The following is a 59900-nucleotide window of genomic DNA, read 5'->3' on the forward strand; positions in this document are numbered from 1 at the left end:
TTCACCTAAAATTTCAAGGGCAGAAAATAATCAGACAAAGTGAGGACACGTTAAGTTTAAATAAAAGATTCAGAAATGACAAAACCATGCTGTTAACAACACATCGTCAGTCTATAACTGCAGCCGATCAGGAACTGTTTCGGAAGCGCATGAGAATAAATATTAAAAAAAAAAAAGACATGACATTACAACGCTATGATGTTGGCGTTTCACTATGCAAAAATGTAACGCAACTTTGAACGTCATCGAGTGACGTTTGATGACGTATGCGGAAGTAAAGTCCGTTCGGGTCCTTTCACTTACAGAGTGGCGCTTTTGGTTTCAATTCAAGAGAGCCCTTCAACAGGGGTCAGATTTATGTAGTTTGGCTGTAGCTAGACCTTCCGTGCCGTCATTGCCAAGTTAACACAACTAATATAAAAAAAATAATAGAGAAAAGCTGAGAAGATGACGGAGAAAACGGCTCCTTCGACACTAGCCAGAACAGTGTTGCAACAGTGTCTGCATGCAAGACTGCAAGTCAGACCTCCGGATGGGGAATCGGAGGGAGAATGGGTCGAGGTGAGACGAGAAACGTACACCCGCACACCTCACCCCACTTCCTGCGTCTGATTTGCTTACGGTTTAGCACCCAAATGGGTTTTATTGCCTCGACGGTCAAGTCCAGTTGCAACATTGGTCCTTATTAATCCCCGAGGGGAAGTAGAGTTGTCACCGTAGCCATGATGAGAGTCAGCGGTTTCAGAATAGGAAAAGAAGGAAAGTAGGAAAGAACAAAGTATTCTTCAGACACTCGTAATGTACAAGTGAGCAGAAGGTAACGAGACAGTAACTGACAAAATGTATAATATGTAATGGCAATGTGCAAAAACTGCAAGATATGATAAAAATGTGTGGATAATATGGACAAAATGAGCAGAATGTTCAATACGTGATAGTACAGTGACAGAGGTGCAATATACAGCAAGTAATATGCAGAGGTGGGAAAAACCCGGTCCAGAAAGTAAAAACCCTAACCGTGTCTTTACTCCATCCATGTATTAAACCGGCTGATTTGGGAAACTAGTCGGTGCAGTCTGACGGTTTAGAACATGAGTGGAGTAAAGACACGGTTAGGGTTTTTACTTTCTGGACCGGGTTTTTCCACCTCTGGATATGCCAGTGTACTGAGTCCTTCACAAAGATACCCGAGTGTGAAATGTTTGGGCCTTAGCTCCTCAATTCGGAGCTCATGAAAGTTAAATGTTGTAGTTTCACTCTGAGATACGCATGTTAACACGCGAAGGGCATCGTTCAAGAAGACATTGTCCACCATTTTAAAAATGTGGGAAATTCATTCACTCTCCTGCTTTCAAGTGTTTGCTTTTGTGTCTGTAAAATTAACTACCAAATTCACAGAAGGATTCTCTGAAGGCCGTAGCTCAAGACCTTCTGATAAAATTAGTTTATATGATATAAGAAAAAAAAAGCCTTCAGATTTTTTAATTCATTGTTTTTGTTTCTGTGCTCAGATTGACAGAGGGATGGTGATTTACATCTGCTTCTTCAAAGGAGCTACAGAGGAGATCTTGCCCAGGATGGGTCAGTGATCGGCCTTACTTTCAGTGTCGGTCCTAAGAGTGGACAGTCCACTCACAACTTTGGAGGCTGAACCAAGGGGGCTGTATAGTTGAGATGCAACGTTGTAGAACTGTAAACAATTGGTTTGTGAATTGAAGAGTTTCAGTTGTTGCTGAAGATACATATAAGTTAATTGAACAAGTCACATGACAGGCACAGTGTACAAATGTTTGTCATCTGTTATCAAGTCACTCTTTGTTATATGAGATTAATGACAGACTGTTTTTCTGTAGGTCTGTAAACAAATTGCTAAAAAATTTGACTATCCTAGTTAAGTCAAGTCAATTTTTTTATAGCCCTAAGTCATAGTTAAGTCTCAAGAGGGCTTTACGTTCTCATTACGTTCTCCATCACATGTGAACAGAATAGATGATAATGTGCAACGCCCCTCATCCTTAGACCCTTGATTTGGGTGAGGAGTAAACACCACAGAAAAGCCTTTCCTTTTCAGGGAAAAAAATAAAGAGAAACTTCAGGAAGAGCATCAGAGGAGGGATCTCTTTTCCAGCATGCAATAGGTGCAGAGTTTTATGAAGTTGAAGTTGACATGCAGTAACAGATTTCGATTTACAATAAACAGTCAATGCGTCAACTTAATAATTACACATAGTTATAGTGCAACAGTGCAGTAGTTATCTGTATGGAGGTCACAGCAGCAAGCTCTTGTTTCGCTTCCTTTGTTTTGTAAAGACCCCACTGAGATGGAGTTTTCTTCTCTTAACCCTTCTGACCTTACTCATTTCATAGTCGCTCTGATGAGATGTCTTTTCCTTTACATTCTCCCATTCTTCTTCTCTAGTATCCACCCTGTTGAACCTGAAGCTGTGCGAGAACGACTCGGGGAAGTACGTATCGGTGTTTGAGCTCCCCGGCAATGTGCTGATAGTTCCCCAGGCCACACTGGGAGGCAAGGCCAAGGGAAAGGGTATGCAGTACCACAGTAACGTTGGCAAGGAGGATGGGCTCCGGCTCTACAGCGGCTTTGTGGCGCTGTGCGAGAAGGAACTGCAGACCGGAAGAGGAGTGACGATTAAACATGGGACGTATGGGAACAGACAGGTGCTGCAGCTTGACACCAATGGACCGTACACCCATCTGGTAGATTTCTGAGCCCCAGGTGGGAAAATGTAGGATATGTGTCTTCTTGGTGCTCTGTGGGGTTGTGTGATTACAGCACAAAACAGTGTCCCTGGAAAGGGCATTCAACCCACACTAACACCAGGGAAGCTGCTCGGTGGTGATGGCAGAAGACTGTGACTGTACATTGAATCTTTTCATACCAGTGCTGATAAAGAATATACAATGCTGAGTTAGAGTTTCTGCTGGAAAATATAGGTTTTAAAAAGTTTTTTTTTTTTTACATTGAGTGAGGAGCTTTCCTGTGTATCCCACCTTTCTCCCTGTTTCCTGTCTAGCCTCACAGTTCTGCTCAATAAATGTAAAACATGCCAAAAAGTCTATAAAGAAAATAATAATATCAAGCTTAATTCTCGAAGACAACTGCCAGACAAGGTAGAGGTCACTTATTGGAAAACTGCCTGCTTTACAGTTGACAAGTATTATTTTTTTTGTCTTTCTGTTCAGCGCTGGTTTTCAGCTCTGAAATGAACTGTTGCTGGTAGTGATTTCATGTTCCTCTTCTCAAGTTGTCACTTCCCTTCCAGTTGATTTAAAATTCACTCTCTCTGAAAATGAAAACAATCATGCAAACATAATCTTGCATTTTTACTTTCACTCTGCTGATATTTGATTTCAGTTTTATTTTATTTATCCTTTATTAAGCCAGAAAGATCCCACTGAGATACATTATCTCTATTTACTGGGGATTCCTGGTCAAGATAACAAAAAAAAGTTTCCATATCAGTGAGAAAAATGTAAAGTCTATGAGAAAGACATAAGCACTAAATAATAAGACTTGAACCAATAAAGAAGAAAGAAAGCCGTGTTTGTGAATGTTCTCATTCATCCAGGTCATGGTTATCCAAAGGAATTGAATCAAGTGCAACTGGACTTGGTATATATCCGTGAAGACGTTTTGCCTCTCATCCAAGAGGCTTCATCAAAGAAAGCCCATTTATTTTGTTATTGTATTGTTATATAGAATTGTATTTTTTTTACAATGAATTTATCTCATGCATTTAACCCATCCTATTGTATAGGAGCAGTGGACAGCTGCAGTACCCAGACACCAACTCCAGTTCTTCTTTCCATTGCTTTGATCAGGGGCACAGACAGGAGTATTAACCCTAACATGCATGACTTTTTGGTGGCGGGAGGAAACTGGAGCACCCAGAGGAAACCCACGCAGGCACAGGGAGATCATGCAAACCACACAGAAAGGACCAGGGATGGCCTGGAGTCAAACCCAGGACATTCTTGCTGTGAGGCAACAGTGCTAACCACTGGGCCACCATGCTGCAACAAGTAGCCCTCAAAGTAGCTTTTTAGTTGGTAAAACCACCATTTATTGGTAAAACCATTTATTGGAGGTAATGATTCCAGTTTTTATTATATGCTGTAGCTCGTTCCATTCGCATTTAGCGTAGAATGGGAAAACAGTATCACCACTCTTTTTATACACACTGGATACATTTAAATGTGTCCACCTGGCTACTACAGACTTAAGATAAAAAAAGATTTAAAAAATTAATGGAATTTTCTCGACAAAGGTCCTATAAAAATATATAAACATAGGAAGCTTCCTCATCTGATACAAGAGGGACTACCCCAGAGATTCATACATGGTGGGTACATGGAATACTGTAATTCAAGTTCATGGGAGACACAATCTCCTAGGACCTCAAGTTAGGAGGTAGACATGGGCACAATAAATAAAAAGACCAACAGAGAATGCACTGTAGTTCCTGCAACAGCTGAAGGAATTGAACCTTCCACAGAAAGTGATGACAGGCATTGCTGAATTCATCCCTGCCTCTTTCATAACTGTCATGTTTGGACCAGCCACTTCACAGGACACTAGACTTCCAAGATATACACTGGGCAAAAGGCTCTTTGACTGGAGGTTAAAGAGGCATGCAGAGAAGAGCATTGTTGACCATTCTTACATGGGCCACCACACATTCCTATTCTTTTCAGGAAGAGATAATGGAATAAAACTTAACCAACCTGGCTTAAGAACAGCATTTCCTTCTAAACTGTGGCCCTCATTCATACCTAAAAATTTCAACCCTCCCCAGTATTAATGGATATTATGGCTTCTTAATCACCACAGGCAATTATACAGTACTCAAATTTTACCGCCTGTATAGTCACTATTGACATAGTTATAGGCTTTATAGCTTATATCTAGTAATGTAATTTGTATACTATATATATATATATATATATATATATATATATATATGCATTGCTGTGCCTGTTATGAAACTGATTTTCCCAAAACATCTATGCTTCAATAGCCTACCCAACATGGATACTGTAATAAAATACACTTTATTACATTACTATTACTTTATTTGTTATTGGAATGAACGGATTCCTATACATATTTTCAATTATTTGAGAAAAAAAAGAAGAGAAAAAAGTATAGACAAGGCATGGTGGGACTGGAGTCTGTGTCAAATAGTAGTATGCCAAGCCAGTAGGCGGCAGTGTATCGTCTTCCGAGAAGCGGATGTGAACAAAATTCGGTACGTAGCTGCGTATTTACAATTTGTGTCATGACCGCAACAGAGTTCCTTCAACCATTCTGTTTAGAACAAAAAGTAGTTAACAGCAACTATTTCCAAGAAATAGCACGTAAATTATTTCAAATTTGAAATTTGCGATTGATTAGGTAACTGTTTTTGTAAACACCTTGACCGGAGAGTACTGCTTAGTCACACAGGTATAGACGTTGGAAACGATGGTGTAACGCGATTTTTATGTACCCATCATAAGTGGTTCTCAGATCCCTAACGGTGGGTGCTAACTGAAAACACTTCGCCTTTCAAGCGTTTAACGCTAAACGTGTTATTCAGGTTACGCGGTGACTGAAAGAAAGTTGAAATCATGTGAATGTTTTTTTTCATATTATTTTATATTGAAACATTTAGGATTATTGTATGTCTTAATTGCGTTTTGAGTCATTTCAGCCCCCCCCCTCCAAAAGATGAGATAAAATAAAAAAGTTAATGTTAAAAACGCAGTCTCTTTTTGCGCGCCATTTGTTTCAGTTTTCCCTCTCCTTTTTCTTCCTCTCCTCGTTTTTCCAGAAAGATGCCCGGCCTGCGGTGGTTTGCTTTTATTGATAAAGTGGAGCATTACGTCCGGACGAGGAGCTACCCACCTCAGACAGCAAAGGTGGCAAAGCATGTGATCAGAACTGCCAGCAAACACTATGTCTATAAAGGTAGGCTATGAAACAACTCCTCTCCCTTTCTCACCATGGATGTTTTTGTAAATATCCATGATTTAGGGGGCACGGGGGTGTCAACCTACTGCAGCTCTCACACTTGATTTATTTATTTACCTGCTGTTGTTTACTTGTAATGTTGGTGATGTGAGGAAATGAGGGCTTTTTTCTGCTGTTATGCAAGTCACTCCTGATGAGGGTCATTTGCAAAGAACCTAAAACAATGAGTGACTTTGAAGGAAATGTTCTATTTGATGCTCCTGAAATGGACAGGACACATATATAATATAAACCGTCAATGGTGTTGATAATATCTTATCAATACCATTGACGGTTTAAAAAAAAGCTCTGGCTCTGGCTCTCTCTGTCTCTGTCTCTCTCTCTCTCTGTCTCTCTGTCTCTGTCTCTGTCTCTGTCTCTCTGTCTCTGTCTCTGTCTCTCTCTCTCTCTCTCTCTCTCTCTCTCTCTCTCTCTCTCTCTCTCTCTCTCTGTCTCTCTCTCTGTCTCTCTCTCTCTCTCTCTCTCTCTATATATAAGACAGTTTCCCCCCCCCTATAACTGTCAATGGTGTTGCTAGAAGTGCTCAACTAATGAGGAGCGGAATATCAATACAGATGCAGGAAAAAAAGTTTTAATACCGAAACAGGCTCGTAGTGCTATGTATTAAAACTTTTTTTCGCGCATCTGTATGGGCATCATGTTGGCGTAGTTGTTAGCGCGGTCGCCTCACAGCAAAAAGGTCCTGGGTTTGAGCCCCGGGGTTGTCCAACCTTGGGGGTCGTCCTCTGTGTGGAGTTTGCATGTTCTCCCCGTGTCTGCGTGGGTTTTCTCCAGGTGCTCCGGTTTCCTCCCACAGTCCAAAGGCATGTAGGTCAGGTGAATTGGCCATGCTAAATTGTCCCTAGGTGTGAATGTGTGTTATGTGTGTGTAAGCCCTATGATGGACTGGCGGCCTGCACAGGGTGTCTCCCCACCTGCCGCCTAGTGACTGCTGGGTTAGGCTCCAGTATCCCACGACCCCAGTTGGGATAGGAGGATGGATGGAGATATATATATATATATATATATATATATATATATATATATATATATATATATCAGTTAGTTGAGCACTCACAACACTATTGACGGTTTCGGAAAAAACGCTATATATATATATATATATATATATATATATATATATATATATATATATATATCTCTGCCTGCCAGCTTGCCTGTCTGTTATTGCCCCCCTGTGTGTTAATCAATTTGTCTCCTCATCAATGGTGTAGGGATGTGTTTGGTTAACTGTTTGTTTGATTGTATAAATAGTCATGAACTGATCTGACCGCCTTACCTGCCTACCTGTCTGTATGCATACCTGTCCTTTGATTTGTCTGTTGCTCCGCAGATAAATGTCTGTGGCGTTCATTCAAAGGCCGGCTCCTCCAGGTCATCAGGAGCAATGACGAAATTCGGGAGATCCTGATCCGATACCATGACAACAACGACCACGCAGGCCAGGCGAAGATGATGAAACTCATACTGGTGAGGTTTGAAGGCCACAGCAGAGCCCTCATCATGCATCCAGATCAGGGGGTGGGAACCAAAATGTTAAAAGATGATGTTTTTTTTAATGAACGTTGATCCTACCATGATCCATCTTCTGTCTTTTTCTCAACCCCTGAATCAGAGCCACGTGCCTACAGTATTTTTCCTTGGATTGTAACTTCCATCAACCCCTCTTTGTTTCACAGTCACTCTACTACTGGAGCCCTGTGACAGAGTCTGTCAAGAACTGGGTTAAGAATTGTCCTGTGTGCCGAAACAAGACACCAGAGCCCCGAATTAAGCAGTGCCTGGCATATGGTTGTGACAGCAGCAATTTGGTTCACCAGAGCGTCACATTTTACAGGTTGTTAACCTCCGCTGGGGATGTTGTGTTTTTACCCTTGTTTATCTGTCAGTGAGATATCTCAAAGATATGCAGATAGATTCTCACCAGCTGTTGTGTGCGACCGGGCCTTGGGCAGAGAGACAGTTGATTAGATTTTAATGGCAAAATTCTGCATAGCGCTTGAGATGTTTTTTCAAGTATTTGGCTAAAAATGATCCCAATAGAAACGAGTAATGGGAAATTTGGAGCATCGTGAGGACTGTTGATGTCGCAACACAGTTGAATTCATAATACATATTCAAACCACTGTAACCAGCCTTGCCAACACTTTCAGCTAGCCACCATATTTTCTCCAGGAAATATACATTGAATTTATTACCTATGCCAGGGAAGTATTAACTATTAAGTTGAATGCGGGATGTTATTAGGCCAGTTGTTCGGCTTGAACAGTGGTTTGCGCTCTCCGAGTGCTCCATTTTTCAAATCAAGATGATCAATTTATTTATTTTTCCTGCTCTCTTTTCCTTATTCCATGTCAGCCTCTGCCATGCCTTTTCAACTTCACCATGAAGTCTTTGTGCAATTGTCTCCTGGTTCACTGATTATCAGTAAAGCTTGGATTTTTTTTTTAATCTGGATTTTATTCTGGCCAAGATTGTTTTTTGGAACATTTGTAACTGTTGAGTCCAACTTTGTATTGGGTTTCTTCTTCTCCTCTTCCAGGTTCCCCAAAGACCCAGAGAGGAGGAAAATGTGGCTGAACTTGGCTCACCGAGATGAGGGCTCCCTCAGACCCAACTCCCTGCTGTGTTCCAGACACTTTGAGCAGGCCTGCTATGAGGTGGACCAGGAGGGTCAGATGAATCTCAGAACAGATGCTGTCCCCACCATTATTGTTTCTACCTTACAGCAGGAGGAGGTGACTAACACATACATGGAGACCCACATATGTGCACCCATGCATATATATACATGAACATGTACAAACACTGGCTTGCATTGAGACAAACAGCCATGTTCAAGTAAGTAAATACGCACACTTTCCATAAAGATAGATCGATAGATTATTTATTGTCCTTTTCCGAGTGAATTTGTTGCCACAGTCTGTACAGTGTCTCACATAAACACACAGGTCGATAAATCAGAATCAGAATCATGTTTATTGGCCATGTAGGTTTGCACATACATGGAATTTGACTCCGGTTTCATGGTTCTCTTAACATAGAATAACACGACAATCTTCTGATATATACACAAAAAAATTGACTTATACAGGCGAAATAAGAGGTGATAAAGTGCAATGGTGCCGAGAATATATCAGAAATGCTGAAATAGATGTTAGCAGGTTACTTACATACATGCCTGAGGTAGATGGACATGACAGAGTGTACCAGTATATGTACAATGTACAGTACAGTATATACAAAATGGTTGGATTTATTTGCGAGTGATGGAGCATTCATTTGAATGACAGCCCGAGGAAAGAAACTGTTTTTATATCTGGTTGTTTTGAGGTACAGTGCTTTGTAGCGCCTACCAGAGGGGAGGAGTTGGAATAGGTTGTGACCAGCGTGTGATGGGTCTGCAGTGATGTTTGCCTGCCTGTTTTCTGAGTCTGGAGGTGTGTAAGTCCTGAATGGAGGACAGGTTGGCACCAGTGATTTTCTCTGCAGACCTACATCCTAAATACAGTAAACACCACTACATGAAGGACCCCATTTATGCACACAAACCTATATACATAGCCCCTATACACATGACAGTTACAGAGCTGTTTTTAAAAAAAAAAATGATGCTATGGCAGAGGGGACAAAACTCCTGCCATAGCATACCCGTTTCCAGGCCAGGGATCTATATCTGTGACCAGATGGTAGTAGTGTGAAGAATGGATTGGGGGGGTGCCTGGGGTCATGTGCAATAGTGCGTGCTCTGCGTGTAATGGCTTTGGTGTTGGGGTCTGAGAGGTTGGGAGTGGCGAGGCCAATAATTTTGGAGGCACTGTGTGTGATGCATACGAGTCTTGGAGGCAGTTAACATGTTGAAGAAAGGGGGAACAGTAGAGGAGAATGGGTTGGAGTGTACTTTTTTACAGCGGCAACAGAAGGTGGGGGGTGACAGAAAGTGCATTGAGTTTGCAGATGGCAGAGAGTCTTTGCTGGCAGCATTTGTGGATGTCACTGGTGTGTTGTTCAAAGCTCAGTTTATTGTTCAGGGTGAGTCTGAGATATATGAAGCACTCCACCATCTCAACAGTTTGGTTATTGATGCAGATGGGGTTGTGGGTGGAGTTGTGGGCTGTACTGTGTGTGCTGGAAGTTTTAATTAACGGTTCTTTTGTTTTTATTACATTCAGCTGCAGGAGATTGTTTGGGCTGCATATCTACGTAAACCTGTCACCTGAAAGCATATGTAGACGTGTGTGAAGTGGAGGTGCATGTTTGTGACAATAAACTTACATAACTGTAGCTTTTGTTTAGTAGAAGGAACTAATACTCATATGCACATGCAGATGACATCATATCTGTGAAATGCCTACTAAGCTAATACAACCACCATTTTAGCAAAATTCTGACTTGATTTAAAATATCCCCTTTATATGTTTAATCCTCTGTATTTTTATTTACATAACTCTCCCATGATTTTAGAACTTTTTAGTATTGCAGTAGGAAACGTGAACCACTCTCACTCTGGTTTCTTAAGCATCAACAAATACCGAAACATCATTATTATAGTAGATGGCCCATAGATGGCCAACTTATATTAAATAACCAACTATTAGTGTGCGTTTCCATCTGTTTCACAGGTGCTCATGCCTACAGAAGAGGACTCCCTTCAGACCATTCCTCTGGAAGATGTCATCGCTGCCTCCGCTGCCACAGAGACGACAGAACCCTCAGGCCCGCGTGTAGAACCTTTGGAATCCCCCATGCAACTCTTAGAACACCAGTACAGCCTGTTCTCCACAGACACCAACAGTAGAACGCTCCCGAAAGTGAAGAAGAGCGTGATCAGTATGCACGGCTCTGAGCCGTGTTTTGTGATATACGACCAAATAACCAGGTATCTGAATAGTCAGACCAATTAACAAATAGTAATAGTAATAGTTATTATTAGCTGTTGTAACACAGTTCGGGCACAAGGACATGTGGTGAGGTGAGAGGCTCATTCTGGGGACATTTTGCGTAGTTCAATTACAAAACAATAATCCATCAATAAAATCGGTAATGATAATAATAATAATAATACTTTATTAATAATTTCATTTAATTAGCACTTTTCTAAAACAATGTTACAAAGTGCTTTACAAAGAAATAAAACCAGACAAGGCGAAAATAAGAATAAGACCAAATAAGTAAGAGTAAAAATAAAAACTGTATGAGTAAATAAATACAAATATCAAACATTTGTGAAAGCTCAAAGAAGGTTGAACCAGTTCATCTGGATACGTTTATTGACAGATATGTTTTGCTGACATCTTCAGTGTAAACTGACTGCAGGTATCCCCACCCCTTATAAACAATACAGTTGCCTAACAACCAAAACCAACGACCAGTTTTTAATATGCAAATATGGGTGTGACCTTTAACTAGCATTTCAAAGGCCATGTGTACCATTCGAGTTTCGGTCACACCCATATTTAGTTCGGTCACATCCATATTTGCATATGAAACTGGTCGTTGGTTTTGGTCGTTAGGCAACTGTATTGTACTGTATTTATATGGGGTGGGGATACCTGCCGTCAGTTTAGACTGAAGATGTGACTTAGTTGAGTGATGAAACATATCTGCCAATAAACATATCCAGATGAACTGATTCAACCTTCTTTGATTTTCTTCCTGAATTGTTGAGCATGCATCAAGACATTTGTGAAAGCTTTTACAAAAAGAAATGTTTAAGATTAGATTTAAAAGAGCTAGAGACGTGGTTTGTCTTCGTTCAATAGGAAAAGAGTTCCATAGTGTTGGGGCTCTAACAGCAAAAGCCTCATCACCCTTTGTGACAAACCGAGATGTAGTAATAACCAGTAGGGCTCCATCTGTGGATCTTAATGGCCGAGAGGGTGTATACCAGGTCAATAAATTACAAATGTATGTAGGAGCAAGACAGTTTAAGGCCTTAACAGTGAGCTATAAAATGTTAAAATCAATACGAAATATAACAGGGAGCCTACTGGAGGCAAGCACAGGAGTGATATGGTCATGCTCATGGTCCTGGCAATGAGCCGAGCAGCGGCATTTTGTGCCAACTGTAGATGGTGGAGGGAGGCCTTGCTGATACCCAAGTAAAGTGCGTTGCAATAGTCAAGCCGAGAATAGACAAAAGCATGCACAACTTTCTGCAGATCAGCAATTGATAAAAGATTTTACCTTTAGATTACCTTGAGCTGGAGAAAGCATGACTGAACAACATGTTTGATTTGATTATCAAAACCGAGGTTAGCATCGAATATTATCCCAAGATTCCCAGCAGCCTGCTTAAGACTACCAAGATTGGTACCAAAAGGGCTGATGGAATTTGGGGGACCGAGCAGAATGTCCTCAGACTTATTATCATTAGATTTAAGAAAAGGTTTCGGACAGCCAAGATTTAATGTCAGAGAGGCAAATTGCGAGGTTTGTTTTGGCATTAGAATCTGTGGGTTTTAGTGGCATGTGTAACTGAGTGTCATCAGCATAAAAATGGCAAAACATGTCGTGATTTTGAATGACCTGGCCAAGGGGCAGCATGCATACAGAAAAGAGAAGGTGGCCAAGACCTGAGCCTTGAGGGACACCACAACTCAACTGAGCCATCAAGGAAGTAGTTACCCAGAACAACCTAAAAAGTTCTGTTGGTGAGGCAAGACCGTAATAAACTAAGAGCCGAGCCCTTGATGCTAACCCAAGTCTCTAATCGATGTAAGAGGCTGTTGTGATCAACTGTGTCGAAGGCAGCAGTTAAGTCTAAAAGAACTAAAATTGAGCAGTCATCTCTGTCAGCAGTAGGTCATTACTGACCTTAACTAGCTGTCTCGGTACTATGAAGTGCCCTAAAACCAAACTGGAAACTGTTAAAACACTAATAGTGTTCATAAATTTCCTAATTTCTCCTCGGGGATGAATAAAGTATTCAGATTCTGATAAAGGAAATCAATTGATATGAAATTACTGTCTCCAGAACCTTAGATAAAAAAGACAATTTGGAGATTAGTGTGTAGTTACTTAAGGACAGGGGATCTAAACTAGGTTTCTTCAGCAGTACGTGAACAATGGTATGCTTAAAACTTTCTGGAAAAGTACCATCGATTGATATGAATTCATCAATAGTTTTATGAATAAAGCGCCTCTCTTTTTATCTTATCAAACACAGTAGTAAAGACGGAGAGATCAGCTGGTCAAAGGCATGGCTAGTTCACCAACAGGGCTATCATGACACCCTCTGCCTTCCAACAACCAATCCCTGCTTGCTAACAGCTACTTATTCAATACATATTCATATGTGTATGCATATGTTACGCCTAAATTCTTCATCAGGTATTGTGATCATAATTATTAATTAGGATTAGTCAGGATGATTCGAACAACAAAATACCTTAACTTTACTTGCTTTCTTAAATCTTAAAAAATCGATTAACATTCAGTCTGCTGGGTGAAGGTTTTTGTTTATCAGTAAAGTGTCAGAATTATTTGCAGTAAATCTGTGCCTGGTTTTCACATGGGTTTTCCCTGCCCATGGCCCTTTTATGTCTCACTTCTCCAGCCCCTCCTTCAAAGACTTTTGAATGAATAAATGATGATTTATGAATGAATGATGATTTATTTTGAACATGTAAATGAGCAGGATATAATGTAAGCATTACCAATAATCTGAAGTGATAAACAAATCCACACATCTAACTCAGCGAACAATTCTCCATATGCATCAGATTATTTGTTACATGTTGGAAATGGACTAGGAGCAAGTATACTCTTAGTTTTTCCTACCCCTTCTCACCTGCTCTTAAGTTAATTCAACTTCTATACATTTCAAACTTAATTCCCACTGTACTGTATAGTTCAAATTCAATGCAAGTTGTGCTGCACAATACAAACTCACCTACTGTGAACAATAGGAGAAAAAAAAACATGAGCGAAAGAAAGAAAAAGAAAAAGACATCCTAATGTCATGTACCAAAAATGAACAGATCTCAATGCTACGTACAACCCAAATATCCACTCAGTGTCATAGAAACAAAAATTAAAATTTTTTTTAATAAGAAATGTTTAGAGATAGATAAAACTTAGACAGTTAACACAACTCTTTGTCATCCTTATATCTCTTGATAATCAGTCCTTCGTACGTCTTCTTGAACTGCGTAATGTTTGTACTTTGTTTGAGTTCCATGCTCAGACTGTTTCACAATTTTACTCGCATAATAAGCTGTGAAATAAAGTTTTTATTTCAAAATTAGGCGTGTCACCCATTTACACTCTAAAAGGCTTTTCTATTTAAACAAACACTTTTTGTTTTAGTGATTCTGGTGTCTTGTTGCAGGTACCTGAGTCATAGGATCTTACCCCTGCACTCCAAGAAGAGAAAAGGCATTCTGAAAAGGATGGCCAAACGCTTCGGGCTGATAGGTGAGACAGACAGACAGACAGGACAGAAAATGATCTAGTATTTCTAATTCATGTCATTCATTCAGTCTGTCTTTATAACGCTTGTTATTTAACCACTCTGCTGCAGATGGAGAGCTGATGTACACGCGGGTTTCCCCTCCTGTGAAAGTGCCGCGCAGCAGAGAAGAGGTAAGGAGTTGACCCTCTTATTGTTTTTATTCATTTCAAATTCAGTTTGGTTAATGGGTTGCTGTGTGTGTGGGGGGGGGGGGGTAAAAGAGATGCAAGTCTGTGATCAGAAGGTCACTGATTTGAATCCTCAGACCTGCTTGGAAATTTTTGAATGGGAAAATGGTTGAACACCTCTCTTGCTGCTATCTTTAAAGTTGTCAAGGTGTCCTTGCGCAAGGCATCTAATGGTGGAACTACTGAGCCACCAGCTACAGAAGATTGGGGTTATACAGGATAAATCCCAGTGACCCACAGTTGAAGACTGTGGTTGTACTGGGAAGAAACACACCATTCTGAAAAGCAGCCAACCAACCAACCCGCTATGGTGCGTTTTGATTTATAGGTAAATGCTATCTTGCAACAGTTTCATGACGACCAGGGTCACTACGGCCAGGGTACATGTCAGCAGGCAATTTTGAAGCAGTTCTACTGGGGCACCATGACCAAAGACCTGGCCCGCTGGATCAACAACTGCAATGTCTGCCTCAACAGAACAAAGAGGAGGTGGCTCCGATGCAGTGTCTACAACTGCACCAACTGCTGTGGGCCCGTGGAGCGAGGCCTGGGGATGACGTTTCATAAGTATGGGGTCACTACCCTGGCAAAATCTGCTACTGACTTGTCTTTGTGTTAGTCTGCTTGTCTGTCTCTCTCTGCTATCTCCACTATCTCTCATTGCCTTGCCTGCCGTCTGACTGCCTATTCATTGGTTTATAATTGTTCTATTATCATTCACCCAAACTTTATATAGCACATTTTGTATATCAAAATACATTGCAATGTCCATAACATAAAAGCAAGTTGAAACTGCAACAAAATACAATAACACATTGGTTAGAAGAGTTCAACGTACTGACTCTTATGGTGACTGGGTAACTACATTGATGTTTGGCCACTCCAAATCCCAGAGATTTATTTCAAATGAAGCAGAGTCACCAGCGCTATTGTGTCGCAGCTTCCCCACCGCTGAACAAAAAAGGTTCAGTATTTTGAACCTGAGTTCAAACTACTGAAGTTGTAGTATGTGTCGGAAAAAAGTCTTCCACACACTGGCTCTGTCATATCTACTTGTTAGCCACAAGCTTCATTGCCTTTCTTCTTCAAGCTCCCTGCCCCCTGCCTTATTCTCCCCTGTTTGGCTTGTGTGATAACGATGTGAAACACAACGTGTTATGCTAGGGAAAATCCTACTGATCAGGAACCATTAGAATGAGAAAGTCCAAAAGCATTTGTGATTTGAATATTCACAGGTTAGATATTGTCTTGAATATACCACCAATAGAAAGTATCAAAACTGATTTTTTTTTTGCATGTAAATCTACAGGATTGTAGCTTTAAACAAATTTCAGTTGAAATCTATATAACTCAGTGTTATTATAATTGTATGTATCTAAGTGTAATCTATGTATGCATATCTGTCATCCTAATCTATAGGTTTCCTCTCCATAACCCAAGCCAGTTGGCTCAATGGCTCAAGAATTTGGGCCGGCCCAACTGGCACCCCAGGCTCTGGTCATCAGTGTGCTCAGCCCATTTCACGGAAGACTGCTTTGACCGTACTGGAGAGAGGGTCACACTCCGACCTGAGGCTGTACCCTCCGTCTTTATCTACAGTGATCCTGTGGTATGGGGATAAAAACCTTTGTGTCGTGGTGTCCAACCGTGTACGATCGAGAACCATTTTCATGGACGTTTTCAGTCCAACCAAACACCACACCAGCTGAGTTTACTGACTAGATTGTTTTCAACCACAGAGAGGGGGATACAGTCAAGGAAATCAGCTTTTGGTGCTGCAATTTATTTATTTATTTTATGTCTTATGGTACAAATACTTATAATATAGTAACAGAACACATGAACACATCTGTAACTCTCTTAGATATAAGAAATAAGGTTGGCAAACATTTCTTGCATCCAATTTTTTAGTTCCAGTGTTTTGGCAACACAGTCATATGTAACCAGACTACAATAGGGGACTGAGACATAGGGTTGGGCATCATCTGGATTTTAATGATTCCAATTCTGCTTTTCGATCCGGTTCTTAGCGATTCTCAATTCCAGTTCTTTGAGAGGCAGGGTCAAAACAGGTTACATGCTTCTTTCACAGAAGAAAAATTTATTTTAATTTTTTTTTATACAAGCCATTCTGTTTTAAAAACGGATCATTCATGTGAATGTCTCGTTCTTATATTTACATTTACAACAACTGTCTTCATACATGAAGATGAAGAAATAAAGACACAATCACACACTGGTCCAGACTACCAGGTATTTAAACTCCTTAAATTAGAAACAGTTCTTGTTTAGAAAAATGAGCATATCTGCCTTCTCAGGCTGTATACGCGAGTGTTCAGCACAGAAAAAACAAATTTCAGTGTTTGCATACAGTTCATAGCAACTCGCTCATGTATAAGTTGTTTGCTGTCTTGCTGTTGCGGATAAGACAAACGTTACTAATTTTCACTTACCCAATTACAACGAAGTGCTGCTTGCTGTTTGCTCAGGGTTGGCTGAAGAGGATGCCGAGGCAGGAGATGGAGACCGGCGCAATGTGTCAAACACGGTACACTGGTTAATTTGTAAACCGTGTAGGTGAAGGTGTTTGGCCATATTTGTCGTGCATCCTCCCTTGCACGAAATAATTTTGCCACAGGCGTTGCACTGTGCTAACCCTTAATTTTTCAAGGCAAAATGAAGCCACACTTTCGACCACCGCTTGCTCTGGTCCATGATGGCGCACATTTAACTTGTGGAGGTGGAAACTTTGTAAGCTGCATGCCGCCGCCACAGAAACTAAAACTAACTTTAGCGCGAGTGAAATTTATTTAGGAACCGATAGGCAGAATCGAAATGTGCATTTCTTAATGATTCCTTTGGAATCGGAATTTTGGAACCGGTTCCAAATTAACCGGTTCTTGATGCCCAACCCTACTGAGACAGCAGCCCTGAGGCATGCCAGACCTAAGAACTAATGTGGATGAGTATGTTTTACCTATTCTCACAGTCTGGGGCCTGCCTGTCAGGAAATCAAAGAGCCAATTACTGATAGAGTTGACCCGACCAAGACCTCTGAGTTTCACCACCAGTTTGGATGGCACATTTGTATTAAAAGCAGAGCTGTAATCAACATGTGGACTTAGGTATTTTACTTTTCAAGGTATACTGAAGCAGTATGCAGAGAAGTGAGATAGCGTCATCTACAGATCTGTTGGAACAGTAGGCAAACTGTAAAGGGTCAAGGGTAACAGGAATGTTACATTTTATATATGATATAACCAATCTTTCCAGGAACTTCATAATAACAGAGGTCAAAGCAACAGATCAGTAATCATTAAGTTAAGGGACAGGTGTTTTCTTAGGTATAGGCACAATGGTGGTTTTCTTAAAACACAGTGGAAAGGGGCGTCCGGGTAGCGTAGTGGTCTATTCCGTTGCCTACCAACACAGGGATCTTCCGTTTGAATCCCCGTGTTACCTCCGGCTTGGTTGGCCATCTCTACAGACACAATTGGCTGTGTCTGCGGGAGGGGAGCCGGATGTGGGTACATGTCCTGGTCGCTGCACTAGCACTTCCTCTGGTCAGTCGGGGCACCTGTTCAGGGGGGAGGGGGAACTGGGGGGAATAGCATGATCCTCCCACATGCTACGTACCCCTGGTGAAACTCCTCACTGTCAGGTGAAAAGAAGCGGCTGGCGACTCCACATGTATTGGAGGAGACGTGGTAGTCTGCAGCCCTCCCCGGATCGGCAGAGGGGGTGACGCAGCGACCGGGACGGTTCAGATACAGGAGTAGCTGTAGTAATAATAGTATTAGGTGTGGGTCACCACATAGGCCTATTAACAGTAATAGTAGCAGTAATAGGGGGTACAAGTAGTAGTGCTATTAGCAGAAGAAGTTGTAATATAGTTGAAGTACTATTAGCAGTGATAATAGTTGTATTTATTAACAGTGGTACATATAGATTAACTTCTGTTCAAAACATGTCTTTCTTCCCCAGACCCAGTCTAGAACCCCGAACCAGCCCACTGTGGTGGAGGAGGTTACCACCCAAGACCAGGTACTGATCCAGAATAATCCCTCCCATAATACAAGCGATGTATCATTGATGCATGAACTGAGGGCTTCTGTGAGACTGAGTGGCAGCCAGCTTCCTCAGTGGTAAGAAAGACTCCTGGAGAACAAAGGGGTTCGAACGTGCATTCAAGCCCCCTTGTCTTCAAACATATGCCCTAATGCGGTGATCTTAGGTTACACATTAGCTGCATTTCCATCAAGTTATTTTTTGATTGATTTTGACTCAAATAATAAAATATGAATGGAATTACCAAAATATACCCCCCACCTTAAAAATGGATGTGTTGGTAAAGAGATTAGTCAAGACAGTAATGGGAACATCATTTTCAGTTCTTTATGTAATGACAAGTAATTCTTGTCAACTAGGGCTCTCACGATATTAGATTCTCACTACACAATTATCGTGGCCAAAAGAATTCACGATAAAGATATGATCGCGATATCCAAAGAAAATTTCGGGAAAAAAAAGATAATAATGCTATCAGTCAAGTTCATCTTTAACTTTGTTTATTGTGCATTTTGTCTCTTTTGGCTAATGAATTACACTCAAAATACGAATGTAGGGAGGTGGAGAAAGAGTCTAACCACAGCTGTACAAAAGCTTACAAAAAGAACAATTACACTTAGTGGACAGTGAACAGCACGGCACGGTGGCGCAGTGGTTAGCACAGTCGCCTCACAGCAAGAAGGTCCTGGGTTCGAGCCCCGGGGTAGTCCAACCTTGGGGTTCATCCTGGGTCGTCCTCTGTGTGGAGTTTGCATGTTCTCCCCGTGTCTGCGTGGGTTTTCTCCGGGTGCTCCGGTTTCCTCCCACAGTCCAAAGACATGTAGGTCAGGTGAATCAGCCATACTAGATTGCCCCTAGGTATGAATGTGTGTGTATGTGTGGGCCCTGTGTGATGGCTTGGCGGCCTGTCCAGGGTGTCTTCCCGCCTGCCGCCCAATGACTGCTGGGATAGGCTCCAGCATCCCCCCGACCCTGAGAGCAGGATAAGCGGTTCGGATAATGGATGGAAGGGATGAATAGTGAGAAGGCAACCAGATGAACTGATAAACAAAAGATCCACAGGGCCCAACATCCGCCATCAATACAATGTCAACTGAAACAAAATCACTTGCAGGGAGCAGGGGACAAGAGAGTTTGTGTGTGAGACCACAGGCGGACAACTAACCACTTTGATACTGTGATTTAATGTCAACTGACCATTTCCTTACATAATTTTTACTGCTTTGCATTTTCCATGACATGATTTTGGGCAGCAGTAGTAACCACCTAATGTGGTAGTAGCTAGCTAGTGTAGCGGTTTGACCAAGTTTAAACCAGTCTGAGTCAATGACTCAAACCCCACAAAGGATACATGCATACAGAATGCACATGACCCCTGGTTATTTTTTTACAACACAAACTAATTGATAATTAATTGCAAGCCAGGGGAAATAAAACACTAAATTTAAATAAACTCAACCACACCGTCAGTCAATTTTCAAAGGTTGTATTACAGCAAAAGGGGGAGAAAAAAATTTCCTTATACAGGAAGTCCCCGGGTTATGAACGAGTTCCGTTTTGAGTCTGTTCTTATGTCGAATTTGTATGTAAGTCATAACAGTTATTCACATCTAGCATCAGTTAGTCGAATGTTTGTCTTCGTATATATTTTACCTAAAACATCATAAGTATAACAATGCAGTAATGATAATAAATCTAACTACAGTACAGTATTTATAATTGAGAGAGAATGTGTGTATAGGTATAAAAAACATCAATTAGTCAAAAGTTTGTCTTAGTATATGTTGTCGTTCACCGCTATTAAAAAAAAAACACACACTTCAAAACTTACAACTGAGCATTGCTTTATTCACGGCTGTTCTTGGCCACAGCCACGCTGTACAGACCGCCATTAAACCCAACTCACAGGTCGGCTCTCTTGCCAAAGACCCAACCCCACTAACCCTTGATCCGGCAACAGTGTAGCAGCCCCCCGGAACAGCAAAACACCTAACACTTATGCCCCCCAGTGAACCTGAACATGCTACAATATTTTACCTAAAACATCATAAACTGAATGGCGACAGGCACGGGCGCAAGTCCATGAATACTGGGATGGCATCCAGGGCTTTACCTGTGCCCCCGTCCATAATTTGTGTTTTTTTTAATTTTTTTTTTTAATAAAATGTTTATTTGGAAAGGGACAATCAATATTTGAAACAAATGTAAATGTACCTGAGTTAGCTAAGAGGCTAGTTTCCATCGGCAGTCCCTTCGCCTGATGTTGTTAGACATCAGGCAAGGAAAAAAAAAACCCAAAGTTTAGCTGTTGTATCCCCGACGGATTCCTTGAGATGATGAGAGGAGATGATTTCACAGGGACACACGTGAATATATAACAAACACGGATTTAACACAGCACAAAGGTCTGGGTAGGCTGACGAAGCAGAGGTCTAATTTCTCTCTGCTCTTTACTCACCGGCGTCAGTCACCATATTGATTTGTGCAACTCATACAGGAACGTAAGGGCCCGGTCTTTCTGAAAGCGGGTAAATCGGAGCATATCACAGGTTGACAGGACTAGTGGGTGTGTGGAGGTGAGTGAAAACAGACTGATAGGCGGATATATTTTCTATCATTTAAAGCAACATAATTTGGGTGATCACCACACTAGCTAGTTACTGCGTCACGTCAGGTGTGTGTGTGTGTGGGGGGTGGGCGTTTGGGGAGGGAGAACATAAAGAAATGGAAATGATTTAAGAAATGCTGGATTATTTACATGATATGTATTATTAACGTGATATTGTGGGAGTGCAGGAATGAGGAGACAGAGAGGTCGAGTCGAGTCAATTCTGTTTACTCGCCACACAAAACGACACCGATACAGCACAATCTCTCGTGGCAACCAGCTAACCGCTAGGCTGCTGCAAACATGGCTCTACCCCGGAAACTCTAAGCAGTGCCTATGTCAGCACTCCGAACGTTTGCCTTAAAGGAGCAGCAGCCCCTGGTGAAGCTACCCTCAATTGTGTATCACCATAATATCAGTATTTTATTTTTCTAAATATAATGGTTATCGTCAATACCGGTATATCGCGAACCCCGATTGTCAACCCTTTTCTGATTTTATCTTAAGATGTTTTTGAAGATTTTGTCCCATCCATAGGGAGATTTTAAGTACTTAAAACCCTGCATTATAATAATTTGACTTTTGGAAACATGGCTAATGAACCCCAAAATGTCCTACTGGCCTCTTTCTGTTTGTTACCCACATGATATAGAGTACAAGTATTGTTATGTGTTAAACTTTTCCATCATCTATGAATTGCCAAGGCAAGAGTAAAGGTTTTAGAGCTGGGCTGCAGCCTAAAGAGCTTCAAGGAGTTCTGTCTGAGGCTGTCCTGCTTTTTATCATCAAACAAATAAATGGCACTAGTCAACATATTGGTGCACATGTTCAGAAACATATACTTGTATTACAGATAACTAGAGGCTAAATGAGTAATGAAGATATGGTGTACTGGATATTCTCATGATCCACAACTGTCAACAGATCTTCTTTGCCAAGTATGATGCGGTCGAGCGCTACCTAAGTAGTGGAGTCTACCCAGCAGGGTTCAGCTATGTCGAGAAGAACACCTTCAGAAGATTCTGCAAGAACTTTACCATCAAAGGTATGGAAAAGCCCCAATGGAGACAAGCTAAGAGCAAACTTTAAATACCATTCAGGAACACATACAACGCAGATAAGGTAGTGGTACACCTTATCTAGGCCCTGTTTCTACCAAATCAAATGGATACAGTATCAACAGCTGTTTATCTCTTAGCATGTCCTCCATGACCTCAACACATCACTTCTTAGCCCTAGCCCCTGCTGTACTTGTATTTAGTTCATATTTTCCCAATATCTGATGCCAGCATGAATACTTATCTCCACTGAGGTCATTACTATTGATTCTAATGTCATATAATGTAAGATAATCTAATCTGCTCTGTTTCTTGTAACATATAATAAATATGTTACACATATTTATTATAATATAACCACATATGTCCTGGTTACCCAGACCAACAGCTGCACATGGTGAGGGGGGGCCGCGCGCTGCTGGTGTTGAGGAACAGAGAGGCAGTGGAGGCGGCCCTGGTGGAGTACCACAATGAACTGAACCATCTGGATGTCAAGAAATGTTTAAGGCTGCTGAACGAGAGGTGCTATAGGAACTTTTGATAAAATATTATGAGACAACTAATGGCTAATAACTGAGAACGATTGAGTCACAAGGGCCCACTTTTGCAATGACATTACTTTGTTTAGGATTGTATTGTGTTTCTTCTTTCTAATGTGATTGTATTTCCTACTATATTTAATGATTGTATGATAATTATAATTTGCATTGTATTTAGCCTTTGATTGTAATTTGGCCTACTACGACACAGGTAAGGAAAAACTAAGGAAGGGTGGGAGATTCATGAGGGATTCAGAAGAATTTGTTGTCAAACAACATGGAGGGTGATAATAATAATAATAATAATAACAATAACTATTTGTTCGTGTCTGACTGTCAAACTCCGGTGAACCAATTCTAGCCATGACAGACTGTCAGAGAAAACAAGTTTTGTTGCTGGCCAAACTTTATATATTAAGAAACGATTTTTCAGGAAGTGTCCTCTTGACATTGATACACTGATAGGACATCCTGTATCAAAAGGCTTTAAAACATATTTTCATTTTAAAACACTTTCACGTTCTGGCAATATAGTTTGCGCTATATTGTCTTTTTGTGAGTCTTACATGGTCAGAACCTTGTCAGGTCTGTCAAATGGGCTTTAGACATAACATGAACTTACAGAAGTATATCCAGTATATGAATATAATTTTGGAATTTTCACCAGATTAAAAATGTGGAATTCTGTGCAACTGCTTTTAATTTGATCAAAGTCAAGACATTTTAGATAGAGAATGACAAGTTTAAAATTGCAATGGAAATAAAAGTTAATGGGGGCGTCCGGGTGGCATAGCAGTCTATTCCGTTGCCTACCCACACGGGGATCACCAGTTCAAATCACCGCGTTGCCTCCGGCTTGGTCGGGCATCCCTACAGACACAATTGGCCATGTCTGCGGGTGGGAAGCCGGATGTGGGTATGTGTTCTGGTCCCTGCACTAGCGCCTCCTCTGGTCAGTTGGGGCGCCTGTTCAGGGGGAGAGGAAACTGGGGGGAATAGTGTGATCCTCCCACATGCTACATCCCCCTGGCGAATCTCCTCACTGTCAGGTGAAAAGAAGTGGCTGGTGACTCCACATGTATCGGAGGAGGCAAGTGGTAGTCTGCAGCCCTCCCCGGATCGGCAGAGGGGGTGGAGCAGCGACAGGGACGGCTTGGAAGAGAAGGGTAATTGGCCGGATACAATTGGGGAGAAAAAGTGTGTGGGGGGGGGGGATACCAAAAAATAAAAGAAATAAAAGTTAATGATATCTCACAGTATTAAAAGTTTACAGTATGGACTGTGGGGATATTTAATCAGCTGTGGTGGTGTACCTTTTATTATTATCTTTTTTCCTTGCGCTCTCATACAGAAGCCTCAAGGGGACATGTTGGGGGGGGGTAGTGGTCTGTTCATGTGGTGGTTACTTGTCATATTCTAAACATCTCTATGCTCACTGACAGGTTCTTCTGGAAAACAATGAGACCTGATGTTGTGCGCTGGATCGACAACTGCTCACAGTGTTCCAAAACCAAAAAGACGAAGCTGGAGCCAGAAGGTACAGAACTACCAGAGTTACTGGAAGGGGAGATGACACCTCCAGAAATCCATGAAGACCCTAACAGGTAGGTGTGTGTGTTAACAGGAGTAGTAACAGTAGTATTTGCAGCAACAGTATAGTTTGGTGTGGCACTAGTAGTTGTAGCAATATTATAAGTAGTAGTGGTATATTTGTGTGGGAAGATGGTGGCATGAATTCATGTTTGCAGTGGCCTCACCCAGTACCATCTGTAGCGCCCACCCCCTACTCTGTATCTATAGATGCCGTGAAAAGGATTAAACTAGGAAGGTGGGGCTACGGGTTCGTATGCTAATACTATTCCGAACAAGAGTTAACTATACCCAGCCAAATTATGCTTAATGAACTCAACTTATTATTCAGAATGAAATAACTGGACCAGACAACTTCCTTATATAAACAGGTAATGTATTGAATTTAGGAATGTGAATAAAGTGAAGTTGTGACAGCAGCAGTGCAAACAGGCACACAATTATCAATAATAATATTAATAATAAACTAAACTTATATAGTGCTTTTCTAATACTCAAAGTCGCTTTACAATAAATGGGATGAAACAAAACGACATATAACATAACACAGACATAGAGGGGTGGATGCTAAGGGGGGCTACGAGAGGGAGAAGCGGCAGCCACACACAACACCACCAGTACTCTCCGACTTGGACAGATACAAAAGGGAAAGAAAAACAAACATAATAAATCACAGATGAAGTCTGAAGAGGTGAGTCCCGACCAATGACCTGAATGTGGGCAAACCGCAGCAGTGTCCGGTGTGCTTGGGGGGGGGGGGGTTGAGGGAGTTGAGGGAGGGGGGAAGGTCGGGCACTCGGTTGCCAGCCTGCCCCAGACCAGGGGAGGGGGGGGGGGGTCACGAGAAGGCAATGGAGAAAAAGGTGTGTCTTGAGACGGGATTGGAAAAGTGGGAGGGATTCTGAGTCTCTAATGATTTGGGGGAGTGAGTTCCAGAGCCTGGGAGCTGCCCTGGAAAAGGCTTGGTCACCAAAGCCACGGAGGTTGGACCTGGGGGTAGAGAGAAGGGAGGCTGAGGTGGATCTGAGGGACCAAGAGGGTTGGTAGGGGGAGAGGAGGTCGGTGACAGTGAGGTATGGGGGAGCCAGTTTGTGAAGGGCTTTATAAGTAAGAACCAGGATTTTGTAATTGATCCGGTGGGTGATGGGTAGCCAGTGGAGGTCTTTTAGAACTGGGGTGATGTGGTGCCAGGATTTGGTGAAAGTTAAAAGTCGGGTGGCTGCGTTCTGGACCAACTGGAGTCTCCTGATAGAGCTAGCTCTATGGTGCTAGCTCCTGATAGAGCTAGCCTGATATCAGGCTGTGATGGTGTGCTCAGTATAGTTTAGAAAAAAAACTAAACCACCCCTTCTTCTTCTTCTGTCTTCTCCATCTTAGCCAAACATTTGAGCTCCTTTTATGTGTAATTATGTCAAATACGCCCCCCCTAAAAAAAATACAAATAAAGAAAAATGTGACTCCAGCCAATAGTTTCACAACCAATAACTTTGTGCATCCCAAGTATACCAGTGCTTTTGAGATGGGAAAATTATCTAACATTGCAGCGAATTCGGGGGGCAGTGCGGCAGGCCTTGTGGCCAGGAGAGCTCTGTACGCGCCCACGTAACACAGAGCGGGAACGATGATCAAAATCCAATGATGAACTGCCGTATACTAAACTTAATGCGCGGTGCGCGTGACCTGGTTGCTGTACTGCCGTATACTATGGCTCAGGCTGACCGAAACAAGGCAGAGTATAAACGACACAGTCAAGTCATCCAAAGGAGTTGAATCAAGTGCAACTGGACTGTGAAAACGTTTCGCCTCTCATCCAAGAGGCTTCCTCAGTTCGTGCCTTTCTGACTAGACCAAGCTAGTCTGACTGGCTGGTGATGAGACTCAGAATTTATCCTCTTGGAGTCGTTGTCAGAGCTATTGATGTCCACTGGCTCTTTGTGTCCCGATGTTTACCAACGCCCGTCACTAACAGAGCCATAGATATGCGTGGCTCTCCTGTGCTCCGATGTCCAGCCGCGCCCGTTGCCATCGGAGCTATCGATTTGCATTTGTTTAGCAGCGACGGTCGTTGGGGGTGTTAGTTTCGACTTCATTATTCAGTGGTCATGAGAGTCGTTGGAGCCGTTAGTGACCGACTGTTGTTCTTGGAGGCTAGGCTTCTTGAGTTTCCTGGGTAGAGATGAAAGGACGGCATTGTAAGTGGGAGATAGGTGGTGTCGCAGACCTCCTCCTCCTCTGTTGAGGGATGGTTTTTCCAGTTTCGCATAGATGGCTTCCTTCACCCCTCTTTCAAACCATCTATCTTCTCTGTCCAAAATGTGTACGTTGCTGTCCTCGAAGGAGTGTGTCTTCTCCTTTAGGTGTAGATAGACTGCTGAATCTTGTCCTGAGGAGTTTGGCCTTCTGTGTTGGGCCATCCGTTTGTGTAGTGGTTGTTTGGTTTCTCCTATGTGTAGGTCAGTGCAATCCTCATTGCATTGTACAGCATACACCAGATTGCTTTTTTGGGTGTGTGGTACACGGTCTTTGGGATGAACCAGTCATCGGGCGTTGGTAAACATTGGGCGTTGGTAAACATCGGGACACAAAGAGCCATGGACATCTATAGCTCTGACAACGACTCCAAGAGGATAAATTCTGAGTCTCATCACCAGCCAGTCAGACTAGCTTGGTCTAGTCAGAAAGGCACGAACTGAGGAAGCCTCTTGGATGAGAGGCGAAACGTCTTCCCGGATATATACCAAGTCCAGTTGCACTTGATTCAACTCCTTTGGATAACCATGACCTGGATGAATGAGAACATTCACAGACATGACACAGATAAGCTAACTTGCTAGCATATCTGACTAGCAAGACACTTGTAAAGAACACTGTGGTCGTACAGAAAATAAAACACGTCTTTCACATGTGCTATAAAACCGAGTCGACTCCTATATGTTGTCGTTAAAAGACCGTAATTCGAATGACAACTGCAGTCATTAAAGTAAAGGTTAGATTAGCCTAACTACCCAGGCTAATCGAGAGCAATCGGCTAATGTTAGCTGAACGAGCTAGCAAACAAAACTAACCGAGAATTTACGTACACAACCTCAAACTGAATATAATCTACCTCAACATACCTTGCAATTTACACGTTTGCTCAACGTATAAGAGTTGACTCTAACAAGTAAAGCCGAATACAGGATAATGCTGAGGAGATTGAAAGCAGTGGAATGCCGCTTGACTTGGGAACTTCACTCACGAACTCTCTAGAACCCTCGTTCTCCTTCCCTAAAGTTCTCTCTACTCCCACCCCCATCCAATCACAATAAAGATTTGCCCTTATTGACATTTGACATTATTTGACATTAACTAATACAACACTCTTATATGCCATACAGAATAGGTTGTACACTCACTATGCCACGTGTATGCCCATGTACATTCCAATCATACTTGCTTAGTTATTTTTTAAGGCAAATGGGATGCAAACCTCAGACATTAGCAAATCCCTAATGACACAGTAAAACTACATGCATTTAACAACTGTACTAAACCCAGCCTTTTCTCACCTGGGCTACACCCTCCCCCTTTTAGACTTTTGTTGTCCCCATCAAACAAATTATTATACTCTTGGTTGGGGCTACACATCCATGCAGTGTCTTTGTCCGCATCTGCGTCTTAAGTTTGTCTTTGTTTGATGACTGAGAGAGCTGGCGCTGGATCAGCTAGGAGAGCTGGATCTGCTGCATCCTGTGAGCCCAGGGACCACGGCCCTGCCTGGAGCTGCGCCCGAAGAGGTAATGCCAAGGGTGGTCTGATAGGACGCGGAAGTGGGGCAGGCTAAGCTACAGACCGGCAGTTCCGATAACACTGAGGGCGGTCTGGCGGTGTCAAAGGTGTCTGGCTGGGAGAGCTGGCGTTGGATTGGCTGAGGGAGCTTGGTCTGCTGTGTCTGATGGACCCAGGGACCATGGCCCTGATCGGAGCTGCGCCCGAAGAGGAAACACTGAGGATGGTCTGTCAGGACGTGGAAGCGGGGCAGGCTAACTGCTTGCCCATGCAGACCGGAAGTTCCAACAGCCATCCTGGCTGGTTCTCTTGGACAGTGATTTTTTTTTAGTCTGAATATATATGTGTTAATTTGGATATATGTGTTCTTGTAGTTCTTGTAGTTTTTGGATTTGTGTTTTTGTCTTTGTGTTGCACTGCTGTGGGCTGGGGGGAGACGAAATTTCGTTTCATTTCATGTACACAAGAACATGAAATAAAATGACAGATAGTGTTCCTGAGTCCTGATATTTCATTCAACACTTGTTGATGCAACAGCATGACGCAGTAGCATGGCTTACCTCTGAGCGACTGAAGTGGCTGTGCAGTCTGTTTAGTCATCCAAACTTGCACTGCCAACAAAAGACTGATTTCACTGTGGCATTTATGCAAGTGTTAAGACAACATTGGCTTCTTGAATCCCTGTCAGACATTACCTTTTTCCTCTTGTGAAAACTGGAATAATACGGCACTTATTTTTTTTCAAATGCAGTCAAGATATATAAAGTTAAAGGTTACAAAAAAGTGTGATAAATCTGTTCCTTTTTGAATTGTTTTGTGCAAAAATCAAAACAAAATATCTCTTTGTTTCTTTTGCTCTTTACATGAACAGTGGCAATGATGAAAACGTTGGTGAGGAAGAGGAGCAGCCAGCCTCCCATCCCCATGCAGAAACGGTCAGTTAGTGATCTGTGGTGAAGGACATCTGGAATGAAGGGGGAACATTTACATTTTAAATTAAACATTTTTTTTAATCATTTAGCTGATGCTTATGTCTAGAGTGGCTTTAGTAAGCTTCATATCCCCGACCACAAACAGGGCATACACCCAGCAGTACTGGTTGCTTGGTTGGGAGGTCAAGCGTCAGAGCTACAGCACTCACAATATTCTTGTGAGTGTAAAATATCAGCATAGAGAAAATTGCTTTGGTAAAAAATAAAATGGGAGCTTGGGTAATAGGTTAGATCATTTGGCCGGTTTTCTTTCCTTATAAAAGCTGTAAGCTCCTCCGGCTTGGTCAGGCGTCCCTACAGACACAATTGGCCTTGTCTGCGGGTGTGAAGCCGGATGTGGGTATGTGTCCTGGTCGCTGCACTAGCGCCTCCTCTGGTCAGTCGGGGCGCCTGTTCGGGGGGGGGGATCTGGGGGGAATAGCGTGATCCTCCCATGTGCCACGTCCCCCTGGCGAAACTCCTCATTGTCAGGTGAAAAGAAGCAGCTGGTGACTCCACATGTATCGGAGGAGGCATGTGGTAGTCTGCAGCCCTCCTCAGATCGGCAGAGGGGGTAGAGCACCGTGGGGATGGCGTGGAAGAGTGGGGTAATTGGCCGGGTACAATTGGGGAGAAAAAGGGGAACCCCCCCACCCCTAAAAAAAAAGTTGTAAGCTAAGATGTCAGACTCGCTCTCTCTCTCTCTCAGTCTCTCTCTCACTCACTCACTCACTCACTCTCACATTCACAGTGACTGTGTCTCCTTCATTTGGCTACACACAACCTTCTATTCAGTATTCACCCAGCGTCTGCCTGTCTGTCTGTCTGTCTCTCTCCAACTTTGTTTCTCCCTCTTTTTTCTCTCAGCCTCATTTTCTGTCTTCCTCATTCCCTCTTTAAGTCTGCCTGAATGACTCTCTCTCCCTGTTTTTCTTTCTCACTGGTCTTTCCTCTCTCTGTCCCACACTCAGCACACTCAGCCTGGGAACAACACCGGCGCCTGGCCCTTGAATGGAGTCCAGTTTAAAACAATACTCGAGCCACAGGATAAGCAACAACCTCAAGTCCAGAGTGAGGCGGGTGCTTCTGAAATCCAGCCTCAGAGCCTGAGTAGCACTGGTGCCCAGAGCCTTACCCAATGCCAGGAGATGCACCTCCCTCTGTCCCAACCATCGCAACCCCTGACCCAGACACAGCCGCTGTCACAAGTCCAGAAGGAGACAAGTGGGTCTCAAATTGTTACACAGAATGCTGCCTGCACCCCCCAGCTCCAGCTTCGCCCTCAAACCAGATCCCGGAAAGCGCCACAGACCAATCCTCAAAACCCAACCAACACCAAACCACAGACCTCAGTGAAGAGGAAGTTAGACCCAAAGACAGACTCTTCAGCTAAGAGAAGCTCCAGTGGTCCATATGAGCCTGTGGCAGTCCTGAGCAACAAACCGTGGCCCTTGTTCACCATTTCAGGCTTCATCCAGACAGAGACAGTTGAACTGACCACTGAGGCAGACAGGTAGGTAATTAAATGTTACTTTGGGTTTTCCTGACTATCAGCACACTCACACCGATGCATACATACACCGGTTAGCCAAAACATTAAAACCACCTGCCTAATATTGTGTAGGTCCCCCTTGTGCCCCCAAAACAGCTCTGGCCCGTGGAGGCATGGACTCCACAAGACCTCTTAAAGTGTCCTCTGGTATCTGGCACCAAGACGTGAGCAGCAGATCCTTTAAGTCCTATAGTAAGTTGCAAGATGGGGTCTCCATGGATTGGACTTGTTTTTCAGGCTCATCCCACAGATGCTAGATCGGATTGAGATCTGGGGAATCTGGAGGCCAAGGCAACACCTTGAACTCTTTGTCATGTTCCTCAAACCATTCCTGAACAACTTTTACAGTGTGGCAGAGCACATTATCCTGCTGAAAGAGGCCACTGCCATTAGGGAATACCGTTGCTATGAAGGGGTGTACCTGGTGTGCAACGATGTTTAGGTAGGTAGTACATGTAAAAGTAACATCCACATGAATGCCAGGACCCAAGGTTTCCCAGCAGAACATTGCCCAGAGAATCTCACTGCCTCAGCTTACTTACCTTCTTTCCATAGTGCATCCTGGTGCCATCTCTTCCCCAGGTAAATGATGCACATGCACCCGGCCGTCCACATGATGTAAAAGAAAACATGATTCATCAGACCAGGCCACCGTCTTCCATTGCTCCATTGTGAAGTTCTGACACTCGCGTGCCCATTGTAGGCACTTTCAGCGGTGGATAGGGGTCAAAATGTGCCCATGTGCCCAGTAGCTTTATTGACTGTCGATGATTGCTTATGAGGCTTGTACTGTCTCATAAAGAATTTACTTGACTCACTGGATTATATATATATATATATATATATATATATATATATATATATATATATATATGAAATGTGTGTGTGTGTGTGTGTGTGTGCGCGTGTGTGCGCGTGTGTGCGCGTGTGTGTGTGTGTGAGAGAGAGAGAGATTGTTCTTCTGTGTATTGAAAATTTGGATATCTATGTAAATAAAATCAGTGCAGGTGCTAAACAATGTCAGGTTTTATATGTAAGAGATAGTATGACAAATTTACAATAGCTGAGAAATATCTGATAGTGGCTGCTAACCAACCCCTTTTCATACTACACAGAATTCATTCACAAGGTGTATTCATATTGATATAGCACTTTTACTGTGGTAATTGTACATTGCATGTAATGCTTGACTGTTTGTCGCTCTGTGCATGTTTGTATAGCTCCCCACAGCCAGCTCCCCCTGTGACCACTGTGACCAAACCCCGTCCTCTAACCTCTCCAAGGCCCAGAAAGCTCCAGGCTCGCACGGTGGTCCAGTGGTGTTCTGAGGCCAAAGTTAAAATCAAACCAGCCATGGACGGAGCTGATGCTGAGTGGGCGGAGGTGTGTAATTCTGTTTGGTGTCATGTTATTGCCTGTTTGTTCACTGATCCATTGATATACGGTATATTTGACTCACACTCTAGTTATGTGAAGGAAAGAAAGTGCTCCCAAGTGCCAGCATGAGTTTCTTGGAACATAATTAAGTTAATACAAATATTTGGAGCACAATTCAACCTAGTTATGTTTTACAATGGCAATTAATTGGAAAAATAACTTCCATCTGGAACCTCAAATCGCAAGTGAAACTGATGTTGAGTTGTCACACACTGTCAATCTGAATTTGCAAGAAAGCATTTAATTCATTAATCAAAATGTAAACTAAGCCTAATTTGGGGGAAATGTGTTGCTGAAATTAAAGATTGCTTCTTTATTATCCGTCTCCTGTACCTTCTCTGTCTTTAGATCCAGGAAGGAATGGTGGTCTATGTGTGTTTCTTTCAAGGGGCCACCCAAGAGGTCATCCAGGAGATGGGTGAGCTGCAATGTTCCTAATCAGTCTTTCCCAGTCAAATAAATCCCTAGTTGGCTAATATTCCTAAGATTTTAAAGGTTTATAGTTCAGTTAGACAATCTGCCACCTTGGTTTTCCCACAGCAGAGTTCCACCTCAAAAAAAAAAAAAAAAAAGTTGGGTAAACTAACATTTTATACTTGAATCACTGGATTATATATATACGTACATTTTTTCTTTTTTTAAGATACTTTATTAATCCCAGTGGGGAAATTACGCTCTGCATTTAACCCATCCTCCCATCCCAACAAAATTGGCCTGTCACTTAGCGCCAGTGACAGCAACATCAATGGTCTCTCTCTCTCTCTCTCTCTCTCTCTCTCTCTCTCTCTCTCTCTCTCTCTCTCTCTCTCTCTCTCTCTCTCTCTCTCTCTCTCTCTCTCTCTCTCTCTCTCTCTCTCTCTCTCTCTCTCTCTCTCTCTCTCTCTCTCTCTATATATATATATAACTTTGCTAAAAGAAACACTCAGTGGTCAGCAGTAGGGAAAGTACTCAACAAATAAAGAGCAAAATAATCGAGTGAGTCAAGTAAATTCTTAATGAGACAGTACTGTCTCATCAAGAATTTACTTGACTCACTGGATTATATATATAAGTAATGTTAGATTAATGGAAGTCGGCGCTTCAGCGTAATCGAATAAAACCCAAGAAAATAACCAATTTGAAAGGATTTTCAAGGTGCCTAGCTTAATGGCATCGTGATACTAGCTGGCGGGGGAAGGGACAGTGCTTATCCTCTACATTTCCATAGTAAGTCAGGATAATAAGCAGTTACAGATGAGAGTAGGTATGAATAATGTAGTTACAAAAAAGATAAATATACAATTCAAAAGAACAATAAGAGCAATGTGCTACCTAACTTACATAAGAGGCCGGATGATGGTGAGAAGAGGGAACTTTGAAAGGGATTCTTGAACAAAAGCTTGTTGGACAACCTTTAAGGTTCCTCCCAACCTTGTTCATTCATGTACATCACGCCTCTTGCAGAATTTGAATGAAAATCCTCAGAAGCCTATGTTCGATTTACGCAGAGTAGAAACTCACAAATTATATGGGGAGGGTTTTACCTTTTTTTTTTTCTTTCTTTTGACTTTCTTAGTGGGTGGGAAAAAATCGATAGCTTTCTTTTGTTTCGTTAGTCATCAAGAGCTTTGACCTCTTGATGACTTATGAAACCTAGCCACTGAGGATGCACAAGCCAGTGCATTCTTTATGCCGGTCCCAAGCCCAGATACATGGGGAGGGTTGCATCAGGAAGGGCATCCAGCGTAAAATCTTTGCCAAATAAAATATGCGGATCATAAATAAGATTTCCATACTGGATCAATCGAGGCCCGGGTTACCAACGACCGCCACCAGTACTGTTAACCAACAGGGTGCCGGTGGAAACTATGCTACTGTTGGGCGAAGGAGAAGGCGAGGGGGAAGGCATATCCAGAGGCAGCGAGAGAGGAGGAAAAGTAGGAGTGTGGAGGTGAGAGTTGGAACTTTGAATGTTGGCACTATGACTGGTGAAGGGAGCGAGTTGGCTGATATGATGGAAAGAAGAAAGGTAGGCATACTGTGTGTGCAAGAGACCAGGTGGAAGGGGAGTAAGGCCAGGAGTATCGGAGGTGAGTTCAAACTCTTCTACCATGGTGTGAATGGGAGGAGAAATGGGTTAGGGGTAATTCTGAAGGAAGAGTATGTCAAGAATGTGCTGGAGGTGAAGAGAGTGTCCGACAGAGTGATAAGTATGAAGCTGGAAATCGAAGGTGTATTGCTGAATGTTATCAGTGCATATGCCCCGCAAGTTAGGTGTGAGATGGAAGAGAAAGAATTCTGGAGTGAGTTGGATGACGTGGTGGAGAGGGTACCCAAGGAGAAGAGAGTGGTGATTGTAGCGGACTTCAATGGACATGTTGGTGAAGGGAACAGAGGTGATGAGGAGGTGATTGGTAGGTATGGTGTCAAGGAGAGAAATATGGAAGGACAGATGGTGGTGGATTATGCGAAAAGGGAGGAAATGGCTGTGGTGAATACATATTTCAAGAAGAGGGAGGAACACAGGGTGATGTACAAGAGTGGAGGAAAGTGCACACAGGTGGACTTTATCTTATGTAGAAGGTGCAATCTAAAGGATTGGAGACTGCAAGGTGGTGACAGGGGAGAACGTAGCTAGGCAGCGTCGAATGGTGGTCTGTAGGATGACTCTGGAGACCAAGAGGAAGCGAGTGAAGGCAAAGCCGAAGATCAAATGGTGGAAGTTGAAGGAAGACTGTTGTGTGGAGTTCAGGCAGGAGTTAAGACAGGCACTGGGTGGTAGTGAAGGGCAACCACTGCAGAAATAGTGAGGGAGATAGATAGGAAGGTACTTGGTGTGTCATCAGGACAGAGGAAGGAAGACAAGGAGACTTGGTGGTGGAATGAGGAAGTACAGCAAAGTATATAGAGGAAAAGGTTGGCAAAGAAGAAGTGGGATAATCAGAGAGATGAAGAAAGTAGACAGGAGTACAAGGAGATGCAGCGTAAAGCAAAAAGAGAGGTGACAAAGGCAAAGGAAAAGGCGTATGGTGAGTTGTATGACAGGTTAGACACTAAGGAAGGAGAAAAGGACTTGTACCGATTGGCTAGACAGAGGGACCGAGCTGCAAAGGATGTACAGCAAGTTAGGGTGATCAAGGATAGAGATGGAAATGTGCTGACAAGCGAGGAGAGTGTGCTGAGAAGGTGGAAGGAGTACTTTGAGGGGCTGATGAATGAAGAAAATGAGAGAGAGAGAGGTTGGATGATGTAGGGATAGAGAATCAGGAAGTGCAGTGGATTGGCAAGGAGGAAGTGAGGGCAGCTATGAAGAGGATGAAGAGGGGAAAGGCAGTTGGTCCTCATGACATACCTGTGGAGGCATGGAGATGTTTAGGAGAGATGGCAGTGAGGTTTTGAACTAGATTGTTTAACATAATCTTGGAAAGTGAGAGGATGCCTGAGGAGTGGAGAAGAGGCATACTGGTACTGATTTTCAAGAACAAGGGCGATGTGCAGAACTGTAGCAACTACAGAGGTATAAAGTTGATCAGCCACAGCATGAAGATATGGGAAAGAGTAATAGACGCTAGGTTAAGAGGAGAGGTGACGATTAGCGAGCAGCAGTATGGTTTCATGTCACAAAAGAGCACCACAGATGTGATGTTTGCTTTGAGAATGTTGATGGAGAAGTATAGAGAAGGCCAGAAGGCATTGCATTGTGTCTTTCTAGATTTAGAAAAAGCATATGACAGGGTGCCGAGAGAGGAGGTGTGGTATTGTATGAGGAAGTCGGGAGTTGCAGAGAAGTATGTAGGAGTGGTGCAGGATATATATCAGGGAAGTGTGACAATGGTGAGGTGTGCGGTTGGAATGACAGATGGGTTCAAGGTGGAGGTGAGATTACATCAACGATCGGCTCTGAGCCCTTTCTTGTTTGTAATGGTGATGGACAGGTTGACGGACAAGATCAGGCAGGGGTCTCCATGGACGATGATGTTCGCGGATGACATTGTGATCTGTAGCGAGAGTAGGGTGCAGGTTGAGGAGAGCCTGGAGAGGTGGAGGTATGCATTGGAGAGAAGAGGAATGAAAGTCGGTAGGAGCAAGACGGAATACCCACGTGTGAATGAGAGGGAGGACAGTGGAATGGTCAGGATGCAAGGAGTGGAGGTGATGAAGGCATATGAGTTTAAATACTTGGGGTCAACTGTCCAAAGTAACGGGGAGTGCAGGAGAGGTGAAGAAGAGAGTACAGGCAGGTGGAGTGAGTGGAGAAGAGTGTCAGGAGTGATTTGCGACAGACGGGTACCAGTAAGAGTTAAAGGGAAGGTTTACAAGATGGTTGTGAGACCAGCTATGTTATATGGTTTGGAGACAGTGGCACTGACGAAAAGACAGGAGGCGGAACTGGAGGTGGCAGAGTTGAAGATGCTAAGATTTTCACTGGAAGTGACGAAGAAGGATAGGATTAGGAATGATTATATTAGAGGGACCGCTCAAGTTTGATGGTTCGGAGACAAAGCAAGAGAGGCAAGATTGAGATGGCTTGGACATGTGTGGAGGAGAGATGCTGGGTATATTGGGAGAAGCCTCACGGCGGCCATCTTGATGACGAATCACAAGTAGACAGTAATCCTAATTGACTTTCCATTGGCATTGTTTCCGACACGTGATTTTAACACATTACGTGCCACCACAACGTAATGCGAGTGTTAAGAGGTCGTGGTCATTTCACGTATTTCTGAGATCATGTTGGGGTAGGTTGTGGTTGAGGTAATGTTAGGTTAGCTTTATATTTTTGCTGTCTTTTTCCCTGTGTTGCAAAGGCACGACATCACAACAACATGATTGGTCTATTGCAGGGGTCGGGAACCTTTTTGACTGGGAGAGCCATAAAAGCCAAATATTTCTAAATATATTTCATTGAGAGCCATATAGTATTTTTAACGTATAATAAATTAAATATGTCTTACTTTTAATGCGACTTCTGGTGCTGCATGGTTTTGCTGATGGCCTTGTAGTCTGGTTCATACGTGGTGAGGTTGAGCTTCATGCAGGCGTTGAGGCTTCCATCAGTTAAACGTGAGCGTAGGTTGGTCTTAATGTTCCTCATATGCGAGAAAGACTGTTCACATGCATATGTAGAGCCAAACATGGTCAATACGGCAATACTCACACGCTGCATTGTGTGGTATGTCACAGGAAGCTCGTTCCAAGTTTTAAGAATCAACTGGTCTTCAGGTTGAAGATTTTTAATTTCTGTCCACTTGTGTTCCCTCGCCAGCTCTGCTCGCTGTCGCGCAAGACTTTCCAACTCTCCATTAAGTGACTTGAACTTACTCATCCACATGTCTGATGCCTTCAGGTCAGCAACTTCCAGCTCAAAGTCTCCGATAGAGACCCCGGGGATGCATGTCAGGTCGATTTTGTCCACTGCACACTCATGTGGATGAGTGATGAACTTGAAAAGACCAGTGCGCGCACGAAATTCTCCAAAACGTGCTTTTAATGACTGCAGGAGATTGAACGTAAAGCCAGCTAGCTGCTGGAGATCCAGATGTTGAGTGGAGTCACTTGCTAAGCATGCATCTCTAAATTGTTGCAGTCTTTCAAAGTGCAGAAGACGACCTGTTTCAATGTCCCTGAGAAAGACTTCCAGCTTGCTTTCAAATGCAAACACTGCTTGTTGAAGGGATGAGATTGTATTTCCAATACCTTGCATTTTCACATTGAGCTGGTTCAGATGGCCAGTTATGTCCACGAGATAGTGAAACTGCAGGAGCCAGTCAGTGTTGTCTAGCTCAGGATGCTTGACGCCTTTCATTTCAAGAAAAGTCCGGATTTCACTCAGGCAAGCTGCAAAACGGCTGAGCACCTTCCCCCTTGACAACCAACGCACGTTGCTGTGTAAAAGCAGACCGGGATAATGATTCCCAACTTCTTCTAACAGAGCTTTAAACTGGCGATCATTTAAAGCTCGGGCAACAATAAAGTTGACCACTCGAATGACCAGAGACATCACCTCGCCAAGCTCCTGGCCACACGTGTGAGCGCAAAGCGCCTCCTGGTGCAGGATGCAATGAAAACTTAGGATGGCTCTCTTTTCATGTTCACGGAGAAGCGCTACAAATCCTTTGTTCTTCCCCAACATACAGGGTGCACCGTCAGTACAGACAGAAATAAGTTTATCCATCGGTAGTTTTTTTTTCTTTAGCAAACTCCATGAAAGACATGAATAAATCCTCTCCTCTTGTTGTCCCTTTCATTGGCAAAACAGCCAAGCTTTCCTCACGCAGTGTGTCACCTGCAGCATACCTGGCAATGATACTGCACTGAGATAGATGGCTAACGTCTGTTGACTCATCTAACGCGAGAGACAAGTATGTCCCGGCGTTTATGTCCTTAATTTGTGTTTCCTCGACTTGATTTGCCATCATGATGCTACGATCGTGCACAGTTCTTGCTGACAGGGGCATGTCTTTTATTCGTTTGATTATCTTGTCTTTATTTGGGAAGTCATCAAACAGTTCATTGGCCACATCAAGCATGAATGTTTTGGCATACTCGCCATCTGTGAATGACTTTCCATTCCTTACTATTGCCAAAGCCCCCGCAAAGCTAGCGGAATTCCCGTCACCTTGCTTGGTCCACACACGTAGTTGCTGCTGACTCGTCTGCACTCTCCGCTGTAGCTCCTCGCATGCCCTTTTCCTGCTGTCCCCCGCTGGATATTTCGATGCAAATGAAGCATGGTGCGTATCGAAGTGCCGCTTTATATTTGACCGTTTCATCGATGCAATTTTATCATTGCATATTAGACATACCGCAGATCCTGCTCTCTCCACAAATGTAAATTCCTCTGTCCACGCAGCCTGGAATGCACGGTAATCATCGTCTTTTTTTCTTTTCGCCATCTTTTCCGTTACAAGGGTTGAAGCGGATAAACTAGTTGGCTATCTGATAAAATTGATTTCTTCACCTTTACAATGACCCGGACATGCTCGCGAGCCATTGGTTCCCGACCCGACCCACGGGTGACCCGTGACCCGTGGAATTTATCTTCAAAACTAATTTCTGTTTACTTTAAAATGACACAGTATTATTAAGAAATATCACAAGTATTTTAAAATCAGTTCCAAACTGATTTTTTTGAAAAAAAAAAATTATTTTCAACTCAAAATTGTCTGGGAGCCATATGCCGTCACCGGAAGAGCCATATATGGCTCGCGAGCCATAGGTTCCCGACCGCTGGTCTATTGCAATGATGGTCCTAGATTAACATTAGTTATGATGTCGTGGGAACAACAACAACACGGTGATATCAGAAACAGCATTGCCCCCCCTCACGCTCATGTTATGGAGATGTCCCTCCATCCAGTCTTTCTGAACAAGGCGGGATGGATAATTTCAAAAACATCAGGCTTTGGTATGTCTTTCTCGTTGATATCTTTCTTATTGTACCTTGGAAATATTCCTTAAGACTTAAGGGATATTGATCCTTACCATGTAAAGACCCTCACAGAAGCAAGCAAGCAAGCAACAAAAAAAAAAGAAAGCCATTACAAAATGCTGCCTGCATAGACCCTACTGTGAGTCTTTTGTAGACACTGTTGACCATTCACATCCTATGTAACAATTGACCCATATTGTTACAGTAAGGCAAGAGTCAAAAACAGTGGGTGACTCAATAAGCTCTAGAAATTGAAACTACATATTTTTTTATGTACAGTGACGTGTACGCTTATAATTTTTACTCAAAGCAATGTACCTGTGTATGCACCTGTATTTAACTTGCATTCCTCATTAGAACCCCTTGTTAGCTTGTTCAGTTAACAAAAACATCTAACTACAAATGTTTCATGATAATAGCACTGGCGATTTGGAAAAGCATCTTTAAAGGCAGCACGGTGTCCCAGTGGTTAGCACTGTTGCCTCATAGCAAGAAGGTCCTGGGTTCAAACCCCAGGCTATCCCAGGTCCTTTCTGTGTGGAGTTTGCATGTTCTCCCCGTGTCTGTATGGGTTTCCTCCGGGTGCTCCGGTCTCCTCCCTCTGTCAAAAAGACGTGCATGTGTGGGTTAATACTCCTGCCTGTACCCCTGACCAAGGCAATGAAAAGAAGAACTGGAGTTGGTCCCTGGCCGCTGCAGCTGCCCACTGCTCCTATACAATAGGATGGGTTAAATGCAGAGGACAAATTCATTGTAAGAATACACTTCATTGTAAGAATACAATATCAAATAAAGTGGCTTTCATGCACTCAAAAAGAAGGAAAAACATTCTGAAAATGGATTTTTTTTTTAAGTTTAGGTGGTGGTTTGCCTTATGATTGTCACCTATGGGAGATCATCGTTTACCTGCCTTTTAATTTACCATTACATCACTGCTAAAAACACATCTTGTTAAACCATTGTGTAAGTTCAACCTTTTCCTGCTCGCTTCATCTCCACCTCAGCCAACACCCTGCTGAACTCCCGTCTGTTCCGGAACGCCCGGAAGCAGCCATCTTCAGTTCTAGACCTGCCCGGGAGCATTCTGTTGATCCCGCAGGACTCCCTGCAGGGAGAGCAGATACCCAGGAGGAGGGTGCAGTACAAGAGTGCCTGTCAGCCCTGGTGGGGCGCCCAGCTCTATGCTAAGCTGCTGTCTGCCTGCTGCAACATCGTGGCCAACTCTGCCAAGTGCACCGAGGCGGGCGTCACGGTGGAGCATGGCATTTACGGCCAGAGGCAAGAGATCCTCCTCAGGTCTCTGGAGCCCCTGACACACCTGTTGGAGTTTTGAAGGAACTGTGGCAAATGGCATTTCCTCCTTGGAGGCAATCGTCTGGGCTGTCAACGCTCAACAGAAATGCATTTTTTACCTGGAATTTCAAGACACTGATCACGAAGAGATCCTCAATATTCTAGAGAAAAAAGAAGACATTTGATGTTCTCTTGCTGAAAACTGTTTTAGCGAGCTCTGTGATTCAACCAAAACTGAAATGTAATCTCTATACCTCTGCCACAAACAAGCACATATGGGAAATGTGATGTTTCGGCTTAGACAGGAAGCTTCTCCAACAGCAGCTGATTGTTGTCAAAATTCGAGAGCAGAGGTCAAGGGTTTAAGATCCACAGTTCTTACATGGGTAAGAGCAGAATTTTTTTTTTCTGTCGTTCTTTTATAAGCGGAGTTGACCAGCCAAGAGGCCATTCAAAATGTTTTAATGGACAGCCATATCTATCGATTCAAATTTCATGAGTAAGTCACTTTTCTGCTTGCACAGAATTATTAATGTATGTCATCTGCATAATATTAGATCTCTGTTCTGTGTTTTTCTGTGGTTGTTATTTCTGGGAATTAAAATGTACCTCAGTTATACTCTGTGAACTTTAGTACATTTAATCCAAAGGAGTTGAATCAAGTGCAACTGGACTGGTATATATCCGTGAAGACGTTTCGCCTCTCATCCAAGAGACTTCCTCAGTTCGTGCCTTTCTGACTAGACCAAGCTAGTCTGACTGGCTGGTGATGAGACTCAGTATTTATCCTCTAGGAGTCGTTGTCAGAGCTGTTGATCTGCGTGGCTCTTTGTGATCAGATGTTTACCAACGCCCATCGCTAACAGAGCCATAGATATGCGTGGCTCTTTGTGTACCGATGTTATGGCCGCGTCCGGCATTATCGGAGCTATTGATATGCGTGGCTCTCCTGTGCTCCGATGTGGCTCTCCGAGGAGAGCCACATTCGAACCCATTCGAACTGAGGAAGCCCCTTGGATGAGAGGCGAAACGTCTTCACGGATATATACCAAGTCCAGTTGCACTTGATTCAACTCCTTTGGATAACCATGACCGGGATGAATGAGAACATTCACAGACATAGTACATTTAATTCATAAAATTTTATTGGTGACAAGTATGACGATAGTTTTTTGGGGGGCTCGAGAGGACTGATCACTTCATACATTTTAGTGGTCTGGGAGGATGGCGTTTGTCATTGGGTACATCCAAAGCTCTGTTCCAGCTCTTCTCGTCGTCATTTCTTTCATGTCTCAGAGATATTTGTGCCCCAATGCCATCAAAATACTGGCGTCAGTTAGAGACATTTCTTAAACATCTCCAAAAGTCTGTCAGTGGTGGTTACACACAAGTGTATCTCCTCCAGATCTTTTTAGTTTTGGGGGATGCCATTACTGTGATCAGACTCAGAATTTGATGTTATGACAAAACTTTTTGGGGGGGGGGGGGACTGCAGGAACAGAAGATTTACAATTTTTAAATGTTTGTGTGCTTATTTAAACTAGCACAAAATTATTTCGTGCTTTTGTAATTTTCATTGGGTATAAAAGTGTATGTTTCCTCGAGATAAAATCAGATATAACATGGAAAAGAAAAAAACAAAAACAGTCTATATACACACACAATACATTAAGAGGAAGATTGAGCTGGGCTGTTATTGTAGGCTTGCTTATAACCAGTCAGTTATGATTGGGCCACTTCAACAGCCACCGTCCAGTTTTTTTGTAACTTTATTTTCATTGAAGAAAACATGAACATAGGCCGAGCAAGCATGTACAGCACAGCTACAAATCAAATTACATTATGGTTGTGGATCCATATTTCATCTTTAGAATAAGTATCAATAGGCAATTTGATATTTTCAGCGTGATTCATTATAAATGGCCCCTTCCTTTTTGGAGTCTTACACTCCATTTGTCTAATTCCCTTGACACTCTCAAACCAATGCGTTGTTGTTGGGAGGGTTTTGTAGCCATTTTACTGCCAGCAGGAGAACCTTCAGAAAATATTCATCATCAACATTCATTTTATCAATATCACCCAAATACAAGGACAGACATGTTATATTGATCACAAACCCCAATATATCAATTGTAGTTCCTGTTTCCCTTCAATATGGTTCTATAACAGGACAGGACCAGAAAATGTGAGTGATCTGCCATTTGTTGGTCACATTCTCTCAAAAAGTGGCGTTGCGAGTCAGGCTGAACAGGTTTGAGTATTGGTGGCACTGTCAATTTTTGATGAACCAGTAGCGCATAGGCTGAATCTCATTCACTGACCTTTTTAGCCTTTCCTTATGGAGATCAAACATGGCGAACAACAAGCACTGCTTTTTACAGATAGAAAACGGTGACTAACTGAACAACCCTGGCAACGTAAGACAAACGTGCAGTCGTGGCAACCTATCCTATTTGAAATGCAAGAAGCACAGATGCAAAGATGATCCATTTGCTGATGCCTTCAATGGAATGCATTAGACAAATAAGTTCAGCAGTAAACTACCTTGATTATTACTAATATCAGTTAACTATAGCCAGCCATCTACTAAAACACTATGAATTGATTTATGCCCAGCAGTTAGACTGGGCACATTTAACTAACTTCTTCAAGCATGTGTGACATACTTCATGCTAGAAGCTTGCCATTTTATACCCTTTACAGAAGGGAGAAATCAAGGGACCAAGAGAATACAAATATCCATCCATTATCCAAACCCCCTATCCTTACCTAGGGTTGCGGGGGATGCTGGAGCCTATCCCAGCAGTCACTTGGCGGCAGGCAGGGAGACACCCTGGACAGGCCGCCAGTCCATCACAGGGCCGACCCATACGACAATGCAAATACCCCTTTACTGAAAATAAACTGGAGCGGAATCACACTTTGACTGGCAGCAATGTTTCATAGGGGCATTTTGGGAATCCTCCACTTGACTGAAGGGAAGTGTCCAGCAGACAGCATCTGAATTAGATTACAACCATAAACTGACCTCAATGACACTTTCCCTTGTCCCCTCCAAGCCGCTTTCTGACATGCAGGAGTGGTAGTGAGGAAGGCGGAGAAAGGTTTCAGGACAAAATGTTACTCTCCCAGCCTCAAGTTGTCTTCTCTGACCTCGTTTCCCTATTTAGACCTTTCCAAGTAGCTCATTATTGGAGGAGACCACTTGCATACAAGTCTTCCATGAGTATAAAGTAAGGTTGAAAACATGACAATTTGTATATCTTAAATATTTAGATTTCTATAGAAGTCACTTCACAGTCCCCCTAGGAGACCCTCATAGTGATAATGTTCTTCTGGTGCCTTGATCAGACTTATTCTGTAATGCATCTATGCAGGTTTTTACACCCCTGACTCAAATGTATTAAGATCAACAACAGGGGCCTATTTAAAAGTGCAGCGAGGTGAGTTTTTTTTTAATATATTTAAGTTTCAGTTTAATTTCGATGCCTATATGACTGACATAATCAAATAAGACCATCAGGGAGAAGATTAGCTTTAGGTATATAATGATTCCTAATGCTCGCCTCCAGGTTGGATTCCCTCGCGAAAGCTGGCGACAATTTATGGCACACAGGTGAGGATACACAACCACAACTGGAGACGCATTACAAAGCCAAAAGTATGGGGCCATCCGAACATCACACCCAAATATGTTTGTTGAACATCTCATTCCAAAACCATGGGCATTACTATAGAGTTGGTCTCCACTTTGTTGCTTTAAGCAAGATTTTGTAACATGGTAACAGGGATTTGCTCCCATTCAGCCACAAGAACATTAATGAGGTTTGGTACACCACTACATCTCTCATACTTGTCTTAAAAATAATAAAATGCACGAATTACCAGAGCATGAATGTAGAGCTTTACAAGAGGCAATGCTTATGTGAAATGAAGCCGTTCTTCTCGTAACATTACCGCTTTTGTCCTTAGGGGTGAGCAAAGTCCAATGAGCACAAGTTCAAAACTCATATAGCAGCCTGAGACACTGCAGCTTTGAATACCTTATGAAATGTTTCATCACAGGGGGGCTAGCAAAAATGGGCTACATCTAGTTCCGTTCATTCATCCATTACCAAAGCTCCCACGGGGAAAAAACAAAAAAACAAAAACAAACATGTGCAGCAATCCCATCGCAGTGACATGTAGTAATGGATTCTCTGATCAGAAATGAACACATTTCCATCTGCGAAAAAATGCATTCATTGCATAGTTATATGCATAACAATGAAGACTGGCAAAAAACAGACCAATATTTTTTTTTTAACTGCAATTAAGGAACTGCAGTAAAGTGTTCTAAGGGATTAAAGAAAATCTCAAATCTGCTGAAAACAGAAGTGGAAATGCTTTGCTTGACCATTCTCTAAACAGACATCCTTGTAAGTCAGGGATTCAGAACTGCTTATGTATATTTTGTTCACAAGGCTGTCTTTCACAGCTTCTCAAAAAAATTGTCAAGAAATTCAATTCTATTATCTTGTGTCAGAAAAATGTTTCAGCTTTCACAAACGTCTTTTCAGTCCCCTTCCCACATGCAGTCACAGTCACGTAGGGGGTTTCTTTGGCGCATATCAGTGATGACACTGATTCTGTTGTCAGACAAAGTACGTAGTTCACTTATCAATTCCTGTACTTTGGGGCTGGGCCATGGGTGACCATTAATGTAATCCCTCAGGATGTAGGACCTTTCCACCAGGAGCTCCAGTCGTACCAAATGCCGCATTCGGTGGAGGCTCAGAAGATCTTTCTCCGGTTCCCTACGGAAAAACCTGGGGAACAAAAGGGAGTTAATTAGGGATGCATCAATATCACTTTTTCACTGCCGATAGCACTTCCAAGTATGAATCTTTAAGTATCAGCTGATACTCAAAGATCCAATCCATTACTTTTACTGAACAGTGCAGACTTAAGACCATTAGTTTGGGGTGAATAGGCAAAATAATTGACACAGAATAAATTTTTCCACCATAAGAAATACAGGCTTCCATGTGCCAAAAATGCAGAAAATCAATAGCGGATTTGAGGTCTAGAGCACTTCCGAGCAAAAAGTTATGTAGAAATGGTAGGTGACACTGTGAGCTGCCAATGTAATTGAAACCAAGTTGTACTTGAGTAGAGGTTGTTTCTATATAGCAGTACCACTAACAAGGTGGTTGACTACACCATTTCCATTTTGTCTTGTACTGGTTTAGGTTTCTACAGATAAATTGTTCCTTGAAAGAAAAATAAGTACGCAGACTTCGAAAGTAACAAACCATTTTACACAAAAATTATAAAAGCCTGCTCACCGTATCCTAAGAGTCCTTAGTTGAGGAAACAGCATAGGAATACGGCGACAGAGGCTTCCACTGGAGCGGTTCTGTTCAATGTCTAGGTGGAGCAGTCCGGGAACTTTGGGTGCGATGGAGTCCATGTCCTTCAGTGTTATGGCCACACGCAAGGTTAGCCTGGTCACACTCGATGGAATGGTGGTTGTATAGGCACTAAGGGAATTGCCACCTGTATAATGAGAGGTAGCCAAAGAGGAAATAAAAATTACCATCTTTTTTGGATCCCCCTCCCCCCAATTGTATCTGGCCAGTTACCCTACTCTTCCAAGCTGTCCTGGTCACTGGTCCACCCCCCTCTGCCAAGCTGGGGAGGGCTGCAGACTACCGCATGTCTCCTCCAATACATGTGGTGTCGCCAGCCGCTTTTTTTTCACCTGACAGGAGTTTCGACAGGGGGACGTAGTGCATGGGAGGATCACGCTATTCCACCCAGTTCACCCTCCCCCCCAAACAGGCGCCCTGACTGACTGACCAGAGGAGGTGCTAATGCAGCGACTAGGACAGCCACATCCAGCTTCACCCGCAGACGTGGCCAACTGTGTCTGTAGAGACGCCCGACCAAGCCAGAGGCAAAGCAGGGATTCGATCCAGCGATCCCTGTGTTGGTAGGCAACGGAATAGACCACTACGCTACCCAGATGCCCCAAAACTAGTATCTTTTTGCCCGCGTTTTGTTTGAGCTCTTTTTACCAGGAAACAAACATTATGGAAACATTTTTTGAACAATAGTTATTATTTGCACTTCAGAAGCAACAAGTGGCTGAGTGAAAAAAATCTCACAGGGTTCTTTCTTCAGATTGGACTTTATCCATGATGTAAGCCTCTGACACCTACTGCATTTACATTTACACTTATGTCCTTTTAACATTTGGGGAAATCAAGCACTTTTTTGGGCTGGTTTAAGTGAATATTCCAGACAGTTTGCCTATAGTTTGTTGAGCACATCTTACCTAAGTCAAATAGATTCTACTACCTTTAATGTACTCCAAGTGCACACTGTGCTAACTGTACTACGCAGGAAAATAAAACTTAAATAGGGAATCAGTATCAGCAGATACTCAATATTAAATGATTCAGGTTGGATTAGAGGCAAAAAAAACAACCTTGATCTGGACATCATTAGTTATTGCTGTATTAGTGGCATTAACAGTAGTAGCAGTGTAGAGCTCCATTTGCTATTCATAACACAATTGCAAATAACTGAAGAACAATGTTCTCATGTTGAATGAATGACTGACCAATGATGGTGAGAGATGTCAGCTGATCTAATGGACTTAGCCACGACTTGAGACGACACTCAATTCCATCTCTCATGTACTGGTATCGAATAGTCAGGGACCGAAGCGAGGAGAGGCTCCTCAGGGCGTTCTCTGGCAGCATTGTCTCTGGGTAGTCCACCAGCTCCAGACTAGATAGTGCAGGACCACCATACTGCTTGGTACCTAAGTAAGAGAGAGGGAGAGAGAGACACACACACACACACACACACACAATCTGTTGTTTATTCATGAAAAATTCTCAGCTAAACAGAAGGCAGCTAGAACACTTGGGCCCCCACATCAAGACAAAATTGTTGACAACAAAACCAAATCTCAAAAAAATGTGTCCGGAGAGAGCCAGAGGTAAAGCAGCACAACAAAACCAATGTGGCATATGACCCAGGAAAACAGAAGTTAGGAATAAGTGTTAGTCTATGGTTTTAAAATGGTTCGTTTTTCCCTCCACGATGTTCATCCCAGCAAGAAAAACAGGGTACGGTTTGTGCTATAGCTATTTACCTGGCTGCTGATTGCAGGGGCTGAAGTAATCATCTGACAGAGAAGTAAAAGGCTCCCCTCTCATTCCCCAAGACAAATGCTTCAGTTTTTTCAGCCTAAGGAGCATGTGATGAAAAACATTTCTGGGGACGGGTCGCACCTCGTCCCCGAGCATAGCGCCGCTTCTTTGATGGAAAAGGAGATGTTGTAGGTTGAACAGGTTGGACACAGCATAGATAAACTCTACAGTACAGGGGAGGTGGACCTTGCATACGCTAAGGTGAGTAAGGTGATTCTGTAGATGCTCGGTCAGGCTCTGGCCAAGCATTGGCTCTATCCAGGTAGCGTTTCTTATTCCCAGATCTCGGAGGTTTGGTAAACTCTTGAGATTGTCGAGGTATTTCTCTTTATACAGACGGCCGCCATCCACAAAAACCACAGCAGTCAGGGTCGGGACATATTTGATAAGGCGATGCCAGTCTTTTCTTTTTAAATGCTGCACCGCAACACGAGTGATCCTCCTTGCGTGAAGAGTGGCCCAAAACCCGGAACTGTAGCGCTTGATATCGGTCAGTACCACAATAAAGTCTTTCCACAGCGACGGGTGATCGATAAGTTTTTTCAAATACTTGCAGCAAGTGCGAACAATGTGTTTTTCTTCTGTCGACAAAAACCCGAAAACGTAGACCCAAACTTCTGGTGGAAGTTGTGGGAATTCCTCCATAAGTAGCATGGCACAGATACCTCTTGTGCACGACAGTCTCGGTGTGTGGGCTAACGTTGCAAATGTGTGATTATGGCTAAATGTGCTGCCGTCTAAACGAAACAGGGGTACGCAAGGCGTAGCCCACGAATCACTAACGATGCTAAACGGATTGGGGCGCAGAACCGTGTGATTGGACTGTGCGCCTGTGTATGCCGCACTTCCTCCCATATTATCGTCGCTTAGAGATGACGACATTATTTACGGAACTAACTGATTTTTTTTTTTTGACCAACGCAGCAAGAACAAAACATTGACGGGGGCACAAGACGAGTGACAAATAATAAAAACATACAATAAGGGAAGTAAAAAAAGCAAAGTAACATTATTTCACAGAAACAAATTAACAATCTACATCAAAAGAGTCACATAGATGCCACAATTTACCAGCCTTAGTATTTTTTGAATACTTAATACTTTCTAAATATTTTGAAGGGTCATTTTTGAAAACAGGAAAGAAAGGTCTACAGTTACTGCATTTACGAATATAGAATTTGGCAAAGATAACTTTTATTACATTTGTCATGCTCCTTCGTGTAATCAAAAATCCCCAAAAGAAACTAACAGAAGTTCTTCTTCTCATTGGTTTATATTGGCTGTTGCCAATCGAAATGTTGTTATTATCGCCACCTACTGAAATGTAAGAACCTCACATTACTAACTGTTGTACGCCCAGTGATCCCATTCACGATCCATAATCCCGACCCAGCCTGGGTTGATGCAAATCCTTCCCGCATTGTAACGTCTAGATTTTCTTCCAGATATGTCAAAAACTTTCAAATACCTATGGCAGCGTCAAGCACCGTCTCGATTTTTGCCGACTTAACCCTTTATTTCAGCAGCTCAATTTATGGCAATGGCAAGGAATGCCAAAAATCTTTTCTTGCCCATGCTATGGTAAACTCCAGTCCTTTTCTGCTCCGGTTCTTTTTGCTCTTCCGCCATCTTGTCATTTCTCCCCATTCTCTTAGCAGCTTCACTTTCTTTTCCTTAATTCTTTTTTTTTTGGACACTGTGCTGATCCCGTACCACGATTTCTCTTGCAGCACGGGCACTTTGCTTGTGCTTTCTCAACTTTACAATCTTCAACATCAAAGAAAGTTGAATCAGTTGGGACCTGAAAGTGCTGGACCAAGAACCTGCTTTCTGTATCTTACAAACCCCTATCTCCATTTGACGTGACATACGAAGTGACATGAAGTGCATTTGCTACCCTCTTCACAGCTATTGGTACGAGTTGGAGTCCCAAGCGTCCAGATAAATGCCCCCCAAAACGAGAATGTTTTCTTCAGTTGACTTGGGTAGGCAACATTGTAAATTTGATAAATCGCCAATACGGCACTCACAGCCAAGGAAACGTCCACCTCGCTGTAATGACCTACTTTTCACTCCCAGTGTCCTTAAAGGTGTATTCCCCTAATACTGAACACCACACTCGCCATTGTCCATTAACATTTTCTGCCCATCCATTTGGACATTCACTGACGTGCAGTCACTCAGTGGCTTTCCGTCACCGCTGGTCAGGATGATTGTGGGTGTTGGGCTCAATGGGTCCTGAAACAACACATTCAAGGCTTACAGCTGTGCTCTGCAATATTGAGATGTTTACAAATTACTTTCTAAGTATCTTTCATTCATTAAAGGGAAGCGTTGTCGATTTTCAAAAATATTTGTATCATTAAAGTGTCGGTAGTATATGCAAATGAACAATGAACATGTTGCCTGTATCCAGAGCCCCCGTTCATTTGGGGAAAAGTCTGCCAGATGACACAACTTTTACTGGCCCTAACTCGCAGTACATCACGCGTCTATTAGTCCAGTGCATTCTGGTTGTTTTAGGTTTTCTACCTTTTGAGCAAAAGGGAATACCACAGCACAGCCCATTTTCTGTTTTCTCGTGTCATGTAGCACCAATTTAAAAAAAACATTTGCATCTTTCTACTGCATGGACAGCACAGTTTTATTAAATGACCATCTTTCCAGCAGTTACATACTTTAAGATTCTCCAGAGGACTACGGCTATAATTAACAATTTAATCAGCCAATTATTTTCCCAGTTAATTGATTCATAATTTGGTCTAATAAAGATTAGAAAAAAGAAAAATGTCTGTCATGATTTTAAGCTCAAGGTGATGCTAAAATATTAATTTTAAGATAATGTAAAACAAGCAAAAACAAGGCAATTCCGCGATTAGAGAAGCTGGATTTTTTTAAATTGGAAAATTACATGATTAACTGATCTAAATATGTTTCAATTAACTTTTGGTTGATCAACTAATTGATTGACTAATTATTGCAGCTTTATTGAAGACTGCCCCCCCAACACACCATAAATTTCAACTACTAACCTTACTGATCACAAAGAGATGAGAGGTATTTTCTTTGAAAAGAGATGGTAGGAGGAATATGGCTGCATTCACCATCTGACCTGCGAAGAACAAATTACCTAAATTATTAGAAATGTAGTGTCCACTTCAGTAAACAAAGTTATGAAGGCTGAACAGACAACTTTAAACAGTGCAGTCCATTTCAGTATGCTAAGAAGTACAAACTGAAAAATCCCAAATGGGTTGAAGTCACACCTCTTTTGACAGTCTTAACTATCCGACAGTCAAATGTTTAAGGCCATATAAAGGCTGGATTTATGGCAAGGCTGTGGAATTTGATTCGCTTTGATTGTGCATGCATATCTTATTAACCCTTGACTGAATACCAAGCTTTTAACCAAAACTCTGCAAGGGAACCAGTGCAGAAATGATAGGAGAAATATTGTCATCCTTTCTGGATCTATTCAGATTGATGATCAAGATTTTAATTGAATTATATGTATCCACAGAACCTCAACGTTAACAATTATTTTAAGATACAGAGGAACTGCTGCAGAATATCATTATGGCCTGTGTGGCTTACCATTTGTTTCAGCATCAGTTTGCCTTTCCTCAAAAGATTGCAGGCACAGGCTGTTCAGGTTGCTGTGAGGTGCCATAGACACAATCTGGGTTGACAGCTTGTTGAATCCCCCGATGACATGTTTGTCCACATCAGTCTTCAGCAGTGCTGATGCTTCTTCAAGTAGCTTAAATTACTTGAGAATACTAGCCATCCTATGAGCATTCAGAGGCAGTTTTTGTAGGATAATTTCAAAACACATTCAGTATATTCAGATATAAAAATCACTGCATTTGATTCCTTTGTTTAAAGCCTATGTGTCACACTGGAGAAATTAGCCTTAAAGACTTGTGTATCTGAATGTAAGAAGTACTGAAATTTCTATAATAAAAAAAAGCAGGTATTCAGATAATGGTGTAGTCACACATAATAGGCAGGGACTTGGCCAGCAGCAAATAATAAATAAAAGCCAACTGCCATAAAAGACTCCTGGTCAAGATGGTTTAACCTCAAACTTTTATAAAATTTTCCAGGACGATATAAAAGAACTATTATAAAAGAATGTATTGAAAACAATAACTTAATGTCGACCATGAAGCAAGGTATTATTACTTTGTTACCTAAACATTGTAAGGACAAAAGATTTTTTAATAACCTGAGACCATTAACTTTATTGCATGTGGATTATAAATTATTTACGCATATTTGCCAATCGGATGAAATTAGGTATAGGACAGATAATAACCTAAACTCAGTCGGGGTTTCTTAAAGATAGGTCTATACATAATAACATTAGGCGGGTTCTTGATTTACTAGATTATAATTATTTGATTGAAGACAATGGTTTCATAATGTTTTTAGATTTTTACAAAGCCTTTGATTTAGCTGAACTTCCATTTATAATAAAGTCTTTAGAATATGTTGGTTTTGGTCCAAAATTTATAAAGGTAGGTAATATGATGTATAATGACATTAATAGTTCAGTTTCTCTCCCTAAAGGAACATCTTAAAGATCTGAGATTAAACAAGGGATTCGACAGGGTTGTTCTTGCTCCCCTTTATTATTTATTTTAGTTGCAGAATTGTTCGCTATTTTTTATAAAAAAAATAGTCCAGACACTGAGCCTTTGAATGTGCTACGCAGTCATTTGGTCATAACTCAGCTGGCAGATGATACTACCATCTCCCTCAAGAGGCCAGAACAGATCCCTCTGGTAATCAAGTAGATAGATAAGTTTTCTAAAGCAGCTGGACTACACTTAATTTTTTTTAAGTGAACTAATTGCTATACATGACCATTCACTAATAGATTTGTATGATATGCCAGTAAAAAAAATGAAGTAAAATACTTAGGAGTAGTTATCACTAAGGATTGTAAAGCTAGAGAAGAAATAAATTTTGAGACTGTGATAATAACAAAAAAATCTATACTCACTTCTTGGTTACAGAAGGATTTATCAATCTTCGGACGTATTTTGATTACTAAAATTGAAACATTATCTAGAATTATGTACTCAGCTTTTTCATGACATTCCTGACAATTTAATTAAATCAATTAAGCAAACAAATTTCAACCTTATTTGGAAAAACAAACATCATTATATTAGAAAGGTGGATGTGGTAAAACCGTTAGAGGAAGGGGGCTTAAATGTGATTGACTATGAGGCAATGAATGGAACGACAAAACTAAAATTGTTACAACAATTCATACAAAATAATAATAATGGATTCTGGTTTAATATTTCTTCTGAAATATTTAGTAAGTGCGGTGGGATAGATTTTCTGTTAAGATGTGATTTTTGTATTGCTAAACTACCCATTAAGCTGTCTAGATTTCATCAGCAGGCTCTCCTGCATGGTTTACAAGCACTATTTCACTCCACATAGCGCTCCGATCTGGAATAACAGATGTATCTTGTTTAAAAGAAAATCGTTATGTTATTATGATTGGGTGGAGAGAGGTATTTGGTCTATTTGACATTTGATGGATTCAAGAGGAAATCTTCTAAAGTACAGTGAATTCATTGATACATTCAATGTGACGTGTACAAAAAAAGAAAACAAAACAATACTCAGTGGTTATCAAGGCAATCCCACAAGTATCGGTGAATATGATAAAAGGAATTTTGACTCATGACGTGTTAGTACCACAGATGCCTTCACTTGACATACACAGTCTCGATTTTATGGAGAAAAAAAATGCACAAACAAAATTGTGCCCTTACCTCCGTACTCTTTCCTCTACCATTAAAACGAAAAAATCTATTAAAAAATATCCTTAAGAGATTATAGGCAGAATTAGAACCAGATACCTCACTCTCTCTATTTCACCAAAAGCGAAAGAAAATCATTTTAAAACAATAAATTATATTTATCCTTGTAACGAGTTTCTGAGACAAAGGGTTAACATTGAAAGAAAAAAAAACCAAACAAAACAATTGTATGTTTTGTGATTCTGTTATCGAAACGTTAGAACATTTGTTTTTTACTTGTAAATATACTAGAGCCTTTTGGGAATAATTTCAAAATTTTATATCTGAAAAGGACTTTCATTTGCCCAATTTAGATTATAAGGATATTAAATTTGGAGTTATAATGGAGGATAAAAATATGGAATTTTTTTAGAATAGCCTGATTATTATGGCTGAACAATTTATCCATAGATCTAGATTTATTAAGGCCAGGCCATTATTCTTAGTCTTCATGAATGAATTAACAAATTTTAAGAAAGCACTGATATGTATACAAACCGAACAAGCTTTGCGTATTTACAAAAACATAGATATATCGATTTCTGATTAGACCCTCTTTCTGTCTTTTTGTCTTTTATTATTTTTTCCTTATATTTTTATTCTTTTGTGAAATACTAAAAAATTTGTAATAGCTCAGTCTGATTTGTACTATTTGCTAATTTGTTATTTTTATGACCAGATTTTGTTCTTCTGTTCATATAATAAAGCTATTAAAGAAAAAGAAAAAAACACTTGCGGAGGCGGAAACTACGGAAGCTGCATGCCGCCACTACGGAAACTGAGACTAACTACTGATTCTTTTTTGGGGGGGGTGAGTTTTCTGCTCGTTTACTTTCGTCTTGCTATTTTCTTATATTCAAATGATAAATTTACAACAATAAGGCATACATTACAATTGAAAACTTCATCCTCTAAAAAAAACAATGAGCGGACACCACAAGACACACTCCGGTACAATAGGTGTGTGACAGGCGGACTAATGTTCATTACCAGTGTTATATTCTAGATCAACCACTAGGTGGAGCACAGTGTTACTTAGTAAGGAAGTCAGTACACTCTAGGCCAGCGAAGAGTAAAATCATACCCTGTATGTGTCTGCCGGTTACCAAAGTAAAGTAAACACATTCCTAGTTTACCCATTACCTTGGTCTCACTATTTCATTCTTTGAGGTTATTACATCTGGCGACGAGGTAAACCGAATCCTGGAAAAACAAGGATATTTGGTGTTCCTGGACATTTTAGCACCGAGTGAAGTTGGCTAGCTAGCGTGTGGCTACCGCTACCTGAGACGGGACATGGCGACGGTGGGAACGGTCGCTGCATTTGAGTCAGTCGCCGTCATGGGAGGAATATGTGGAAATCTTGGGACATTTTTTTTATTGCTTATAAGATTACTGATGGAGCCATCAAAAAGTCAATTTTGCTCAGTTCCATGGGTGCCCAGACTTACAGTCAGACGAGAAATCTCCTCAGCCCAGTGTTGCCAGTGGAAAAATCGTTCCAGGACATTGTGGACTTATTGAGACATTGTGGACTTACTGAAAGCGCATTTCAACCCAAGGCCATCAGAGATCGTGCAGCGGCTTAAATTTAATTCAAGGAACAGGCACGAGGGTGAGTCACTTATGGACTGTGTTGCGGTGTTGCGCAAGTCAGCTCAGGATTGCAATTACGGGGACAGTCTGACGCAAATGCTAAGGGATAGGCTGGTCTGTGGAGTGAAGGATGACCGCATCCAGCGTAGATTATTATCCGAGACTGAGTTTACCTTTGAGAAAGCGTTGACCCTTGCTCGAGCTATTGAGACTGCAAAGAAGGATGTCAGTGAGTTGCAAGGGAAATGTGTAGACGCTAGTACTGATGGAAGCAGGAAGCAAGGGTCAGCCCAGATAAGTGCGCACAAAGTAAACGTGCGTAGTTCCAGGGACGAACAACGGCGGCAGTGTTACAGATGCAGGGGAAACCACATGGCAAGTGAGTGTCGCTTTGCAAATGAAAAGTGTCATAGTTGCAGAAAACAAGGGCACATGAGGAGGGCGTGTCGGGCTACCTCGCCCCCAGAGAAACCCAAGTTCAAAGGAAAGGGGGGGGCAAAAAGGGAGGAAGGATGAGTCATGGAGCACATCACATCAGCGGACAAGTTGATACAGGGGAAGCAGAAGAAGAGGACGAAGCGTTCACAATGTTCAGTGTTTCGGAGAAAATACAAAAAGTGCCCCTCGTCACATTACAGCTGTAAACGAATAAATCAAAGGTAAATTTTGAGGTTGACAAGGGGTGCAGTGTAACTTTAATGACAAAGTCAGAATACTCAAAGATATGGCACAACAATGCAAAAGTTCCAGAATTAGAGAAATGTTCCCTGAAGCTCAAAACTTACACAGGAGCCAGAGTAGAGGTGTTAAGGGTTGGCAGAGTCAATGTACAACACAGGGGTGTCACACAACAGCTTCTAGTCATTGTAGTCTCAGGCACAGGACCAAACCTGTTAGGCAGAGGCTCGATAAAAGACCTGAACATAGACTGGAGGGTGGCAGTAAATCAGGTCGAAGAAGGGAACCAGTTGACATTACAGGAGGTGCTGGCGAGACACGAGGATGTGCTCAAGGAGGAACTCGGTACATTTAAGGGCCCCCCAGCTAAGATCCATGTAGACAAAGAGGCGACACCAAGATTTTTCAAACCAAGACCTGTGCCATGCGCCAAGAAACCTAGAGTTGAAGCAGAGTTAGACTGGCTGTTAAAAGAGAAAATCATTGAGCCAGTCAAATGTGCAGAATTTGCAGCGCCCATAGTGCCAGTACAGAAACCCGACAACTCAGTCCGAATATGTGGTGATTATAAACTGACAGTGAATAGAGTATCCAAGCTAGAGCAATACCCAATCCCAAAGACGGAGGATCTCTTTGCAAATCTGGCAGGAGGAAAGAAATTCACAAAGCTAGACATGAGCCATGCATACTTACAAATTCCATTAGATGAGGAAGCAAAGAAACTGGTGACCATAAACATACACAAGGGGCTGTTTACATACACATGCTTACCTTTCGGAGTGTTGTCCAGCCCAGCTATCTTCCAACGAACTATTGAATCAGTGCTTCAGGGGGTTTCAAACGTGGCAGTGTATTTAGATGATATCCTCCTGACAGGCTGCAATGACCAACAACACCTGGAGATGTTGGCAGAAGTGCTGCACAGACTGGATGCTGCAGGCCTGCATCTAAAGAGGACCAAATGCTCCTTCATGGGAACAGAGGTGGAATTCCTGGGTCACAGAGTGAATGCAACAGGACTCCACCCACTAAAAAGTAGAAGCAATCCAGGAAGCACCAGCACCAACTAATATGACAGAGTTGAGGGCATACCTGGGACTGCTGAACTACTACAACAGGTTTCTGCCCAACTTGTCAACGGCGTTGGCACCACTCCACTCACTTCTGAAAAAAGACGCACGCTGGGAGTGGGGAAGAGACCAGGACGCATTCGAACGGTCAAAGAAACTCATGCAGTCATCCAGGTTGCTAGTGCACTACGACAGAGAGAAAGAGCTCATCACCCTATGGGGTCGGGGTGGTGCTGTCTCACAAAATGAGAGATGGAACAGAGAGACTGATAGGGTTTATGTCCAAAACTCTGACACCGGCGGAAAGGAATTACTCCCAATTGGACAAAGATGGTTTAGCAGTAATTTTTGGGGTGCAGAAGTTCCACAAATACATCTATGGTCGTAAGTTTACCATTTGCACAGACCATAAACCACTGCTCTCCCTGTTCGGTGAAGTAAAGGCTGTTCCACACATGGTGTCACCACAAGTACAGACGTGGGCAGTGACCTTGAGGGCATATGAATATGCCATTGTCCACACGGCAGGGAAAGACCACGGCAACGCAGACACTTTAAGCCGACTGCCCCTCCAGCACACGCCCTTCACCACAGTGCCGGAGGACAGAGTGCTGATGTTTGAGGAAACGGACACACAACCAGTGACAGCTGAACAGGTAAAGGCACTGACAATTAAAGATCCAGTACTAGCCAGAGTATGTGAATATGTGGTAAGGGGGTGGCCACATCAAACAGAGAGGAACTTTGCACCATACAAGGTGTGAGGGGCTGAACTCAGCGTTCAGGATGGGTGTGTGTTGTGGGGAGCACGAGTGATTATTCCACAGCCAGCCAGACAAATGGTCTTAGAGCAGCATCATCAAAGCCATCCTGGGGTCTCCCGGATGAAAGCCCTGGCATGGAGTTATATATGGTGGCCAAAGCTAGATGCGGACATAGAAAACCTAGTCAAAACATGCAGCACATGTCTGGCACACAGAAAGGCACCAGCAGCCACTCCTCTCCACCCTCGGGAGTGGCCTGACAAGCCGTGGAGGAGACTGCATATAGATTATGCAGGACCATTTATGGGGAAAATGTTCCTCATAATCATCGATGCACACTCCAAATGGATGAATGTGTATCCTGTGAACAGCGCCACATCCACCACTACCATAGACTGCCAGAGCTTCAGCAACCAGGGCATCCCTGAAATGGTGGTGAGTGACCATGCGACATGTTTTGTTAGAATTCATGAGAAAAAACGGAATAGTGCACGTGACGGCTGCTCCCTACCACCCGTCATCAAATGGACTGGCTGAGTGGGCTGGTCAAACATTTAAAAAAGAGATGATAAAAAAAAGTGCTGAGGGCAGCTTGTCAGCTAAGGTCTCACGGGTCTTGTTCAGCTACAGGGTAACACCTCAGTCCACCACAGGTCTCTTCCCCAGCTGAGATGCTGTTGGGGAGGAAGCTGCGCTCCACTCTGGACTTATTACATCCAGACCTAAACAGGAAAATAGAAACCAAACAAAGAAAACAAAAAGACCAAAGGGCAGAGGTTTCAGGGCAGGAGACGCTGTCATGACAAGGAATTTCAGCCACAGACTGAGGTGGGTCCCAGGATTCATTGTGTCAGAAACAGGTCCTGTCTCATATAAGGTCATGCTGGGAGATAGTAGAGTGGTCCACCGACATGTGGACCAGATCCTCTCCAGGCGTGAAGAGACAGCAGAAGGGCTGGATGTATTCGAGGAGCCCAGCACCCACGCTCCCGGTACTGCCATCGTGGCGTCACCACAACCGGTGGATCTCCCTGTGCAACCACAACCCACTGAAGGAAATCCAAGCTCTGAGTCAGAAACTCAGGTCAGTGCCCAGAGGCAGCCACCAGATACTGCACAAGTGAAAGGGGGCAGTGATGCCACTCAAAGTGTCCGACGTACAAAAAGACTCACAAAGCTGCCAAGCCACCTGAAAGACTTTGCACTATAGAACAGATAATAAATGATGCGTACCTGGTGGTATTTACCTAAGCTATCTGTGGAGATACTTAGTTGTTAACTACATGTGGAGATAATACTTGTTATAAGGTGGCATTATTGTTAGTGAATTGCATGGTAAATGGTGACTGTTTAGTTCAAATCAACCAGAAGGAGATAGAGAAGGTATAGGCCACGTGAGAGTTTTTTTTTCTTTTATTGTTTTAGCTTAGAGAAACTGTTCGAGTTTTGCTTACAATTCTTGTTTTATCTTAGGTGGGAGGGAATGTTATATTCTAGTTAAACCACTAGGTGGAGCACAGTGTTGCTAGGTAAGGAAGCCAGAACAGTCTAGGCCAGCGAAGAGTAAGATCATGCCCTGTATGTGTCTGCCGGTTACCAAAGCAAACATATTGCTAGTTTACCCATTACCTTGGTCTCACTATTTCATTCTTTGAGGTTATTACAACCAGGATTTTCATGTTTTATGTTATCTTGTTTAAAAATGTTTGTTGTCAGCTGCAGCAGTTTGAGAACAGTAATTCCTGTGTTTAAATATGTTTTGTGTTGATAATGTCACCCTAACACCAGCA

The 59900-nt window shown here is 42.4% G+C and overlaps 2 protein-coding genes across 2 annotated transcripts; both read left to right on the forward strand.

The window, feature by feature from the left end:
- The first annotated feature begins 280 nt into the window (after window positions 1-280).
- dtd2 (D-aminoacyl-tRNA deacylase 2) lies at window positions 281-3565 on the forward strand. Its single transcript, XM_056296210.1, has 3 exons — window positions 281-561; window positions 1512-1581; window positions 2420-3565. Exons 1-3 carry the CDS (start codon window positions 448-450, stop codon window positions 2728-2730), a joined length of 495 nt encoding a protein of 164 aa, XP_056152185.1. The 5' UTR covers window positions 281-447; the 3' UTR covers window positions 2731-3565.
- A 2060-nt stretch (window positions 3566-5625) lies between these two features.
- Window positions 5626-41580, forward strand: LOC130126061 (uncharacterized). Its single transcript, XM_056295427.1, has 19 exons — window positions 5626-5633; window positions 5835-5971; window positions 7368-7504; window positions 7714-7871; window positions 8577-8772; window positions 10657-10913; window positions 14367-14452; window positions 14559-14620; window positions 15006-15244; window positions 16097-16286; window positions 18662-18721; window positions 22278-22398; window positions 22792-22933; window positions 24393-24554; window positions 29180-29243; window positions 30251-30792; window positions 32052-32214; window positions 32617-32686; window positions 40684-41580. Exons 2-19 carry the CDS (start codon window positions 5839-5841, stop codon window positions 41010-41012), a joined length of 3111 nt encoding a protein of 1036 aa, XP_056151402.1. The 5' UTR covers window positions 5626-5633; window positions 5835-5838; the 3' UTR covers window positions 41013-41580.
- Window positions 41581-59900: the final 18320 nt, after the last annotated feature.

The sequence above is a fragment of the Lampris incognitus genome, chromosome 16 (assembly GCF_029633865.1).
Source record: "Lampris incognitus isolate fLamInc1 chromosome 16, fLamInc1.hap2, whole genome shotgun sequence".
NCBI lineage: Eukaryota > Metazoa > Chordata > Actinopteri > Lampriformes > Lampridae > Lampris > Lampris incognitus.

Coding starts and splice junctions, on each gene's coding strand:
- LOC130126061 (XM_056295427.1), top strand. CDS start 5,839: ATGCCCGGCCTGCGGTGGTTTGCTTTTATTGATAAAGTGGAGCATTAC. Junction 8,773..10,656: donor CTACCTTACAGCAGGAGGAG/GTGACTAACACA, acceptor TCTGTTTCACAG/GTGCTCATGCCTACAGAAGA. Junction 32,215..32,616: donor CTGATGCTGAGTGGGCGGAG/GTGTGTAATTCT, acceptor CTCTGTCTTTAG/ATCCAGGAAGGAATGGTGGT.
- dtd2 (XM_056296210.1), top strand. CDS start 448: ATGACGGAGAAAACGGCTCCTTCGACACTAGCCAGAACAGTGTTGCAA. Junction 562..1,511: donor CGGAGGGAGAATGGGTCGAG/GTGAGACGAGAA, acceptor TTCTGTGCTCAG/ATTGACAGAGGGATGGTGAT. Junction 1,582..2,419: donor GGAGATCTTGCCCAGGATGG/GTCAGTGATCGG, acceptor CTTCTTCTCTAG/TATCCACCCTGTTGAACCTG.